The sequence below is a fragment of the Dryobates pubescens genome, chromosome 4 (assembly GCF_014839835.1).
Source record: "Dryobates pubescens isolate bDryPub1 chromosome 4, bDryPub1.pri, whole genome shotgun sequence".
In the NCBI taxonomy this organism is placed as follows: domain Eukaryota; kingdom Metazoa; phylum Chordata; class Aves; order Piciformes; family Picidae; genus Dryobates; species Dryobates pubescens.
In genome coordinates this window covers 37394160-37466248 of record NC_071615.1, presented here as the reverse complement: position 1 = coordinate 37466248, position 72089 = coordinate 37394160, and the positions used below count along the sequence as shown (strand labels likewise).

Below are 72089 nucleotides of genomic sequence, written 5' to 3'. Positions count from 1 at the left end.
GATGAGCTGGCCAAGCTGCTCTCCATCATTTTCCACCAGTTCTGGCTCACTGGAGAGGTCCCAGATGACTGGAAATTGGCCAATGTGATGCCCATCCACAAGATGGAGGAACCGGCAAACTCCAGCCCTGTCAGCCTGACCTCAGTGACAGGAAAGATTATGGAGCAGATCATCTTGGTGGCAATCACAGTGCACCTGCTGGGTGGCCAAGGGATCAGGCCCAGCCAACATGGATTTAGGAAGGGCAGGTCCTGCCTCACCAACCTGATCTCCTTCTATGATCAGGTGACTGCCTGGTGGATGTGGGGAAGGCTGTGGATGTAGTCTACCTGGACTTCAGCAAGGCCTTTGACACTGTCCCCCATAGCAAACTCCTGGCCAAGCTGTCAGCCCATGGCTTGGTCAGGAGCACTCTGTGCTGGGTTAGGAACTGGCTGGAGGGCCAAGCCCAGAGAGTGGTGGTGAATGGTGCCACATCCAGCTGGCAGCCAGTCACTAGTGGTGTCCCCCAGGGATCAGTGCTGGGCCCCATCCTGTTCAATATTTTTATTGAGGATCTGGACAAGGGGATTGAGTCCATCATCAGTAAATTTGCAGATGACACCAAGCTGGAGGCAGGTGTTGATCTGTTAGAGGGTAGGAGAACTCTGCAGAGGCATCTTGACAGGCTGGACAGATGGGCAGAGTCCAACAGGATGGCATTCAACAAGTCCAAGTGCCGGGTGCTGCACTTTGGCCAAAACAACCCCATGCAGTGCTACAGGCTGGGGTTGGAGTGGCTGGAGAGCAGCCAGGCAGAAAGGGACCTGGAGGGAGGTTGCAGACAGGCGGATCTTGGTCTCTTCTCCCAGGCAGCCAGTACCAGAACAAGAGGACACAGTCTCAGGCTGCACCAGGGGAGGTTTAGGCTGGATGTTAGGAAGAAGTTCTAGACAGAGAGAGTGATTGCCCATGGAAATGGGCTGCCTGGGGAGGTGGTGGAGTCACCATCATTGGAGGTGTTCAGGAGGAGACTTGATGGGGTGCTTGGTGCCATGGTTTAGTTGATTAGGTGGGTTGGATTGGTTGATGGGTTGGACACGATGATCTTGAAGGTCTCTTCCAACCTGGTCTATTCTATTCTATTCTATTCTATTCTATTCTATTCTATTCTATTCTATTCTATTCTATTCTATTCTGTCTTTCCTCCTCATTTAACACCATGAACTGTACTAGTACACCAGAGGCTTAAAATACTCTTATAAAAGTTGAGGTAGAGAGTTACATGTTTCCACTTAGGAGAATCAAGAAATACTTTATTTTCCTTGAGAGGAATAACTCTGACACTCTTCATAGTGGTAAAATAGCTGTTCTGTTCATCCCATAAGATATCTGAGGGATCATAATAAATGTCAGTTTATGTATTATATTAGCTTATTTTTGTGATAGTACTTGCTTAAGTCTACTCCCCATTCCAGCAAGGTTAGCTCACATGCAACTAATTATACTTTTTAATTAAGTTAAATTTTTAACTGTGTCATCAATCAATTCTGAGAAATTTAATTTTCTGTAACAATGGCTTTAGGAAACTGGTACCATCTACAGACAGAATAGCCATTAGCATATGTAAATGGAAACACATGGAAAAGAAGATGAGACCTGTCTGTGGGCTCTGAAATTATCAATCTCCAAGACAAGATAAAAGAACATCTTCCCTCTGGGAGACAATGACTTACTTCTTCATGATAGTTATTTAATGTCAATGTACTTTATTCAGATAATAAATAAGAGGAGTTCCCCTGAGCCTGATCGCTTGCTTAATGTGTTCACAGGTATAATTATAAAGAGGGTGAAAAGCCAGGCTGGTGTGTAAGGAAGCAAACTAACTTCACCACCCACCCGCTCTTCCCATGTTGTTAGCTGCTCACCTGTACAATTGGCAATGTGTCTGTGGCTGACAAAGACTTTTTCACTTGCAGGCTGTATTATGACATATTTGTGAACTTTATTTCTTTAACAAAACATTATTTGAAAAAAAAAAATCATTAAATTGTTCCTAATAGAAGAGGTTTTCAGTACATACCTAAAAAGGATGCAATAACTTTACGGCATCCTGGCCTGCATTAGGAATAGTGTGGCCAGCAGGAGCAGGGAAGTCATTGTGCCCCTGTGCTCTGCATTGGTTAAGCCACACCTTGAGTACTGTGTCCAGTTCTGGGCCCCTCAGTTTAAGAAGGACATCGAGACACTTGAACGTGTCCAGAGAAGGGCAACAAGGCTGGGGAGAGGCCTCAAGCACGAGCCCTATGAGGAGAGGCTGAGGGAGATGGGATTGTTTGGCCTGGAGAAGAAGAGGCTCAGGGTTGACCTCATTGCTCTCTACAACTACCTGAAGGGTGGTTGTAGCCAGGAAGGGGTTGGTCTCTTCTCCCAGGCAACCAGCACCAGAACAAGGGGACACAATCTCAAGCTGCACCAGGGCTCGAGGTGAGGAGAAAGTTCTTCACCAAGAGAGTCATTCATCATTGGAATGGGCTGCCCAGGGAAGAAGTGGAGTCACCATCCCTGGAGGTGTTCAAGAGGGGATTGGATGTGGCACTTGGTGCCATGGTCTAGTCATGAGGTCTGTGGTGACAGGCTGGACTCAATGATCTCTGAGGTCTCTTCCAACCTTAGTGATACTGTGATACTGTAACTCCTAATTCAGGAAACTAAAAGAACTTTTAAGGACTGACTCTACAGGACAATTAACAAGTTAGATAACCACCACTGCCTTCAGCAGATTTCAAGTAGGATTGATTCTGCTTGAAGATAAGAATACAATAATCTTAACATCTCAATTCTGAAAGCCACATAACACCAGATGTTTAAGACATACAAAAAGATGTTAAGATGCTAACATCCCCCAAAGCTGTTTTATTTCAAGTGAAAAGCTAGGTATTTATATTTAGCTTGAGATTCACAATGTTAAGTCTGGCTCACCATCCACACTGTGAAAGTCAGTACAAATCTAGTTCATCACTTAAGTTCTATTAAGCCATCCACCTGTAATTTTAACAATACACAAGCCTCATGCTGATGACTTCTGCAGAAATTACTGTCTTGCTCTGTTCCTTCCCTTTCTACACTACCAAGTCATGCAGGTACACATCAAACATGCAAAAAAGGGTTTGGGAAACAGGCAGGGGAAAAGTAGTGAATGGCACACAAAAATCAATCTAAAAGCTATAGATAGACAATCCTTTTCCCAACCTCTCTCTTCTTTGGGAAAAATGCATGAGAAGTAACTGACAACCAAGTTATTTGCAAATATGAAACCATCACCAGTTCCTAGTGAAAACTGGACAAATTTACAAAGGTATTTTGATATAATAGCCTTGTGTTTTCCTAGGGAGTCAGGATGTTAGTACAGAGCAACAGAGCTCTGCCTCCCCTAGGAAAGAGTTACAATTGAGCCATCTTTCTTATGTGGAATTCAGGGGCAAACACTTATTAAACATCTTACTGTACAGGGGCTCACTGGGATGGAGCTGATTTCCTTCACAGCAGCCCACGTGGTGCTCTGTTCTGGATTTGTGACCAAAAGAGAACTGTTAACATACCAGTGTTTTGGCTGTTCATGAACAGTGCTTGCACAGTGTCAAGGCTTTGTCTCCAACTAAGCCACCAAACCCCAGCTGGCTGAGAGTGGGTAAGAGGCTGGGAAGGGACACAGCTTGGGCAGCTGACCCCAGCTGACTGAAGAGTCCATGTAATGTCATGTTCAGCAGTAAAACTAGTGGAGGTGGTCTCTAAAGTAGCCTTTGCTGAGAGACTGTCTGGGCATCAGTCAGCTGGTTGTGAGTAATTGCTTTTGCATCACTTCTGTTTTTCTTTCTTTCCCCCTAGGCTTATTAAACTGAGTTTTCTCACTTTTGCTCATCTGATTCTTTCCCCCATTCCACTGGGGGAGAACTGAGTGAGCAAGGGGGTGGGGGCTTAGCTGCCAGCTGGTATCAACTTCCCATGCTTAGGAAAAGTCTTCTGTAGTGCCAGCATCCCTGCTTGACCATTCAAGATTCTCAGCCTCAAAAGAAGTCACGACGGGACCACAGACTTAGGAAACCTAGTCTCCTAAGCAGCCTGCCAGGCAAAGAAGCAGATTATTGTTCACTGAAACTTCACAGGAATTAAGGTATTTTTCATCAGGACAAACTGCTTTGTTGGAAGTTTTGCCAACCTTATCTACTTTGGACTAGATTTTTCTTGTGCTATGCATTCACAGACCTCCTAGCAGGCAAAGTAAGGAGCTGAAAACAGGCACACTTGGGGACCTAATGACAGCATAATTGCAGTCCTGTCCATGTGGGAATTTTGGGGAGCCTTAGATCAAATACAGTGTAGTTATCTGTACCTCAGTGGAATTTTTTGTCATTCCTTCAGAACATTTCATCTGGTCTTTTGGCCAATAAAGTCTTGAGCCCACTGCCATCCCACTCACATCAAATATGAAGAAGCACACGTTGCTTCATCCAGTAAGGATGTCCACCCATTTGCTGAGCTTTATGTCAGAATCCTTCATCAACCCACTGTTATTCATCAGTGCTGGAAGCAAACCACCACTCAGTCTGTTTGTGCTCATGGTGGAAAGAAAAGATGACCAGGAAAACATGTACCCTGGAGCAACATTCTGCATTTGACTTGGTCAGGAAAACAAGCTGGCTTCAAAGCTGTGACATATTAAGGGCACAGACCCCGGAGGTATCTAGGAAGAGTCTGTGTTTCAGACTCAAAAGTGATTAACTTGTTTTCTTCAATTAGCACATCAAGCTATCATCATTATTGTCTAAAGATCATCATTAAAGCTGTTTTTTTTCCTTAAATTGCAGCCTTCACAAAAAGCTACTTGTGCTCCAAATCCTTACAGCATTCTTCATGCATTCTGCATTTCTACTTAGTCCTATTTAGAAAGAGCTTTCAAGATATGTGAAAAGTTGTCACAGAACTTTGATAGTTATTTTAAGTATAAGGTCCTCAACTAATTAAGTACTGACATCTAAGTAAAAGAATGCTATAATATGTAAGGAATGCTTTTCACATCTAACAAGTATTCAGACTTTAATGAAAATCAATTTCAGTGAATCACTATATGGAGTGGCCTTCATGTTCAGTCATTGCTTTCACCAAGAATTAGTTCAGAAAGACACAAAATTATAGTTACTACTATAAATAAAAGAGATCTTGCCTGAGTGACTTTTAAAAGGGTTATCTTTAAACTGAGCCATAAAAACAAAAAAATAATTATGTATTGTCTCACAATTCACATTTCATGTGGGATTTGTATTTAATGTGACTTGCTGTCTTCAAGATTCTTTCAATTTTCCCATTGTTTAAATTATTTAATTTATTCAAGTATTGCTTATGCTGAAATAATCTAAATACCAAAGTGTGTGCATGAAACATATTGATACTATCCGATGTTTGTGGCAGCTCTTTAAAGAGCCTGAGGATCCTCCAGGAGATGCTGTTTATAAGAGAGGAAGAATCAGGGGTGGATGAGCATTTCCCCTACAAAGAAAGCCTGAGAGATCTGGGGCTGTTTAGTCTTGAGAAGACTGAGAGGGGATCTGATCCATGTCTATAAATATCTGAGGGGTGGGTGTCAAGTGGATGGTGCCAATCTCTTTTCGGTGGTGCATAGTAATAAGGAACAACGGGTACAAATTTGAACATAGAAGGTTTCACCTCAACATGAGGAGTGATGGAACACTGGAAAATGCTGCCCAGAGAGGTTGTGGAGTCTCCTCTGGAGACTTTCAAAACCTATCTGGATGCATTCCTGTGTGGCCTATCCTAGGTGATCCTGCTTTTGGCAGAGGGGTTGGACTCAATGATCTTTGAAGGTCCCTTCCTACCTCTACATTCTGTGACTCTGTGATTCTGTAATTATTTCATGGCAGGATGCTGCTGCAACACTGTACACATGAATTGGAAAATTTGTAATCAAAATGTTTGTTCTTATGTATCTGTAGAATTTGGGCTTAATACACTGTTTGCTTCAGCAGTTTCAAAATACTTCTAGAGACAACTAACTTTCTGACTGAAGGGTTATCTTATTTTTTCCATTTTTACAGAGGAATACACACAAGAGACAAATATTTTAGTAGGAAGAAAACCCTACCCTGCCAGTAACAAAAATGTAGCTTTTATTCCATCTTCATACTGCTGTGGGCAATGGCACACATCCAGTTGTTTAGTTTCTATTGTTTTGGTTTGGTTTTCGGGACTGTTATGTTTGCAAAATTCATTTTAGCAGAGCCTGCAAAAAAATAAACAGATGCTTTTATTTTCTATTGTAACTGAATCTCAGTGGCTTACATACAGCTATCTCATCTAGGGAGTTTAGGATGCCTTTAAAGTTTATTCAGTAAGCTTTTATGCAACACTTTTTACTAAAAACTACCTCTAGAACTACCACTGACATAACCACAAGCAGGCACTTAAACACACATACAGGCAGCCCTCTCAGCCCTGTGGAGCTGCAGTGTGGGATGTCTTCAGTCACATCCAGAGTGCTGAATGGTTGTGCTACAGAACGTAAGGTTAATGCAGAGCCAAGGTCGGAGAGTGCAGCTCTGTACTGAACTGCTGACAAAACACTGGTAACAAGCAGCTGGGAAATGTTTCTCTAAACAGTTTTGATGATTTCCATTAATCATTTGACTGCTCTAGAGCCCATGGATTACAGTTACAAAAACCTTGTGAGAAGGTAAAGCAGTATATTCTTTCTGCTTATATTAGTGATCTATAAAACCTATAATAGTAGTGAAAATCTATAAAACCTATCTTAAATAAACTGATTTATGATCAGTTTATTTACAAACAAGCACTTTGCAGGCATATTCTAGTACTTTATCTTCATTCATTCTACATATGACTAGACAGTTATAGTTATGCTGCAAACTTTAAGAAAAATCAATCAAATTTATAAATACTGTTAAAAAAATGAACTTGTAGTGTAATACTAATTATTAATTAATGGTTTACTTATTATTTGTTTTATTTAATGTACACAATACATTATGCTGACAACAAGCTCTAAGTAATTTCTTGTGATAATAGAATACATAGAATACATAGAATACATAGAATAAACCAGGTTGGAAGAGACCTTCAAGATCATTGTGTCCAACCCATCAACCAATCAACTAAACCATGGCACCAAGCACCCCATCAAGTCTCCTCCTGAACACCTTCAATGATGGTGGCTCCACCACCTCCCCAGGCAGCCCATTTCAGTGGGCAATCACTCTCTCTATATAGCACTTCTTCCTAACATCCAGCCTAAACCTCCCCTGGTGCAGCCTGAGACTGTGTCCTCTTGTTCTGGTACTGGCTGCCTGGGAGAAGAGACCAAGATCCGCCTGTCTACAACCTCCCTTCAGGTAGTTGTAGAGAGTAATAAGGTCACCCTCAGTCTCTCCTCGTAGGGCTTGTGTTCCAAACCCCTCACCAACTTCATTGCCCTTCTCTGGACTCGTTCCAGCAAGTCAACATCCTTCCTAAACTGAGGGGCCCAGAACTGGTCACAGTACTCGAGGTGCAGCCTAACCAGTGCAGTGTTCATTGAAAGATGTGAATTTTGCCATGACACAAACATGACACATGACAAAAACATGACATACAAGACACACAGTCCCATACAGGAAGCATGATTATTGTATTTACACCTAGCAATGTTTTTCACTATTTTAAGCCACTAATATGTCTTATCAGACAGACAATATCATATTAAGGTGTTCAAGAGGGGATTGGATGTGGCACTTGGTGCCATGGTTTAGTCATGAGGTCTGTGGTGACAGGTTGGACTTGATAATCTTTGAGGTCTCTTCCAACCTTGGTGATTCTGTGATCCTGTGAGCTAATTTTTATTTCTGTTTAGATAAGTATCCACAGGTTGGAAGAGCAGTATTAATATTTACTCTACAGAGAATAGTTCCAGAGTAAAATTACAGCTGAAAGAAAGGGCCTTTGAATCAACAGGTTTAGTGTTTTGTTTCTAGTGGACAATGCAACTGAAGACTTCAGTCTGAAGAGGTTTTTGTTTGTTTGTTTGTGGGGTTTTTTTGGTAGAAATTTGACAATAAAAATCTGACATAGATGACAAACACTTCAGACCAGCATTGGAGGAAGGCCCAGAGAACTAAAAATGAAATTTAATATGGGAATTAAAAAATAAAAGGACTATTTGGTAGGTTTAACTCTTTTCTAGTTGGTACACTAAATGGTAGTCAAAGGTCTGGAATATTGAAAATTGTCCTGACCTTTTCTAGGCAGACAGGACAGAGGGAAGCAGGGGATAATTCACTGAGCCAGACAGAAACCAAATTGTTTTATGATTTCTACAAAATGGGGGAAAATGTTTTAAGGAATTTGGCAATTCCTTCCTCTGCTCACGTTTTTCCCCCCCAGCAAGCTTATTCTGGTCATTACCATATCTACATATTTAAGTGCATGAGTACACACATACACACTAAGGAGATTACATCACCCAAACAAGATGAGAAATCCCAGAGACAAGCCATGGATGTTCTCCATTTATATATAAAAGACAACCCCTTAGGGAATCTAACCACTCTTCGATTGCTAAACATTTAATGGTGCAGAGAGGATGCGGATCTTGATCCTACAAACACTTAAACATGTGCTACAGTGTAAGCTGTTAAATAGTCCAGAGAAGTCAAGTGTGTAAAGCTAAGTACATAATTTAGTTGCAAATTGAAGGTCTTAAAACACTGCAGAATATACTGCTGTTAAAAATGTGAGTATTTTTTTCCCCTAACCGTACTACACAAAGCAGGGAGAGATAATCACAGCTTGAAAATCTTTTAACAGAACTCTTGTAAAACCAAAGATTACACTGAGAAGGGGCAACTGTCATAACCTTTACGTTCACAGATGCCAAGAAGATGTTGGTGGTCTAGGGATTATCTTCAAATACACAATACTAAGGCTCCACTCAAACAGCAGGACATCTGTTCTTAGCTTAGCAGCAAGTCTGGAAACAGAAAGGTAAGAGCATCTCTAAGAGTCACAGATATACAGAAAGGGAATTCCTAGTTTTACAAATCAGCAAATGTAATATCTCTAGATTAAATCTGCATCTTCAAAGAGTAAAGGTGAAATAAGGTCTGACTGATTACATTGCCTTTGAAGAGGGCTTAGAGACTGAATGTTTAACTTCAGTAAACCTGCTGTTGATGGGTTGTGGAGTTCAAAATGACCCTTCATCCCTAAAATACAGATGAGCTGGCTTCTACATATGCAGGGGTACTCTGAAAAGAGACGCCTAGGAGGTTATCAGGGACTGACTGGGAAAGAAATGCCACAGAAGATATTTCTTGCTTAGAAATCTGGTTTTAGTTCACAAGATTGTCATTATAGACGAGACAAATAACCTTTTTGCCTCCCTTACATTATGTTTCTTCTTCTTGATTAACAGCCCCTTTTCCTATGAACAAGCCTATATCACTGTAGACAAAACCCAACAGATTTTAAACAGCTTGTTCCTTTTGTTATATGTGTAAGCTCAGAGCAGAATGAAAGAAAATACGTTTCTTTGTCTTGATCACTTTTACTTCTACGTATCTTCATTCTGAGCAATAATCACTTTAGGTTAGTAATCAAAACAGGTTGCTTTTGCTTTCCAACAGTTAAAGAACCACACTGACCAGGATAATTAATCTTTTTCATCTGAATGCAGAGGGATTGAAATAGTCCTGGTGGGACACAGTAGATGTGTTTGAGATAGATGTTATTTGTCAATCTGCACCCGGAGCTTTAAACTGTGGCATTTTACATTTTCACAAGGGACTCATCACGTTTCAGGGCAGGTTACAAAACAAGTATTTAACAAGTGTTTGAGGACTGTTGAAGATATGGGAAGTTTTATTATGCAGTGTTTTCCATTAGCTCTTGTATTGATTTTATATCTGTGGACTGTATTTTGCATTCATGGCAATAGATCCTGCAGAAACATTAGATGGAGTGGAAAACTAAAATCACACAGGTGGTACTGAAAGAACCCCCACTTAAATGCAAAATCTTCCCTCTCTAATTACTGGAACTGTATTAAAATCATACAAATCCTACTACTAACATTACTAGCACAAAATCATGTAGCTTGGTGGGGCCCCACCAGTGTATTTGGGACTATTACAACACACAACCTTTTCCCTCCATTTTAACCTTTACCTCCCAACTCGCATTCAGACATTGCTGTATTAAACCAGTATAGTTTGTATCTGCTTTTTACAGTTTGTTTTTTCTCCAGTATCTTTCATGTTGATTTAATCTGCCAGTTTCAGCAAGGAGCAGATGAAAGCGCTCCCCAAGCCCATGGGTGGCCTCTGGACCATACAGTAAAGGAATTGAAAACTGAATGGTATCACAAACCAATCACCCTAACACAAGATTATTAAAAATAAGGTATATTTATTTGATTTTATATTTTCATATCTCAGGCTCATAATGAAGAACTCTAAGAATACCAACAGTAGTAGGATGCTCTACTTCTGACAGTAACACAGTATTTCTGTAGCTTCTTAAGCACAGCAGTTCAAAGCTCTTCCAGCTGGTGGATTTAATTTAATCAAAAACTGAGACAGCAGGAAATGGGACTGCATTTTACCAGCACTAAGCTTTCTACTGCTGACAGCAAAGACATTCATGGCTTTCCTCTGGTCACCTTTCAAAACCTTAAGGTATGTGTCAAACCCACATTTCTTCATCTTCTTGTTGACATGTCTTCTGAACATTTTCAAGTTGGAAGAAGTGTGATAGTAAGTAGATGAGGACTTGATGCTAGTAATTATGTCAAAGACATCCATACTGTAAAATAAAGTATTGCAATTCTAGCAATGGCATTCACTATCTTCATCTGTTTTATATCTACACATAGATATTGTTTAATACATCCATTTATTTAATAAATAGTTTTATTTAACTATGACTTTGCTATTTCTAGATATAAGCCAGAGATTTGTATATCTTTCTAATACAAGAGAGATGTGGACAGGCTGTAAAGTGTCCAGCGAAGGGCCATGAGAATGATCAAAGGCCCGTATTGGACTTGATGATCATTGAGGTCTTTTCCAACCTTATTGATTCTATGATTCTATGATAACTGGGTTTGTTCAGCCTTGATAAGAGAAGGATTAGTAGAGACCTTATTACAATTCACCAGTACATAAAGGGTGGCTGCAAGAAGGATGGAGACTCTATTTTTACCACATATCACATGGAAAAGACAAGACGTAATGGGTACAAGTTACTCTTGGGAAGGTTCTGATTCAAGTCCAGAAGAAAAATTTTCACCATGAGAACAGTTAGACATGGGAGAATCATCTCCCAAGGGAAGTAGTGGATTCTCCTACACTGGACAGTTATAAGATTCAGCTTGACAGGGTGCTGGGCCATCTTATTTAAACTACACTATCACCTAGAAAGTTTGGACCAGGTGATTCTTGGGGTCCCTTCCAACCCAGCATTCTGTGATTTTGTGTGATTCTGTGAACATTTGGTACACTATAAAAGTAACACCTATGAAATCAGATTAAAGATAGTCTCTTCTTTACTGCAAAGTAGATTGGAGTAATGAGTCTTTGCTTAAGGAATGCAGAGAAGAATTTCACTCTCAACTTGCCCACTTACATGTTTTCTCAAACTCAAACAACATGCCACCAAATGTAACAAGTTAATCGTTAGTCCCCTTTGTCAGGACCACAGATGTAAACATAGCAGCTCTGGAGTGAGACAGCCTTGATATAGAAAGGGTGCATTTTCAACTGGAAAAAAAATAAGAGCTTATGTTATAATCATGGGGTTTGGGGAAGGATTAAGACAGAGACAAATGTCTACAGATAGCCTGTGTAGGAGAGGCAACTTAGAGGAAGCCAATACACTACACTCATGTTCTAGCTGGAGATATAAACTAGCTGGTTTGTTGGGGGGGGCGTTATTTGTTTGATTGTTTGATTTAAGTAGTACTATCTCAGTCCAAATTTTATTGCTGAAGTTATTATCAATTCTTGACCTATGTAGTCATTGGGACAAAATTTGTATGATAAAGAAAGATGCCACAAGGTTTTTCTCTGACTTCAGTGTCTGGCAACTGAATCGCCTCGGACACAAACATGTAAGTTCTGGATGTTAGTATCAAATTCAGTCTGGGGCAAAGCCTATGCAAAGATTGACACCTCTCCAGGGGCATTGAAACAAGCCATAGGAACCAAAAAACTGACCCCAGCCTGCATTGGTTTGATTGGGAATTTTGTTGACAGCTTGGCTTTGTTTTTTTTTCTTCTGCCAGAGGCCCATAAGTGATCAGACTCAGAAATATTAACTCTAAACTTTCAGGCTGACCCTCTCTTAGCTGAGGTTGCCTTAAAAGTTCTTTCTCTTTCCTCCCTGTAATGCTTCTTAGTATTATTTGCGCAGACATCCCTTCCCGTGCTATTTAGATCACAGCTGGCACTGTAGCTGCATCATGTTTAATGTTTCTTGAAATTAACAGCCCTCCAAATAGTTCAGTGTAATTAATTCAGCACCAGGTTTTTAAATCTGATGTACCACTGAAATAACTTTGCAGTGGATTTTCACATGCCTTGATTTTTCAGAAACCCAACTGGCAACACTTCCTTGCACAATTTTGTAAGATTTTTTTTGAACATTTTGTTTATTACTACCTTGAAATGAGGTCTGTGCTCTGTTCCTGAGTCAACAGATTTCTGTCAGATCGAGTCATGCACTGTTCTTTTAAGCAGCTGAAAAACCAGTGGTGTTAACCTAAAAATTCAGATGGACAAACTGTCAGAGAGGGGAGTTAACAGGGCACCAGACTGAGACTGCGCCTCCACTTTATTCAAACTACAGATGATAAAAAACATTTCAATATTTTGCTGTGCCAAGAAAGTGCTCTCTATAGTGAGATATCTTACTCCTCTCCAGGAAAAATACATATTTTTATCTGTGGAATGGACAGGGAATATATTTCCCATTAGTGTGAGGCAGGGAGAATCTGTATTCCTCTAAATACTTGTTTAAAGCCTCAACAAAACCCCATGGAAAATTGGGAAAGAAAAAAAAATGCATCTGCTTGTCTCTGCAAGCCTGCTTCTGTTTTTCTTACTATATAAAGACACCCCTGAAAACAGGAATTCTGGATGAAATCTTCAGCAAAAATCAGTGCAACTCCACCCAGCTAAAGCTAATTGATGAGCTGTGTTTCTTTACAGTGCATCTGTTCTTACCAGCTCACTGTTTATTAAATAAATACTGACTTTCTATACAACACAGGCAAAGGCTTGAGGGGAGACAGAAACTTAGCACAGTAGACAAAGCTGATGTGTTTCCTTCCTGTTACAATCCTCAGCTGTGAACTCTCCTTGAGACAGGGACCAGACTTTTTCATAAAACAAAGCCATAAACCAGGCTTTTTCTGCTTTGGCGAATGTAGCTTTTCCTTGCCAAGTTAGCCACAGCTTATTTGTTTGTATATTCAGTGTCATCAGATAGCCACTGAATGTGGATAGGATGTACATCTTACAGGGATGCCATGTCTGCATTTGGACACAGCCAGAGCTGGCTGCTCAGTGGTCTTACTAACTCACAATCTAGTAAGCTGGTCCCCCATATAAGGTAAAATCCAGAGAAGAAAGATGAGAAAAATATTTCCTTATTTGTTCATCATCTAAACTGGCTATGTATTTTAAGAATATTTTTTTCTCTTCTGCATTTTAGAAGACCACATCACTTAGTCAAGGCTTTTCCCCAGTAATATTAATTTTTATTTCATAAATATAAAAAGTAGTAGTGCAAATACAGATAGGCTGAAATCGGTAGTAAGACTAGGAGTATGAATTAGATGGTTCAATGCGTTGGGCCTTACTCAAGTAGTATTTATTCTGTACAAGCTACAGAATGGATTCTATGTTTTCCTATTTTTAAAAACTGCAGCTAAGCAAGCTGTACACACACAAACAGCACGGGAGACAGAAGGAGAAGAAATAATAGTTGAGAGTTGTATCACATGCAACTCATGTAATGTAATTACATGTTCAGTAGGGGTAAAACAAAGATTACTCTATTAATATTCCACTAGCCCAGAGACTGTCCAGACTTCAGAATATTTTGGCACACTCTGAGTAAATACAGCTGATAGACCTTTGAGTTAGATTTCAAGCCATTATGTAATGAAGAGCATAACAATACTTGAGAACTATAGAAGAGTAAGGGCGTTATCCAAAGACAATCGAAGTTAATGGAAAGGCTACCACTGATTTTATTTGGCTCTTAATAACCCCAGAGACAGATATCCTATGATTTATACTAAACTTCATACTGCTTATGCATGCCAAATTACATTAGATTTTTATACTGACGTTCTTTACTACATAAGCCAAATATAGCATATATAAGGGGTCAAATACAAAAGAGAATTAGGAGCTAAAACATCTAAAGATGTCATTAATTTCAAAAGTTAAACACTGTCAATGCTGTGTACATTTACATGGCAGTTTAAAAAATACCCTCTACAAATTTTAAAAGCATTTTGAAAAACAAATGCCACTCAAAAGCCATGTAGTTTTCAGGGGAAAAACAAAACAAAACAAACAAAACCAACCAACCAAACCAACCCAAACACACCAGCAGAATAAACACAAGGAAATTTAACCTCTTATAATGCTGTGGTGTTAGCCATGGAGTGACTGAAGTAAATAAATCCATATGACTGTTACTCTGTTTCTATTTATTTGGTGTCAGTGATACGGATAGGGGATAGAACCAAACAGCTCGTTCTAAACTAGAACTGGCAATGTGTCCTAATGTATCTTCCTGTGGTTTAGTGGTATTTCAGGACATTAATTTCAGAGCTGTCGAAGCCTGTTTTTAAATCAAATGAACATTAGCCAAGTTAAAAGTCACACAATCCACAATTTGAAGTGAAGATTGGAATTTGACTTCAAGGACAAAATATATTACATTAGACAATGACTGTTAACAACTTAATTGTTTGAGAAAAACAAGTTCATTTAGTATTCACATTCATGAACTGGCACAGTTGAAAAGAAATTTCTTTTTACAAACAGAAAGAGCTCAAAACACTAAAGGGCAAGTGCAACTGAACACATCCCTCTGGTATTTTTGGATCTGTCCAGAGCTGTGGGCTATCTCTCAGCCATCTGCTCCTTCCAGAAGTGTTATCTGCTGAAGGCAACTCTTTCCAAACATTCAGCACTTGGCATTACTATAACAACCCTTTGAAGCTTTGCAGGGAAATTTCTCCCAGCTTCCAAGTTCTGCTCGCAGCTTTTTTTGGAGTTATCATCCATGTTCTATCTCTGCACCGATAACAAATACAGCAACATAGGTTTAAAGGTTTTATTCAGATTTACCTTGCCTGCAGTACAGACAGGCTTAAAGGTACAGCACAGAGGGTTCATCTCAGAGAGACTTCCATTTGTACTCTTAGCTATGCAGCTTGAAAGAAAAGGCCTATAATATATGAGATATCTTGAGCAATTTTAGTTTAGACATCATCATTTTCTTCTCGACTTTTTAACCTTAGTTTACAAAATATCACCAAGAATCTCTAAGTGTCAGAGATGGGTCTTCATTGTTCAGGACAGCACTGCTGCTGCTCTCAGCTTTCAACCTCTGCATCTCCTCTCTTGTGCACCAGCTTTCACACTAATTACTTATTCCAAGTAGCCTACTACAAGGACCACCTTTGTCCTAAGTGATTCCCTTATTTACCTTAGTGTTTAGGGCTTGGATACAACTACAAAAAACATTGGTGGCTTTGTCTGAAGCCAAATATTTTGAAAACTCAAAGGTGATTTCTCATTTCCGGTTCACACCTGAACAGCTATGCACACTATTTGGCAAACACTGCTGACTGCTCTTCCTGATTTGGTTACCTATGATACTTGAGGCTATTGCTCCTTTATCTTTGATCAGCCTGCTGTCCACTTCCCTGCTGCCCACTGTGGACTGTCTTCCCAAATGTAATTTGAGATAACATCATCTTGTTAAGTACTGTGTAAGACATGTATTGCGTATACATTACGTTCTTGATCTAAGGTGCACTGTTACGAAGCACACCCCAGCATGTTGGCAACAAAAGTTACAGATGAAGTTGCTGCGCTGGTTGCTCTTAGGAGAAATTTCCCTTTTTTCTTTCACCATTTTTCTAGGATTCCTGTCACAAAAGCACACATGCTGGAGCTGCACAGTCATGAACTTACACAGATAAACCATTAAGCCAGAACAATCTAGCTGCAGCACCGAGGACCTAGCATCAGCAGATCCACCTTCTTTTTCATCTGAATTGTTAAACTTCTGCAATGACTCTATTTTCAACGTTGCCCAAGTCCCTGCTCCTTGTCATCCAACACGTCTGCTTTCTCCCATTTATCACTATGCTCTTCCCTCCCTAATAAGTCAGTCCTGAGTCAGCAAAAGCGCTTCTCAGGCTTCACTCAAAAAAATAATTCAGTTCACCCACAGATAAGAATCCACCTTAAATGAAACATATATTTAAAAGGTTTACTGAACAGACTGAGACTGCTGAACTGGACGTTAGCCTTGGATTAATTTTCACAACCAATCTTACACATCTCCTTCTTCACTGCTACTCATCAGATCCACTCTGGGAAATGCTGCTTTGTGCTCCAATGTCTAAATGCTCCACAGCATTGGTATCATTGCTCCCTGCGTCACGTTCTCAGTCAAACATTAACCTGTTTACAACAGTAATGACTTGGACTACAGAATCATTCATAGTATCTTAAACTCTTCTTCCACTCAACAATATCGATTTTTCCTTCCAAACATCCCGCAAATATGCACACAGAAAACATATTTACTTCATATTGCACCACAAGTGGAAAAGGTGTTTTCAGCAGTGCAAACTGATTTCACATAGACTATAATTTACTTAATTACACAAAGCTATGCAAACTACTGTCTAAAACTTTCTGAAACTGCAGCCAGCTGGAAAGACCTGTGCTCCTATTAGAGGCATGAGGCTGTCCTAGGATTACTTTCATTTTTCATAAATTCACTGTCACTGACACAACTCTGTCACCATGAGCAATTCTGGCAAGTTGTCAGCTCTTTTAACCACAATATGCTCTTGCTCTGCTGTCACTGCAAGAGGCTACAAGGCTGATAGTAGCAGAGGGAGCTGGTAAAGTAAAACCAGTACAGAAAAGATGAAAGGCATCTGTACTTCAGCAGCCGTTATTGCCACCTCTTTCAGTCTCCTTCATGATCCATGATGAAAGGTGCTAATCCTCCTGTAAATACCACTCCATCATGACTGGCAAGGGTCAAAGAAGTAGCTCAGTGTTTAAATTTTGTCAAAGTTTCTCATGTCTCTCTTTCTAGGTCCTTGCTTTGTAACTTGTTTTGTAAAACACCTCTTTCTTTGCTTTTGTCTTTCTTACAAACAAGCGGTTTGGGGAAAAAAAATAAACCCAAACCAATTTCAGATGCATGCAGCTTTTCAGGATAAAAGTTTTTATCGTATTTGGTAACAAATAACCCATACAGTTGACTAAACAATTAAGAAAACTCATAGTTAAATTTTGTTTGAATGCTCAGGAGAAAACCATTTGTATCACAGAATTGACAGAAATCCAAGACTCAGAACTAAATATGATTAAGGCTGTGCTGGAAATTCCTTTTAAAAACTTGCTGCTGTCATGGAGCTGAACCACTCCCCGCAATAAGAGGCTCAGGGTGTGTGAGTGAAAGAGGACTGAGGTTGTCCACACAAAGATGCTATGTCTCTGCCCTAATACCTGTTTCTGCAGGGAAACTTTCTTTACAAAGAGCCAGCCGGCACACTACCTCATAGAATCTGTCCTCACCAAACATTTTACCCTTGCAGATAGATGTTCAGTGGATGGCAGTAAGCTGGTTTAGTATTAACAACGTTTAATAAGAAATTAAGGGCTCAGTGGTGTCCAGAGACAGGAAAAGCATCAATAGACACAAACTGGAACGCAGGAGGTGTCATGTAAACATAAAGAAAAAACCTCTTCACTTGGAGGGTGGCAGAGCGCTGAAACAGGCTGCCCAGAGAGGTTGTGGAGCCTCTGTCCCTAGAGGCATTCTAAACCTACCTGGATGTGTTCCTGGGGGATTTACTCTAGGTGATCTTGCTCTGTCAGGGGAGTTCAGAGAGAGCTTTAGAGATCCTTTCCAACTGCCGCCGTTCTGTTATTCTGTGATTCTTTGATATCCTGCAGAGACTGTGAAACATTTCTGTGGACTGCTGTACACCCTGGTGTGCGCAAAGTGAACTCAGGCCTAGAAAGGAAAATACCAGCGTCACCAAAACTTAATTGTTCTGTCCTTTGCTGGACATTTATAATGAGAGCCATCTCTCACCAAACCTGGAACCTCAGGTGCCTGAAACTTTTACGTTTGCTAAACTCATTCTGCATTAATGGAATCAGATTCATCAGGCTGTAATTGCTAACTAAAGCAGAAGTACACGACACTTCTGGTGATGTAAGGAAATGGCCAAAGGATTCACAGCAATTTGAAACCACCTCTTTTTTCAGCATTTTACTGCACATTAAGAAACACATACAATTAACGAGTGGAGGATAGTACGACATTGCTCCTCCATGGCCTTTGGGTCTGTGTAGGATACAGAAATGCATCTTCCTGAAGCCACCAAGAAGTATTGCTGGGTGTTTGGCTGTTTTCTTGCTTAAAGTCTCCCGCAAGGAGCAGTGGGGCAGGAGATGCCCAAGCACACAGGGGAACAGCTGGCGCCCAGGACCCACACCACACCGGCACAAGCCGCGGGTTCACGCCGGTGCCCCAGCGCCGGCAGCGGACACCTCAACCCGGGGCCGGGCCGCGGGTCGTCAGGGAGGCGGGCGGAGGGCCGGGCCCCGCCGAGGACCCCCCCGAGGGAGGGGCCGCACAAAGGCGCGGGCTGGGCACAGGGAGCTGCCAGAAGAGTCCGCAGCTGCCGCGCGTCCCGGGGGCGCGGCGGCGGAGCCGGGACCAGCACGGCAGTGAGGCGGTGCGGCGGAGCCATGGCGAGGGCCGATCCTGCGAGTCGCCGGCTCTGGCTCTGCGCCGCCGTGCTAGGGTGCCTGGCGGCGGCAAGGCCCCGCCGGCGAGGTAAGAGGCGCCGGGCCGGGCACCGAGACGGGGCGAACGGCTGCAGGCGGGGCGTCGCCGTCCGCAGGTGAAGGGGAGGGAGCCGGGTGGGCGGCTGTGCCGCGCAGTGGTGGTGCGACGAGGGCGGCATTTGCCCTCAGCCCTGCCGGGCTTGTAAGTAGTTCTGGCAGCGAGCTGCTCCGGCCCGTCCCCGGTGTCCCCACATCGCCTCTCTTCCAGCCCGATAGTTAACTGGTTTAACTGGAAGAGGCTGAACTTGATTCACTGACAAACCGGGAACTGTCGTCACAGTGCACCTGCAGGGAAGACCTACCAAGTTAAAATCAGAGACCGGGAATATTAATTCACTCGCTGTCTGATCCTTGCTCTCTTTTTCCTGTGTGCTGGAGCACTCAATGCATTGGCACACCCCTACCAGGAGTACCTCTGAGAAGTGCTTTGCAACACCTGTGTGAAAACCATATCTGAATTGTTTCAAATTTCAGAAGGAAAATCGCATGAAGAGAGGGTACCATGACATATTACGTTGGCAACTGCTAAAAACTATCACAGAAGCATATATGTTACAATTTTCTAAAGGTTATGCAACAACTATAGACCAGATGATCCTTGTGGTCCCTTCCAACCTGGGATTTGATGATTCTGTGATTCTATTTAATACCTTTACAAAGCACCCTCTAGGGCACGGACTATGAATGGTTGAAAAACATCTTAACACCCATTCAAATAAGGTTATTTATAAAGCTGGATTAATGTGTACACATTGATTCCACTTCCTTGGTTGTTCCATGCATAAGGGCATTCATCTGTTGCATTGCAGTACTGTCATCACTACACTTGTGGTCATGTTCTTTTAGATGTCTTATCCAAGCAAATAGTATCTTTTAGGTGAATAGCTGTAGCTATTTTTATCATTTGTTGTTTAGAAGTGTTATCCTAAATAATTAGTTCAGGATAGCTTCTTCTAAAAAAAAAAAAAAGTGAATTTCATTTTATTTCTGTATTTTGGAAGAGTTGAAACCCACGAATACATCAGAGCGCTTTTATTAAATGCTGCCCTAGTTCCAATTTCTGCCTCCTTTGCAGTCAGTAAAAACAAGAAAATGCATATTCAGGATCGGAGTGGGCACTTTATCTGTAATCATTTGCCAGACCCTGGTCTCTGGACAGCAGGAGATATAAACTAATAAGCTATTCCCCTATGAGGAATCACAATGTGTTGGCAGATATTTTGTCCATATCTCTCCCAAAGGGCTCATCCATTGGCACAATGCTAGCCTTGTGTTTAAGACCTTGCAAAAGTTTAATTTTTTTTCCAGCTCGGGGTCATAATTCTCAGTATCTAGCAGGACCAAGGAGGTCTGGGATGGATCCAGGCAAAGCTTGCTATATTAATCTTGAAGACAATCAGGAAGACAGTAATGAAAAAGCAAATATGGCATCTAATTCTTTCTGGCATAGAGAGACCTCAGTTAAAGAATGGTAGAGAGCCATACACAGTATACAGGATGTTTGTGGAAGGTAGCACAGAATATGATAAGTAAAGTCAAATTCTAGGGGAAAAGCTGAGTGTTTTCCCACAACAGATTGCTTTTTCAGCAGGCAGTATCTGGACTGCCAAACAAAGTGATAGAGTTTAACTTTCTAGAAGCATGTCTCTCTTCACAGCCTGTTGTGTGCCTCCAATAGGTTAAGTTAAACCACTGGTGCATAATCTACAGAGGAGACTGCATTTGATGGTCTTTAATTAAGACCATGTATTCATTTGTGTATTTTATAAGTAGAATTTCATGATTCTAAAGCAAATATTTAAAATTCAACTTACTAATTCACTAATACATTAAAAGGTCCAAAAAGAAATACTTAAACTAATATTCCCATATACATGGAAAGATTTCTATCCAGAATGATCATACTTAAATGATAAATTATGTTAAAACTCACATGAATTTTCAATTTTGTGTCTGAACATGTCAGAATATATTGTGATTGTGGGTGAATCAAGTCAACAGCAGCAGGTACATCTTCCCATACTTTAATATCCTTCCCATACTAGGCAGAACTGGCAAGTAAAGCTGCCCTGTAGGTAAGTTTCCTTAGCAATTTCAGCTTATCAGACCCTGTTTTCAGTTCCTTATTATTTTGTCAGACTTGACTCACTGAGCTGAATATTGCTGGGTGTTAGACTCAGGCAAAGCTTTTCAGGGAGCATTGCAGCAAAATCAGTATTTGTCATTCTGAGAAGGAAACTTGAAAGAATGCTTATATCAGAATTATTTTTGTATATATCCTGAATAAAGAAATGCTGATTTGAATGGTAAATTTAGCCAGCTGCCCTCTTAAATGCCTGTGATTTGAGCAGATCTGGTCTGCACGGGTAACTTTTTCAGAGAACACAACATTCATTTCTCATATGATAGCTTTATTTGTTTCTGTTATTGCTAGAATTAGCACACAGTTACACTCAGTTGTATAACAAAACATTCTAATTTGTATTATTGAGTATTATCAGTTGTTTTCAGTTGTATTGCAAAATGGATAAGGAAAAGAAAAGAAACAAAAAAATCAACCAGTTTTACACAACATGAGATTTCCAGGCAACAGCTATGGAAATATTAGGAAGAAAGAATACACAAAGAGTTGGGTGACATTTTAAAGTGATGTGCATAATAATAAGAAATGTATAATTTGATCTTTAGTAGGATTTATAACCCTATTACAAGTGAGTACAGTCAGCTGTTTTAAAGATCTATCAAACAATGATCTAATTAAATGGTGGAGCAAAAGAAAATAAAGACTTGTCTTGTGTCTAGCTTGATTTATTAATGGAAAAGGTAACAGATATTAATTATTTTAGGAGTGATTCAGTTACAGGAAAGAAAACTAATGAGGGTGTTTTATGAAAGGGTGAATTCCAATTAAAAAAAAATAGAAGACAGGAAGAAACTTTCACCATGGTTCATAAACTGCTTGTGCTGTAGCTTGCTTGGAAAACGTTTTAATAACACACATGACTGACCTGTGGGTCTTCAAGGGCTTTCCTTCAAATTCCAATGGAGGGTAAATTCTCAGTAAGGTCAACTTGTATGGACATGAATAGCCTACAGGCTACTACAAGCAACTCAGAAGCACAGTGGTGGCACATTGACTTCCATCCGCCCTTACAGGATAGAAGATAAAGCTTTTGTTACCTGCATGGGTAGCCTAAAGCTGTATCAGATTAAATCTTCGAGCTTTGAAAGCCTATAGGATTCTCACACTGTGCTTGAAAGAGATGAAGTCTGTTCTTTCACTGGGGCATGTCTCCATTTAAAGGAGAGGAATTACCGGGTTTTGAAACTGTTTTATAATTGTGGTTATCTGGGCAATGTATTACTTCATGGTTTGAACCAAAATATGTTTGTAATCAGTGACACAATCACACCATGCAAAATAAGGACAAGTACAGAAAAACCTGGGTACAAAATCTGAAGATCAATGTTAACGTACAGAATGTAAGATTACAGAACTTAGAGCTGCATTTAAAAACCTCATTAGTAGCATAGTAAAGGCAAGAATTAAGATTACCTGTGCCATTTATTATAGCCTGAAATTCCATTCACAGTCAGCATCAGTTGGTTTCCATTTTTAAAAGCAACATAAACAGATAGATATATATGAAATGTCATTTACTCACAAATATTCTCTTACCTCATTAACATCTCTTACCTTATTTTCCCCCTACTTTCATTTTCCAAGCAGATTCCCGAGGAAGAATGGCCATTCAGTACTTTGCATGCAAATATGCCATTAGCCTGAACTTTTGTTGTCACTCTCCTTGACAGGACTGAACTCAGCTGCCAGGTTCAACTCAAAAATTATGGCGTTCTGCTTTATTTTTGAACGAGTCTGCATTCAAAAGAAACGATCACAAAGATTTCTTGAGATTCTGATCCTTCATTTTGCCTATCAACAATTTGGAGATTTTTTTTGAGGGGGGGAGGGGAATGGAGCACAACTACACTTAGGTGTCTAAAAATTTGTTTGTCACTTGTATTTACTTACACGCTTCTCACAGAATCATAGAATGCTTTGGATTGGAAGGGACCTTAGAGATCATCTAGTTCCAACCCCCTGCCATGGTCAGGGACACCTTTCACTAGTCCAGGTTGTTCTGGGCCCTGTCCAACCTGGCTTTGAACATCTCCAGGGAGGAGACATCTTCAACCTCCCTGGGCAACCTTTTGCTACAATATGCATGTATATATGCAAACTGTATACAACCACCTCTCATCCACTTGAGGGAATTCTCCATTTCATGCACAGGAACCCTGTAAAGTGATAGCCTGTTTACAAAAGACTTTTGGATAATCCTTACTTCTCTTGAGGTAAGACTTTAATCCTCTCATATATCTGACACCCCATTTTTATTCAGGTTTTTAGGTTTCATAAACATTAGTGAAACTAGAAAGTCAAAATCCAGAAAGTATAAGCATATTCCTTTCCACTGTTTTTACATCCAAAGTAAATGGCTAAAATATATTTACATATGTTGTCCACTTTGAGAAAGAAAAGTTGCCCCATGATGAATTCTATACAGTTTTAGGTTGCTGACATATCTGTTTGGTGTTGTTACTAAGACTTTAGAAAGTTTTTCAGTGCGAGTAGCTTCACATTGAACTGTGCTATATCCTCATTTGCCCATTAAGAATACTTAACATCTTTTCTAACCTGCTTGTTAGGCATTCCATCTTGATACTCCAAATCCTCTTGTTTCACAGTTCTTGAATGCTCTCCTGGTGGACATCAGATCCTGCAGAGCCCATACCGAAGTGTTGATTTTGATTCATCCCACCTCCAGCAGTCAGCTATTCAGGATTTAATATGTGACCATTCCCTAGCCCCAGGATGGTATCGCTTTATGATTTTTGATAAGCCTGCTGAGATGCCGACCAAGTGTGTTGAGGTATTGTTACAACTCATTTGATTGTGAGAAATACATGTTGTTTTCTTAGGATAGGGATAAAAAAAACCAAACAGTTATGGAGACTGTGTGGAGGACTATGGAGTACTCCTCCTCTGTAACTATTTGAGTATATTAAAATGTGTGTGGCATTTTAGGCTGGGTGCCTCCTCTTGCTGCCACACAAGTTACAACTCTGGTGTCCCGAGGGTCCAGCCCAGTAGGTGGACACAGGAAATAGCATATTTCATACCCATAATATCCTGCACCCTATAAATCCAGCTGCAAAGTCTTCCTCTTTCCTCCCTCTCCTGTGGGAGATGCTCCCTATTGGATAACAGTGGAGAGTTATCTCAAGGCCTCTGCCCCAACCCATTACAGCCTATAGCCAGGAGGAGAAGGAGAAAGGGGGGTGGGTGGGTGCAGTCTCAGACTTTGGCCAGCCTGAAACTAACCTAGCAGTGGAGGGAGGAAAGAAAGAGCCTTGGGGAGAAGGGAAGTGTTGGGAGGCTTTTGGGTGTGCATAGGGGACTCTGTATGCTTTGGGTTTCTTTTGTCACTATGCTTGTAGCTTTCTGTAAAACACTTACTGCTTTTCCATTTAAACTTTCCATCACTTCTACAATCCATTTGTTTCGGTGTCATTCTTTTGCCTCTCTCAAGGGCAAGAAAGGACCTGCCTGGCCTCAAACCAGGACAACCTGTTAACTGGACAGTTAAGTCTTAAACATTGAAAATTTTACACTGAATGGGCAATAGCAGAGGATGATAAATTACATCCTTTTAGGGCACTTAAACTGTCATTTGTAGTTGCTGCTAAAGAAGACTTTTCTCAGTGGCAGTCTAGCGGGGAAACCATGTTGTAAAGCAGCCACTGTGTGATGGTCAGTCTCTTAGGAGAGCCATGTGAAAGCAGTGTGAAGACTTGCAGCCACATCAATCCAGTAATTGTGGGGCTTTTAAAGTGATCGTGCTAGAGAGAAGAGATTACGCCTAAAATGACTTGAACTAACAGAGCTAACTGAAGATTAGTTGCCTTGTCATCTGCAAGTCCCCTAAGACTCAAGGATTACTTGGAGTATTTTCTACTTTACACTTGGAATGCTTTATTTTAGAGTGTACTAACAGCTCTGTAATTGTTACATCTAAGGAGATATATTTTCCTATTTTTAAACATTTCCTTGTTTAAGAAAAAATAATATTAAAATGTCATTAGAATATATGATGTTCCTAATGAATTGAAATTCCCTGATGATAGGTTTGTCGTTTTGTTTTGTTTTGAAGAAGAAAAGCCCAACAGTGAAGCATTTTAAAGGAATACAAAGCAGTTAAAAGATACTAATAAAATGAAAAAAAAGGAGGCATTCTAAACTTACATTTTCATTTTATTTTAAATGAAATCTTCACAGCAGTGTAAAGACATCAAAGTATCTTTATTGTGTAGCTGACTCAAGGACTCAGAGGGCTGTGTTACAGAGGCTGCTGTTATTCAGGCTTTGGTACTGCAAAAACCCAGCAAAAACTATCATTATGGAAGGAGTTTTTTTCCCCAGTTAGATTTAATACAAACAGATAATTAACTGGTTGTATTTTATCAAAATGCATACTTTTATGCAAAGAATTAGCATGATAAATGAGAGGAAAAGACCAATGTGTTTTTCAGAACACTTGCAAAATACCTGCTCAGATCACTTAGGAGAGTTTTAGGAATCTGGCCAAAGTTCTCAATGCTTAGTAAAATGCTTAGTAAAAATGGGCTAACATCCTAGCACAGAGGAGTCCAGATAATTAAAGCTGGAATGAGGTTGATTCAAAACTTACTCAGCAAGTTAGATTTATGCTGTGGCAGCTGCTTCTTTGCATCTGTTGACAAACTCAAGACATTTATTTTGGAATCTCAAAGTCAAAACATTAAAATCAAACTGAAATGGGTGTCTTGTTTGAGAAGCTTCTTCCTTCCTTTCTCTTTAGGAGAATTTTTATTATAGCTATATTTAATCCTTGTCAAAGATTTAGACTGTGTAAAACAGTCCATCCCATTTCTGTCTGCTTCTCATTAATTCTGTCTGATGGATTGATGATGGGCTCAAATATTCTAGAGTAAGAAAGGTGTACTTTCAAGATGAGTAATTGCTCAATGAGCCTGCAGTCATCTTTAGACCAAGAGGTCTAAAGACAAGATTATCCAAGACCTGAGGTGATGTATGAAGCAGAGGTTCTCAAAATTTCAATTTCAGATTTACAGGTTTCATGTGAATACTTTTCAGATGCTGGCTTTAATACACTGTGTCCTCCTCCTTGGTGTTTCTTTAGTTCGCTTTCTGGAGCATGAAAGGCAGCAGGTGGTCTTTAACTCCTTCTGGTAACCCATGAGCCAGATTCTTCTTTGTCTCCTTTACTCAGGATTTACACACACACACACACACCCCACACACACGGTAAACTCTTGTGTCTGTTCAATGGGCCTAAAGCTTTGGTTGCCAAGATTGTTACTGCTGTTAAGTTGTGACCTGCATGGAAGCTTCCTTGACCTGAAGACCTCACATAGCCACAGTGATGAGGGGTGAAGTAGACTATTACACAAGCACACTTACCACTCCCTGAGGAAAAGCATGGAACAAGGCTTTTGTTTGCAAGAGGGGGGACAACAGCCCTCTGAAGTCACCTCTTGAATTAGCATCTGATCCACAGACCTTGAAGCCCACTGCTTTGTAAATACCAGAGGGTTTAGGGTTGCTGCATAGTCATTGTGTTTGTTACAGGGTTTCCTAAGGGTGGGGAGTTGAAAGACAGGGCTTTGATGTATTACATTTTTGGCTAGAGCTGCAAGTCGTAGCATTAGGTCCTGCAAGACCTTGCATGAGCTGGCTAGGTCTCAGAAGAAATCCAGGATAGCTGAGGCTTTGGTCCATTGCAAAGGGCAGATAAAACATATCAGCTTTAGCACCTTCAGCTGACATTCAGTGTATGCATGCTCTACCCTGGTTTTGCTGTGCTCTGGCAGGGTAAACACAGTCAGTTACTGTAGATTTGTAGCTTGTGTAGAGTAACTCTCTAAGCCATAACCTAACTGTTAGCTTTTCTGGGCAGAACTTTCAGGTGTGGCTCCCTTCAGGCTCTAAAGTATAGCTAGACTTTGAAAACACAAATTCATTAGACTCAGGGAAAGACTTAAGTCTCTTTTGGTATCCAGCCTTGAGGAGGAAAGTATGCAAGTCCTCAGTTGTCTTGTCTCAACTTTACTAAAAGCTCTTGCAGAAAATTAATTGGATACATATGTATCTCTCATTAAAGCAGAGCAGCAGTTTGATACAGCATTAACCATTTTCTGATGTTTTTCTCTGGTGCTGAAGATGAATCACTGTGGGACTCAAGCCCCTGTCTGGTTGTCTCTGAGAGAGTCAGAATCCATGCCTCGACCTGGTGAGATCAAACAGTTAACAGCTTGTGCTACATGGCAGTTTTTCTTCAGCACTTCAAAAGACTGCTGTCTCTTCCGAATCCCTGTCACTGTGAGGAACTGTGGAGATTTCTTTGTTTACTTACTGCAGCCCACCCAAGGGTGCATGGGATATTGTGCAGAAGGTGAGAAAAGCCATGCTTTATTCAACTGAGTGTATGTGTTCAGGAGTAAGTGTGTTTCTCTGGTATTTGAGCTGAAATGTGTGAAAGTCATTATACATGCTAACATTTCTTGCAATCCTTACTTTTAATATTGACATGACAGAAAAATTATTTGGTATGGTAAGGTGGGCTCATGCTACCCCTTGTATTTAGCACTCAGGTATTGTTCAAAGCCTGGAAACTTAACAATTGGCAATTTTCATATAATGGGACGGGGATGTAAGACACATGTACAAGTAAAAGTTCAGAGTGCCTACAATGATGCTTTTATTTACCCATTACTGAATGTGCATAGAATTACCTGTCAGAGTGAATTTTGTGTAAGAATTTGAGCAGAATGTATTTAATGTTTAGCATTGTTAGGAATATTTTGTATTTACTTTGGATGGTGGCTCATGAAGAGGAAAGGATATAAAGATCATAGGTGGCAAGCTAGCAAATTTGTAGTGCCTCAAAAGAAAGTAGGCAAGAAAAATAACTCTGGTTTGGCTGTGCTGAGTACTGTAAATCTGAAACCCATTTTGAGTTTATAAGCCCTCTTTCAAGATGATGTTTTCATGTGAAGTGTATTGTGCTCTTGGGCTGCTTTTTGTATCTAGTTTTCTCTATGTACTGTGTTTCCTCTTTAACACTTGTAAATTTTGCCAATTTTCAGTCTCTCCACATGCTGAGGAATTCACTAGCGAGTGAAACATCAAAATCTGCTCTTCATTCTTTTTTGCTGAATTGTTTTCGGTGTTGCTGCTGCCCTTCTGGACTGAGTTTGAGTAGAGTGACCAATCTCTTTCCACTCTTCACACTGATATTTTCAAGTTTAATCAAAGATCCACTTTCAAAGTGGACTCAAAGTACCAAACAATAGCAGTGCACAAGTACTTTTCTTAGGCCCCTCTCGGAAAGATTATTTTTTTCCAAAGCAGATCTGCATTGAATTTGGCTCTGAATTTGGCTCTTCAGGGTTACAGTTAATGAATAAGCATTCAAATATGGATTTGAGAAGGCAAAATAGATATTCAGCAGAATAGTTTTGTGCCTTGTGTACACTAACTATCTTTAAGTGTTGGTTTGGTACATCTGCAGTAAAAGATGTGGAGGTGGTAGGATGTCCCATACCCTTCCTTCTAGGTGTAGCCAATCTACTTGTAATCTTCAGCACAAGGCTTTGTACTGACCACTACCATTAATGTAGATGGATTGGGCTACAAGACTGCTTCTTTCTGCCAATTTACACTTCAATTAGTGTCTTGTGATATTTGGTGTATTTTTAACACAGGACACTATTACCAGAGCATTGCTACATGTGTACACTCTGTATGTGTGTGAATATACAATTTAGGAACAATTTTGAGTTGCTTCAGATGCAAAGCCACAGACCTGTGATCCTGAGGGAATAGAAACTCAAGCATTGGTGGCAGGAATTATTTTGTTTTGATTTTCTGTGCATCTATGACCCAATAATGTCAACATTTAGTGATGTTTTGTCTTGAATAAAATCCTTTTCACTTTATCAACAGTATTGCTCTGTTTATTGCAAAATGAGCAGTTCAGAGGCAATTTCAGACTTCAAATTACAAAAGAACTTTCTCAGCATAGTGTTCAAAGTACCAACATTACTTTAAATAATTCTGATTTACTTTTATTCCTTGGGAGTCAAATATAAGATTAGTCTACAAATCATGCTGTTGCTTATCCTGTTCCTTTTTACACAGTCCTTTTTTCTTCCACCTACCCACCTCTTTCTTTGTAAGTAAAGAAAATATTCTTTCTTTGTAAGTAAAGAAAATATTCTTCTGTCAGGCAAATTCGTTTGCATGTTGCTGCCTCCTGTCTAGTAAAATAGCTAATTGTATTTTATTCCCTTGTTTTCCATTATTTCCACCCTCTTCAGCATCTTCCTATTGACTGAAATATAATCAAAGAGGTTTTTTACCCCCTGTTAGTAATTAATAAAAGCAACATACACACTTCCCTGATTCTCTGAGTAGTTATGTAACACTTCCACATATGAAAAATGGTAAATGTTATTAGTGTGTTGATTGGCAAAATACATGTTAATGTTCATTTCATCTGATACTGGTTTTGCATAGAACAGAAAGCACAAACCACACTTCTGTTTGACTAGGTAACCTGGCTCCTTCATCTTCTTCACCTATGTCACCACCACTGCCAGTCATTCCTGAAGTTGTAGCCGAGTTGGTCAAAGGCAGCATTTACCTAAGGTGTACCTTTGGTATTCCTTTTGCAAACAGCTCAGTTGGATTCATTGTAACTTGGTCAAGACTTTCTTCTGAAGGTATCAAAGAAGAACTGAAACATGAAACAACATTTCATATGTCCTCGCTTCTAGAACTAGACGGGATAAACGTCAGACTTGGAGACAGAGTATGTTAAAGCACAATTATAATGTCTTTTTATCTTTGTAAATATGACTCAGTAGACACTAACAGTTGTTAGAGATGGAGTTCCAGCACCTTGCTGCATACTGCCTCTAGTTGTTTATACCAACAGTACCTATATGAATGTGGAAATACCACAGAATGTATCAGTAATTATCACTGGCATTAAGATTTTGAGACAGTACAGTATAGTGTACCTCCAGGAGAAAAATTTTTATTTCAGTTGCATCTTCTCCACCCTCTACTGTGATTTTGCTTGATACTGTAAATTAAGAGGATTTTTGGATGCTACTGCATCTGGAGTTAGAGGCTAGAGACTGCAAGAAGCTTTATTCTTCATTCATTAGATAGATTTATTTTCTCTGAATTGATAATGAGCTGCTGCTTGGTGGCTTTGTCTCTAGAATCAGATTTAAATGGTTTAATCTCTGCCATCAAAAGCAGTGAAAGTACTTGTGTTACGTTCTGTGGTAGCAGAATCAGGACCTAGGCTCTCATGGTAACTTTGAGAAGCTTAAGAATTGGAAAATAAAAAAGCTTTCTGCTTGTATGTACCATAATACAGGTTATTTTTTCCTGGCTAAAATTAACCCCCAAAAAACATGTGTTTGGTGTGCATGTGTATTCAAGACAAAACCAGGTGCTTGCAGGGCTTACCAACAGCAGCATCAATGGCTAATACTCAGAAATCCCATGGGTACTTAGTGAATAGTTGCCTGACGGTGCTAGCTCATTGACAGTCAAAAGGAAAGGCACAGTCATAAAGTATCTGCTGCTGCTGCAAAGCCTTAGCTCTCTCAAGATCTGAAGTACTGAATGTGTAGTCAATTAATCTCAAAAGGGATGCAGCAAAATAAACAAAAGATGCAAACCCACAGTTTCTGGTAGCATGGAAATGGTTCAGTGGAGTGAAATTGCAGTAAATTCTTCATTTTGAAAAGATTATCCAGACCCATGACACTAGGAAAAAAGTATAATGAGGAGAAGGAGAGGGTGGTTGTTTTGCATAATCTGAGATCTAGTAGGGTCTCAGTAAAGTTAAAAGACAAAAAAAAAAAAAAAAAAAGGTGAAACAGACAAAAAGAAACCAATAACATGCAATACAGCACAGAGTCATGGGATGCAGAGATGCTCCAGAAGGAGTTTAGGTCCACAGGGACTTAAGTCCCTGTTAAACATGATTTTTATGAAGCCTTTGGATCAAGAAGCCTTTGCACCACTGATGGAGCATGCAAGGGAAAGGTCTTAGGATGCTTGAGCAGTTTCTTATGTTTTTGTTAAGCAGCACCACTGTCAGTTGGTAACTTCTGGTGCAGCTACATTGTTATTCCACTTGCATCTTCTCCATTCTCTACTGTGATTTTGCTTGATACTGTAAAGTAGGAGGATTTTTGGATGCAACTGTATCTGAGTGAAAGGCTGTAAGAGTCAGAGATTGCAAGAAGCTATATTCTACATTCATTAGATAGATTTGTTTTCTGTGAATCAATAATTGGCTGCTGGATGATTAATCCATCAAACCGATCCATGATGCCTGGGTTTTGTCTTCATGTGACCACTTCATACAAAAAATATCTTCTATTATGCTTGTTTTGCCCGACAGGTCTATTGTAGCAGTGCTGCTTTCTTCATGGAGAAGCCTGATATACAAAGTTCTTCTGTGGAGAGCAAGGAATTTTTTGCTGGTATTAAGGTACTTTTGGAAGGAGGCCATGTTTTACTTTTATCATAGGAGGAATCTGGGTATTGCTGCAACAGTCAGAGCTCTGACAAGAAGGCACTCCAGATATGTTAATTGTGAATTAGCAGAGTGTGTTGTTTGCTGTAGTGAACTTACACTAGTCAAAAAGCAGAAGAGTCAAAGTTGCTTCTCTGCTCCCCATATACTCATGGTGAAGGAAGGCTGAATCAGGGGCTTCTCATGTAACAAAAGCCTTGGTTTCCAGTAGCTAGAGTCTGTGCTGAAGTTTTATGTGTAAACTAGGAGGGCTGCAGCACAGAGCTGAGCCCCACTATGGTGTTGTCCATCATATTTACCTGCTGCTGCCTTTTCTGGCATGATTTTGGCTTCTGCCAACAGGTTCTCCCAGCATGCCACCAGGGCCTCTTCCCAGCTGGCCATGAGGGTAAGAGAAGGGTGAGGCAAACCTGTTCTGGGCTCAGGAAGGGAAGATGGGACATGAAGAGCAACAAGGCTTGTGATGGCTTTGGAGGGCATGTCATAGTAGGAGTGGCTGAGGGAACTGGGGCTGTTTAATCTGGTGAAGAAAAAGCTAAAGGGAGTTCTTGTTGCTCTCTACAGCTACTTGAAAGGAGGTTTGAGTGAGGCTAGTCTTCTCCCAAGCAGCTAGTGATAGGACAAGAGGAAATGGGTTTAAGTTGTTCCAGGAGAAGTTTATATTGGCTATTAGGAAAAATGTCTCCTGAGAGAGTGGTGAGGCACTGGAACAGGCTGCCTAGGGAGGTGTTCAAGAAGCTGTAGATGTAGCACCTCAGAATATAGTTTAGTGGTCATGGTAGTTGGGTTGCAGTTGGACTTGATTATCTTAAAGGACAGTGCTGTAGTTTACTCACAAAATTTGCATTTTAAGTACCATTTCTTCTGTGCTAGATCCATCCAGAAACAAGTGATATAGCAGAAGATGGGAAGGAATACAGACTGGCAATAGAAAGTAGCATTCCTATTCCTTGTCCTGAGTTTAGCCAGCTTGAAAGTGACTGCAAAATCTCAATAACATTAAATACCATTGATGATGGTAAGCATTATCCTGATTTTTGTTGCCTTTTATGTTTAATGTGTTTTTATAAGTGCTTCTGTTGGTCTCCTTCCTTGGATAAATACTTTAATACTTTCTATAATGGTGAAATGAAACTTTCACAGTCTGTATACACTGCTGATGTAAGTATGGAAGAATGTGTCTGTAATCCATTACTTGTTGAAGTTAGCAGGTGCTTTTGGCAGCCAGATTCTGTAATTTGGACAGACAGAACACCATAATACTTGCAGAGTTTGTAATCCAGTTCTTTTTGTTGCACTGTTGTTTTGCAAGTATTATATGTGCATTTGTGAAGTTCTCATCAGAAGAGGAGGCTCAGGGGAGACCTTATTGCTCTCTACAACTACCTGAAGGGAGGTTGTAGCTAGGTGGGGGCTGGTCTCTTCTCCCAGACAACCAGCACCAGAACGAGAGGACCCAGTCTGAAGCTGCACCAGGGGAGGTTTAGGCTGGATATTAGGAAGAAATTCTTCATAGTGATTGGCCTTTGGAATGGGCTGCCCAGGGAGGTGGTAGAGTCACCATCATTGGAGGTGTTTAGGAGGAAACTTGATAGGGTGCTTGGTTGCATGGTTTAGTTGATTAGATAGTGTTGGATGATGGTTGGATGCGATGATCTCAAAGGTCTCTTCCAACCTGGTCTATTCTATTCTATTCTATTCTGTTCTGTTCTGTTCTACTGCTATTAGTGTTTTCTGTGGCACTTTCTCAAGCAAAAGTTCTGTGAACCCCAGGAGGATCTTTGCCTGTGCAGACAACATTAGCAAGCCTATCATGATTTTACTTTGTCTGTCAAACTGGAAAATTTAAAACTGGTTTCTTGGCTGTGTATGAAGATGTAGAGAGGGGGTTTGCATGACAAAACCTAATAAAAATGCATAATTATTTTAATTTATGGAACTATTTGTAAATACATTAGTATCTTTATAAACAGTATGGGAATTATTTAGAGGAGAACTCACTAATGATGTGTTTTTATTAAAACAGGTAAGGAGCAGTTAGGTTTAAACCTGGCTCTTTCTTCTTGTCGTGTGGATCTTCTCCAGAAACCCTGCAATAATGGAATCTGTAGTCGAGCTGTAATTTATTTCACTGCTGTGACAGACTTTGTGCAGGATGGAGACAGAATTACCAGAATTGCAGCTGAACCTATATCCAGTGAGAATTTCCTGTGGAATGGCTACGTTCCAGAAAGCACACAGGTTGAAAATCTTTATGTTGAACTCTCTAAACTGGCCACAAATGTGGCCAATGCTAATGTCTGTTTCAGCTGTGACTCGCTGACTCACACCAAGCATTCTAAGTGGTCAATTTTCCATTGTTTTATTTTCTCTGACATGGTGCATTTTCATTTTAATTATTTTTACATATTAATACTGATAGAACTACTCTGATTCAAAGTATAATACATTATTTAGAATGCAAACCAGTATCCTAAGGTAAATTATGTGCCTGAGTCTGTTTATTGTCTAATCTGACAGTTTTCTGTGTGCTTCTTTGTTTTGAAGATAACAGTAAAAGATCTACCGACTGCCTACTGCTACTCATTTACAGACCCTCATATAATTACATTTGATGGAAGGTAATCAACTGGATTTCTGCTCTTAATTTTAATTCTGTTGGGAATTTTTGTATGTGGGTTTTTGGTTTTTTTTGAGGAAGTGCTATTTTAACCTTGCTTCAGGGAAGAGATGGCTAACCCTTAGGAAAAAAAAAAGAAAGAACTCACTATTTATGATTTTCATCTTAAATGATTTCCAGATCTTGGGAAATAAGCACTACCCAACTCCATCTTCATAAAGCAGACATTTTTAAAAGTATGAAGCTTTCTGAATCACTTTGTCAAGGGTACTTATGCAATTTTCAGCAGCTGTCCCCACATACACACTACTGTGCATCTTGCTAGTCTTGATGCATAGGTGTATACCTGTAGAAACAAACAGGCCCTCCAGTTCCCCGTCTTAAGCACTGTTAAAATAATCATCAAAGAATGGCAGTAGCTTCATGGTTATGTTTCTGTTCACAACCATTTCCTCCATATACTCTACTAATGATCCTTCTTTTATTCCATATTTCTCTGCTGTAAAACAGCTTTAATTTCTTTTTTTGACTTACAGCTGTACAGAGGTAGACATGATGGTGTTTGTTCAGAACAGTTGTGTGTTGGTTTGTGTGGTGAACTGTTTGGGTTTTCTGATGCAGGGAAATGAGATGCAGTATCAAAGTTGACCAAGTTGCTGACATGTGGTGATAGAGTTCTTTTAAACCAAAGTGATATCACACACTATTCTTTTGATTTCCAGGCTCTATGACAATTTTAAAACGGGAACATTTGTTCTCTATAAGAGTACGTCCCGAGATTTTGAAGTTCATGTTCGCCAGTGGGACTGTGGAAGCCTTCACTACCCAGCATCCTGTAACTGTGGCTTCGTTGCCAAAGAAGGAAGTGATATAATTGCATTTGACATGTGCAGTGGTCAGCTACATGAGTCACAGCCACATTTATCTGTAATAAATAGAGATACAACAGGAGGCAATGTCAGAATCACTGAATCCTACCTGGGGAGAAAAGTAACAGTAAGTAGTAAATAATTGCTTTTGGATGTAATAGTTATCTCAGCAATTATTCTTTACTACACAACACACTTTAGAACTAAAACATGTTGTATTTTCTGGAATTAAGCAGTAGAATAATGTTTATTTTACATTTCTAGTCCTCTTGGCAGTGTTTGGCTTGTAAGTGAAGGATATCATCCTCAAAACCAAGAAATGTGTCAATCTGCATACCTTTCTGGAACCTTATTGTCAGTCACAACCCTTGCGTGGAAGGTGCAGTTTTCAGTTTCAATAGGCACTTAGCAGCCCTGATGTTCTAAAATAAGGTCTCTGTGCACCCTTTCACTCATGATATATAGGAAGGCTGTTCAGGCAAGTAATTAAGTATGCCAAATAACATCCCCAGAATTAGAAGTGTAGATGGTTTCTCTAGAGAATGTGGTCCTCAGATAGAACATTCATGTTTGCTTTTATAATTTCCTGTAGCTTTTCTTTTGTAGACAGAATCGATGTAGGACTCCAATGAACTTCAAATGAAGCAGAAAATAAAAATGGAGCCTTCAACTACTCTTTAATCACTGTTGGTCTGAAAGGCAAGCCATATAAACAGATGTGCCTTTTCAATTTCAATTTGGCTATTGGCATAAGACTATTTAAAATATTTAACTTTTATCTGAAGCACTTCATCAGAAGACCTCATATATGAGGTATTAAAATGACAGTAGGCACATGAGAAATTAAAGACACTGAGGATACAGAAAAATTCAGTGACTTGCTCAGGTTTGTACAGCAACTTCATAATAGAAACAGCATTCAAATTTGCAGTGGATTTTTTTTCTTGAGACTTCTAATATATCTTTCAAGAGATTGTTCATCTGCTTTAAATTAAATACTACATCTTTGAGACTGTCATAGAATCATAGAATCAATAAAGTTGGAAAAGACCTCAAACATCATCAAGTCCAACCTGTTACCCAACACCTCATGACTACTAAATCATGGTACCAAGTGCCATGTCCAATCCCCTCTTGAACACCTCCAGGGATGGTGATTCCATCACCTCCCTGGGCAGCCCATTCCAAAGGCTATCAACTCTCTGTGAAGAACTTTGTCCTCACCTCCAGCCTAAACTTCCCCTGGCACAGCTTGAGACTATGTCCTCTTGTTATCTTCCTTTGGTAAATCCAATTTGAATGTGTGTGATACTGCCTTATTGTCCTTTGTGCATTTGTAATTTCCCAGAAGATATGCTTCCTGTCCTTGTCTGTGACTATTCTGAGCTATTTACAACATTTAGGATCGGCTTTGCAGGTAGAAAGGGACTCTCTATTAAACTACTGACAGAAAAGAAAGTTGAGACAGCTGCTGCCAAAGATTTTATCCATATTACCAGAATCAGCCCTTTCCATGTGCTGAAATGTGAAGAGTGAGCAGCCCAGCTGGTCTTTGATATCTCTGTTTTTACAGTCTGTGACCTTCCACAATATAGCTGCTAATGATAGATTAAGTTGGACCTATGTGCACCATCCAGCTGCCTGGTAAGGTGGAGATGTGTAAGGGTATCACAAGAAGAAGTAATGACAGTTGTCTGATCTAGTTTAGTTAGAGCAAGAATTTAATGGACTATCTTTAGAAGCCTGGCCCTTTCCAATAGTTTCTTGCTATACATGGTTTTATTATGCAAAAATAAAAGTCATGCTTCTCCTGGTGATATCATCAATCTCTCTTTAGGTTTTGTTTTCTTCTGGAGCTTTTGTTCGTGCTGATGTGAGCGAATGGGGAATGAGCTTAACACTGAGGGCACCCAGTTCAGATTACAGACATACAGTGGGACTCTGTGGCACCTTTGATGGAAGTACAGAGAATGACTATCACACTGCAAGTGGACTGGAAATTCCAAACCAAGCTTCTTCTTTTATTAACGAATGGAGGTAACAAGCTACTTCTGTTTCAATCAAATGTCATAATTTTGGGTTCAACCTTTCCTTCACACACTTAAAATCTTGTAAAAATAATACTAAATATAAACAATTCATTTAAAAAAAAAAAAAAGAACAGTCAGGTAATAAAACAATAAATAAAAATGTAGTAAATAATAATTAAACAAAAATTCAATATAATAAATTAACTTTTTAGATGCCTAAGTCTTTTAAGTTAATGTTAGAATGTCATAATTATGTTCCATAATTAATTTCAGAGGAAATTGAAAGTGAAGTGCCAAAGTAGTGTTTGAGTTGTATGAGGTAAGATTATTTTGAGCAGATTTTGAACCAAGTATCAAGAAAATATCCACTGTTCTTGGTTTTTCTATTATAAGGTACTGACATGGTTTTGTGATTTAACTGGTCTTTCATTGCACCTGTATATTATGATTAATTCTTTATTGAACCAATTAAAATTCCATGTTTTTCTTTCTTCTTCAGAATTGCACCAGGAGACAGCTTGTTTGACAAGACCCCTGCTTCTTTAACACCTTCTAGAAAAATTGTCTTCTGTGACTGCGTGCTTGAAGATGATGGATTATATCCATCAGTGAATAAACCAGAGACAGTACCTCAGTCAGAACTTCCTCTGCCTTGTAAAGAAAGTGGAAGTAGTAGATTTCTCTCTTTGATACCAGGGCTGGATGTCACTGCTGAGTATCTGGGTCCTGTTGATTTTCTCAGAGGCTTAAAGAAACGCTCATCTGCACATGAAATGGATTCAGTTACACTTCCGCAGAGGGAGGGTAGTCAAACCAAACTTCAGAAAACATCACTAGGAAACACAAGTGTCTCTGCAGCCTCAGTGGAAAATGCTGATGTAGAAAGAAAAGGAACTTCAAGCTCAGACATTAAAAGGAATCTTCACGACAGCAGTGCTCTTCCCAAAAGTCAGTCCGTTACAAGCAGGGGGAAGCGCCAAAATTACTATGAATACCATCCTGTATTTCTATTCCAAAGTCTTAGCCAAACAGACTTAGAGGGATATAGTTATTTTTTCCCAGAGGACCATGCCACTGACACAGACCAAAAGTTTCTTCCTTCTTGGCCCACACCTTCTGGCCTCACCGAGTCTAGTGCTTTGTTACTGTGCCAGCAGGCAATAGCTAATTCCAGCATAGGAAGATCTTGTGGTGGCCTTCTTGGACAGCGACTAGAGGATGCAATCGACATGTGTGTTAAGGATTTGCTGCTGAAAGATGACCTCAGCTGGGCAGAAGCTTCCTTAGCTCTTCTAGAAAATGAATGTGAAAAAAGAGTTTTAGAAGAAATAAATTACAACCAGCAGGAACTTGAAGGGTCAGTTGAGAGCCTACTTACTGCATTAAAGTGTCCCAGTCTCTGCAGTGGTAATGGGGCATGTACAGAATGGGGGTGTGTATGTTTTCAAGGCTACAGCTCATATGACTGCAGCATATTATCTGGTAAGTGGGGGAAAATAAGTGATAATTACTTAAATAGTGTTTTCAGTGTTTGTGCAACATATATATAGCTTCCTTTATCTTCTACTTTTGTACTCTGACAAGGGCTCCCTATGGCGGTACTCTTTGTTAGCCAGCAATTTAGTTCCAGTTTAATACAGCCATAATTGCTTTCTATTCAACCCTTTTGTTTCCAAAGGGCAAAACATGGCCTCAGTTTGTAGTATGTCAGATTTTAAAAATTTACTGCTCTGAGTTTACAATCTAGAGTATTGCCTCAAGAGATTAGCAATGTTTCCACATGCTGTCTTCTTCAGGGATGATCTGCCACATTCATTCATTCCCTAAGTTTCTATACTCTATGTGATACTGTTTAAAACTGTAAGTGGGATGCTTTTGATGATGTTACATCTCTGTAAGCTAGATGTGGTGGAAGCAAAATTGATGGTGAATAAGAAAATACAGCAAATAGAGATGGGTGGGTGGTTTGAGGTATGTTTTGTTTTGCTCGTTTTGGGGTTTTATTCATTTTGTTTCTGTAAATACATTCACTAAAAATTCATTTAAGCAGGTCCACAAGAAAATAGGAAAAGAACTACAAAAGCCAAAGCCCTTTCAAAACAAACCCTGGGTTTGCAATGGTGCTTTTTTTTCTCAGTGACCTATTTAAAAGCAAATGAAGAAAGCAGTGAGAGCATAATAATAAAAAAAAGTGGTTTGCTCCTCTTGAAGTCAAATAAATTGGTTTTGCTTGATAAAAAATATTTTTTGAGTGTTGTAGTCTTTGTCATTTCCTTAAAAAAACTCCCACCTGAGATGTTTTGGCTTAGTCTTTAAACAAAAGAGTCCTATTATAAATTATTGCATAGCTACAACCTTTGCAGTTCCTATGACTAGGGTTTGAGTTTCATTTAGATTGTATTCTCTAAGTGTGATGTAAAGAACCATAGATGAGAAAGCAAAACACATGTCCACAAGTGCTTGTTTTCAGCTTAATATTTTATCTGTTTGATAATATTCTGGTTCCAAGAAAAGGCAAAAGCCTAGCTTTCAGTTTCATTTTAATGAAAAAAAAATGTTTCTGTGGATGCCTTTCTTTATCTGGCTCCAGATTTTGTTGATGATACCGTTTTCTTAGTTGGATAGAGAGCTAAACCTACAGCTTAATGTAAATGCATATGAATGAGTTAATATACTGACATTGGTTGTCTAATCTCTGCTTTGAAGACCAGTCTCCAGAAATCACAGAGCTGGAGAATGCTGGGCTATGTGATATCCGACGGTATGACTGCACATCAGTGAGAGCTTTTGGACATGGCTTCAGGGAGTCACTGAATCTGAAATGTGAAATTATCAAATTACAGGTAAGTCTCCCTCAGTGGTGAAAGTTACATTTTAAATTTCTCAGAGAACAAGGGGAAAAAAATGTCGTTACTGTGTGTACTACTCAGTGCTTTAGCAGAAGCTAAAAAGCAAAGGCACTCAGTGCTTTACAGCAGACACTCCAGTCTTTGCAAGATGGCCATTGCCTCTGTGATAAGAAAAATTCAAAACATAATGGAAATGTTCAGCAGCCAAGAGCAGCTATCCATCAGAAAGGGGCAAGGGCAGCCATGTTAGTAACCACCAGTACCTTGTTGTTCATTTTTCTAAGTGCTTGTGGAGAGGAGCAGAAGTACCACTTCTGTGAAAAAGGACTACAAGGTTAAAGACATTACTAGAATTCTGTCTCAAATCTAATGCTTGAAATAGCCCTATTATAAAGAGAATAAATCTGTTACAGAAGAGAAAAGGGGTTTTGATCTGTTGTCCATTTTCTGGGGGTAGTATACCAATGGCTACGTAGTGATACATGTCAGCTCCATACCTCAGGTTTGAACAGGGGATTAAAAGTATTACACAGTAAACTAAGAGGAATCTATATGCAGAAACAGTTGTTACTCAGACCTAAAATTGGCTCACGCAAAATTTACAAGCAGTTTACAACTGTTGGCCTGGGATAAACAATAGGCAATTGCAAGTTTTTATGTCATGTTCGGCATGAAAAAAGCTTCAAAGTAAAACTGAATTTCATCAATGTGATGATGGCAGTGCTGGAGAGATGGCAGAAGGGGAACCTTTCAATGGGAAAATTTTGTTCTTGAGGCACAGAAGTTTTCTTTAGCTAGTCCCATCAGATGCCAAAATTATTTTGACAGGTTGAGCAATGTTGGGTATAGATTTTCTGAAACACAACATGTATCCATTCATCTGCGAATTAGCTTGAAATGATAAAGCTGAGAGTAAGTTCACACTCCATTAGGTTAAAAGACTTCAAGACCAAGCTCATAGTGAGCCAGTTATTGGGGAGTTCACTTATCACAGTTCGAAATGTCTTGGTTTTAACTCAGGCAAGATATTCTGCTATAACACTCTTTGTCATGGTGTATTTCATTCCCAGCTACAAAATCTTTTTACTGATTCACTTTTATTGATGATCTTCTCACTGGCAAGAGCCAGGTTAGAAAATGAGCACTGCTGCTGTTATCTGTAGCTGAGGAGAAAGCTGAGAATTTTTCCCTTGAAAACACGTTTGGGGTTTTCTGTTTTGTTTAGTTAGTTTAATTATTAGGCTGGAGTAAAAGTGGCTTCATGCAAATGTCAGTGGATTTGAAAGAGTGTGGAACTCCACATATCTTGAGATCAAATTTAAGTGATCAGAATTTCATAGAAGAGACATTTTGGCAGAACTGAGAGCTTATAAACACTGAATTTTTAAAATTTGTTTTGTATTTTCACTTTTGAAAGGTTAACTCTATTGTCCATCAGCTGTCCTGCCACGTTAGGAAAGATGTGGGGGACATAGTGCTGTAAGAGGTGATTGTCAGAGAATTCTGTATTGTAATACCTCACAGATGCAGGCCCACTGCACATCTCTTGCTAGAGGTTTGAGGACATTGCCAAGGAGCCTATGATTACACAGATCCAGAATTTACTCACATTGTTATGAAAGATGAAAATATGTGTAACTTCTCCAAAATGAAAATACTGGTTTGGTTCCTCCTTATTTGCTTTGAACTGCAGAAGGAAGTTTTTCTGTGAACCTAATGAGCTAGAGTGCTAGTAGATTTGAAGGGGGTTTAATTGATATTTTTTTTCCCTTCCTGAAGAAATTATTTAAACTTGCCTCCATCAAATAACATAAGTGCATCTCCTAGAGTGCACCTCCTATCAGGACTGGGACTGAATAAATGTCTTGATTTGCTGCAGTAACTAGAAAATGTGCTAGCTCAGTAAAGTCTAGTCAAGCTCAAAATGATTTTGATCTTGCTCTTTTCTTGATTCTTAGTTTGTCTGGATTCTTCCTCCCATCTGATTTTGAGTATGTTTATTCCTGCTTCCACATCAGTACTTCAGTCAGATACTATTAACATCCCTATTCTATTACCTTGAATTCTCAGGATAGATCCTTCCATGCCTTGCCCTTGCTGTGGTTTAGAAGAAAAGCCTGCAGGTTTAATGTTGTAATCTGCTGGTGTGTGAAAGGACTTCATGGCTAACTGCCAGTATTCCCCCAGCACCCAGAGTGATACCTGAGCCCTGCCAAATCCTCATCTGTTCTTTTGACTAAAGCTTGTCCTCTCATGGGAGCAGAGGTGGAGATGGATAGAGGCACTTACACATCATATCAGTGCTTTTAGAGGTTCACCCACTGCTTGACCCTCCCATTACTCTCCAAATGGAAGAACTGTTTGGCCTTGGCAATGCAGTTGCCAACAGACCGCATGGCAGGAAAGATTTCTCTGCCTTTTCTTCCACGGTAGCAGGCTTAGCTAGAAATTTATGTGTGCAAATAATGGCATTTAATATTTCCCACTGAATTCTAACCCAGAGACATTAGACTTACTCAAACATTGTGCAAAACATGTTTTCTTTTCTCTGATAGAAATAATCTCATAATGTGTATTACTGAAAAACAGATTTTTCTGTCTTATCACATAGTATAGTGACAGACAATGGATTCCTGGAGAACCTCTAACTGTGCCAGCTGTCTTTCAAAATACCAGAACGGTTGACTGCCAGTTACCAAATGATGACCAGCAGTCTGATGTCATGGATCTGGTTGATGATAAACCCATTGCCAGATGGCAAATAAAGGTACTTGCAGAAATTTCAAATATTCACTGTTAAGATGAAAACAGATTGCACAGCTATTAGCCTTTCGAAAATGGTACTAAAGATGGACCTCAGCTTGCTTGATTTGGGGTCTCAGTTTCATCACCTAAGTTTAAATGCTGGGTGCCATTTGAGAGCGCTGTCTTGCAAGGTGACCGGTAGGTATGACCTAGGACCTACAGAGACACACATTATTCAGGAGTGGAAGTTAGACACCAGGTAGTTACTCTGAAGCATTTCAAATGACATGACAATCATTTATAGGGAAACTGAGTTGAGCCCGGACTACGTGTGCCAATCCCTGTGTGAGGTAAATATTTGAGCACTCTCTCTCTATTTACCCTTAAGTAGACACCTATAATGTGTTTGGTCGAATATTTGCCTAGACTTATTGGCAGGATTGATTAGATTTCTGATGACTGTCACAAGAGTTGAAACAGCTAATTGTAGGTGTCCATTAACGAGCTGAAGCTCATGCTAGCAGCCCACACTAGTGATAAATTGATACCTGTATGGGTTAATCTGTCCTAACTGTACATCTTTGCAGATTTCTAATGATGGATTCATTTATAGCAACTCTAAAACAATGATATTATATGACGGAGCCTGTCAGACATGTGAGCCACTAGAATCTGGGTTATGTACATTAAAGGTATGTATTTCATTACTTTAGCTGTTTATTATGAAAATACACGTCTTTCCAGGCAGAAAACAACACAGAAAAATCAGCAGAATGTTGCTGTTCTTGCTTCCAACAGGGATTTTCCATGCATTAAAAGAAAAAAAAAAAAAAAGAAGCTAGAATGAGGCAGTTTTACACTTAAAAAAATCAAACTAAAAGCACTTCACGTAATTACCAAATAAAACCAAACATGCTGTCAGCTCTTTAGGGCTCAAAACAACTGCAGTTGTTTAGTGGAAGTGCAGAATAGAGCAGATTTTATTTGACACTTCACTAATTCATCTAGATTTACTGTTTGCTAACCAAAGAATCACATTATCCTTTCTCTACAAGGAGAAAACATGCAACATAGATGGACTCTGTTATGGTGAAGGTGACACAAACCCAACCAGCCCTTGCTTACTCTGCAGACCTGATGTATCAAAGCTGACTTGGTCAGTGGTTGAAAGTAAGTTTTGGTTTTGTTTTTTTAATACTTTTATAATATGAAAATAAATAAATAGGATTATTCTTTTTATCATAGAAGGCCTTAGGTTGGAAGAGACCTTAGAGATCATCTACTCCAACCTCCCTGCCTTGGCAGGGATGCCTCTCAACTAGAACTGGCTGCTGAAGGCCTCATAATTGGGAATTGAAAATCGTTCCTATGTCACAACTTCAAAACCTGTGCTCTTCTCAGGGCTTCTGCTTCTCTCTTTTGTAGAACTTGTTCTTGTGTTGGGGTTTTGTTTGCATGTTTTCACATGGTATCTCTAGAAATCTCTAGTTATTTCTGCCAAATAGATTAAAGCTCAACAGTGCTGGCATCTAAATAGACTAAGACTTACTGACAAGAAAGGTTGAAACCTTTCTGAGGAGCAATGAATGAATAACTTATTTCATCACCTTGTGCTCAGTTTTTGCCAAGATAGTCACTGCAGCTCACTCCCAAGGATTTGCTTAGCAGTGTCTGTTCATTTGCTAAAGGAAGTCCCAATCACTTTTGAATTTTATGGCATCTTGTACTTTTCCTCTGCAAGATATATCTGCAGTGGTTAAGTTCAGTAAATTCAGAGTTCTTTCTGTGTACAGATGCACTGCATCTTTACCAGCTCTTGCAGAGAATAGGTGATTTCTTGGTTATGTTGATACAGTTATACTGAAAATATCTAATGTTTTTTCTGTGCCATTGAAATGTCATTAGAATGTAAGAGAAGTAATCACATGTGACTTCCTTAATAAAAAGATATGCTCCTTCTGATTTTTATAAATAGATTGCAACTTTTACTTTAAAGAGGAAAATATCTCCTTTGTTGCAGACAACCAGCCTCCAGTGCTTGAAACTTTTCAGGGTATGCTACAGACTTTTTATGGAGAAGATTTTGTATATCAGTTTTTGGCTTCAGATCCAGAGGGCTCTGCTATTCATTTCACATTGGATTCTGGTCCAGAAGGTGCCAGTCTTTCCCCATCAGGTCTCCTTTTGTGGAAAGCTGTGTCAATGAATCTCCATAAATTAACATTTTCTTTGACAGATGACTGCAATGCAAAGACTAAGGTAGAAATAGAGGTAATTAATATTACAGTGAAATGACACCTATTAGTAAGATTTCTAAGATACCTAATTACAAAACTCATTGCTGATTCATTAAAAAAAGAAAACTCTCTTATTGGGCATGTCTTGTAGGTCAGTGTAAAATCATGTGATTGCCTAAATGGTGGCTCATGTGTGACAAACATAAATTTCCCACCTGGAAGTGGAAGATACCTTTGTGCATGTCTGGCTGGATTTGAAGGTGATCTCTGTCAAGTGAATATTGATGACTGTAAACTTAACCAGTGTGGTATTGGCAGATGTGTGGATGGAATAAACAGCTATTCCTGTGAATGTCCACCTGAACTTCAAGGTAGATTGCAATGTTATTTACATTATCACTTTTGGTCTGTAAATAGCTTAGTGTTAGAGTATGAAGAAATGTTATGGTCTTGTGGTAAGGCTGTATGATGTACTTCAAGATTTTTCTTGCATGAATACAATGGTTGTTTATATTATGACAGCATCCATTATTTTCATCTGTAGACAGACACACAGTCCCTACAGCCCATTTGCTCCATGTTCCATAAGCAAGATACTTATTGAATCATAGAATAGTTTGTGTTGGAAGGGACCCCCAAAGGTCAGCTAGTCCAACCCCTGTGCAGTAAGCAGGAACATCCTCAACTAGATCAGGTTGCTCAGAGCCTTGTTGAACCTGACCTTGAATATCTCCAACGGTGGGGCTTAAACTACCTCCCTGGGCAACCACTTCCAGTGTGTCCACCATCTTCATAGTGAAGAACCTGTTCCTAACATCCAATCTAAATCTACTCTTCTCGAATTTCAAATCTTTGCACCTTGTCCTATACCTACAGGCCTTTGTAAACAGTCCCTCTCCAGCCTTCTTGTAGACCGCCTTTAGGTACTGGAAGGTTGCTATTAGGTCTTCCCAGAGCCTTCTCTTCCCCAGGTTGAAAAACTGTGAATAGCAAACCTACTCAGCTGTACTTCTTGGGTGTACTGAAATCTTTGTCACACTTGCTAGATGCCCTTCTTTTTTTGTATTTAGACAGCTGCATACATTCTACTTGTATCTTTTATAGACACACTGTCAAAGGCTAGTGACACAAGATTATTGAAATAAGTAAAAATCTGTTATTTCAATGCAGGTAAAAATTGTCAAGAGGATGTAGATGAATGTGTATCCAGTCCTTGTTTCCCTGGAGTGTTTTGCTTCAATACGTTTGGTTCTTACTATTGTGGTCCGTGCCCAAATAATCTGCAAGGAGATGAGAAATCATGCAATGGTAAAATTATTTGTTTTTCAGAAGAATGCTATTATTTTTACTGTTGATCAGGTGAAATGTCTTTGGTTGTGTTTCATGTTTCTGAGAGTCTTAGAATTCTTTTCAGTAGCTAGCAAAACAGAACTGTCTGTCTTGACTGTTGATGGCTGGGACAGGACCTCAGTTGACAACAACATCAGACTGCACTGGGTCATGCAGCTGTAAAACACTTTCTCAGATGGGTACAGAATACCTCAATTCTTTGTTACCAGAATAGAATACAATTAAATGTACTTCTATTTTTCTACATTATTTTCATAATGTGAGCAATTACTGACAAAATCTTTTTATATTAGTTTGTCTCACATAGATTTATTTGCTCAAATCAAGGCACTTGCCAAACAAGGTGCCCAAACATTTGTTTACAATTCAATTACTGCTTAAATTGTATTTTTAAAATGCTGCATTGAAAACTTACAAGAAACAATTTTTACTCTTACCTGCTTTTTGAAATTTGAGTTATTTTTATATACTAAATCTTTAACTCTGTAATTTATTTGCATTTATAGCAAACCTACTAATGTGCCTTCACATCTTTTGTTTTCAGAAAGCACTGAAGATGCTAATGCTGAAAGAAAGGATTCCACAGGAGAAATTGGAAGGAATAAAGGTGATATTTTTTGGTGAAGAAAATGTAATTTCTGATTCACATGATGATAAGAATATAGCTGTCAAATAAAGGTTCTAGTTAGTTTAATGTCACACACTTTAAATTTCCAGTTTGACTCAACCTAATTCATTACTGGGGCTGAATTCTGATCTGAAAAATGAGACTGAAATGTCAATATCAACAAATCCCTAGGTCAGTTGAGGCATTTTCCTGACAGTATGATGTATGACATTCTTACTGTTGCCTTTTGGTTTTGTGACTAACCATTGACATAAAATAGGTGACATGGGGATAGGGACATCTGTTACATGAGATAACCAAAAGTTTATGGCGTTATGTTGAATGCCATTTTCCTGCTTTAACTCAAAGGAAAGGCAAAGGATGTGGCAAGTGAATGTCTCAATTTCAAAAGTCTGTAACTGCTGTTGCTGGCATTTCCAGCTCTCTGCCTGCTGGGGCTTTCTTTACAGGAAATTCTAGCGTGTCTTTTCCTTTTACCTCTGAATGGTTAGAGGAAATCTCTCTCACTCTGCTGCCAGTTCTGGATAATACTTTGTTGGCTGTAAAATGGTGTGCTTTTCAGCAATGGGAGATGGTACTCTGTAAAATGATTCAGTGAAGTTTAACCTTTCATAGACTGTTTTCTAGTACACTTCTAAATGGGGAAAGGAACAAAGCTTAAGTTAAATTGGATAATCTCCTCCAGTTTCATTCTTTCTCTGGCCTCTAATGCTAAAAGTCCGTATGTGGCATGCTGCCATTCTGGGATTACAGTGCCATACTCCTTTCAACAACCCATCAAACCACCTGCTTTTCCTGGGCAGAGTATGAAGAATTTATCATTCACTTTGTATTCCTTTCTGGGAGGAGGCTAAGTCATTTTCTGTTTATAATATAAACACATGAAAACCCATGCAGAAACGTCAAGAAAACTGATTTTAAAAGTTTAGAGGGTGAAATATGCCACAAGGTAGTGGATTATTCACATAAATACTATCCACAGTAGATCAGTAAGCATAGAACATGTACATACTTGTGACTGAATGTCTGCTTCTAGACCCTAGGTTGATTACTGGTGAACCATAAGCAGTATCTTTTCTTTGAACATTCTTTCTGTTACCTAGTTGGAAGCAGCATATGGAGTCTGTAATTTGCTCTGACAGTAAAGCTGTTTACCCAGTGTGGGAATAACTCCACTGTCTGTCTCATATATATGTATGGTGCTTTCTCTACCTTCCAGCCAAGAAAATGGCACAGTGAGGGTAGGAAAGGACATTGCCAGGATACCATAATCTTCTTCAATTCAGCCAGTTATGATTTAGATTCTACTGTGTACATATATTCAGTTGTAGCACATGGAGAGACTTCCTGAAGCACAGAATGTACATTTTTTCTGTTCACAGAACATTCCTCAACCTCAGAAGGAAAAAAAGATCTCATAATATTCCTGTACTGTCCCCCACACACTTTCTTTTTAATGTGCTGTAGGTTTTCTACAATCATCATTTGAGAAGGTTTTAAGCATCTCAATCCATAGTGCCAATTCTACAGATGTCCCCGAGAGGTTTATGTCTACAGAAATGGTCAGTAGCAGCACTGCACCAGCCTCCACAGGAAAAACAATCACTGCTTGGAAGCCACTTAGTTCTCAGAGAAGTGCTTCTATGCAGCCTGCTCTTACTGGAAGCATTGCTCATAATCTCAGCACCATCAGCGGTCACCTTGCTAACATGGGAGAGAGTTCTTCCATACCTGCTGTGATGACTGCATCTTCAAGGAGCCGTGCTGTATCACCTGAGAAGAAAGCAAGGGCACAAACTGGGACCTACAGCTATTTTGATACCAGCAGAAAGACTTCTAGCAGAGGAACAAATATAAGCAAAGTGCTTTCTTTGCCAAGCAAAGTGTTCAAAGGGGGAAATGCTCACAGAGTTCAGCACCTCTTAGCCAAGCATAAAGCAAGTATTTTACCTTTTTTTCTTGTTGAAGTCACTGTCCCACCAAAAATGCTTCCTGAAGAACTGAGTGAAATAGTGACTCCTCAACCAGTAACCTGTTCTGATTTACCTTGTTTCCCTGGCGTCCCTTGTGAGCCCAGTCAGGATGGAAGGGTCAAGTGTGGTCGTTGTCCGTATGGCTATTATGGAGATGGCTTCACTTGCAAAGGTATTACAAACAACTGCACTAAATGCTTTGCAGAAAAGATTCTTGTGACATCTTTATAACTTTCAAGTGCACTGCTACTGTGTGATCAGTGAAATGCACAGGGTATTGAATTTTCTCATTTTCATTATTAATATTGCCATAGCCCACAGGCTTTTAGTTGTATGGATGCACTTAAAAATATTTTTTTCTGATGTCTCTCAGGCTCCTCACTTATTGGGCAGGGACCTAATGGATTCTGTGTGAATTGTTCACTCCGTTAGGTGAGGCGTAGTTGTGCTGAAAGGCACTTGCATTTTCTGTATTCCTTTATTTTCTCCATTGTCTTTCAGCAAGATGCAGGCAAACATGTGGCAAAAATATGGAGTGTGTGGCACCCAATATTTGCAAATGCAGGCCTGGTTATGCTGGTTCTAACTGCCAGGCTGGTGAGTATGGCATTTTGATGTAGGCTGTGATAACTCTCACCAACAAATTCATGCTTGGAAGATCACTGTTGATTTTTTGCACAGCTCTATGCAGACCTGATTGCAAAAACCATGGGAAGTGCATTAAGCCCAATGTCTGTGAATGTCTACCAGGATACACTGGCCCTGCTTGTGAGGAAGGTAAACAGAATATTTTTCACTTTTGAGTCAATAAATACCCAAAGGATCCTGTAAATAACTTCCTGTGCCTAGGGAGGAATAACCCTATGTATCAGTACGTTGGGGGCTGACCAGCTGAAAAGCAGCTCTGTGGAAAAAGACCTGGGAGTCCTGGTGAACAACAGGATGACCATGAGCCAGCAGTGTGCCCTTGTGGCTGTTGCAGTTTGAGCTGGGTGCCCCCAGCTGTGTTTACTTCTTGTGTCTAGAAGTCCAGCCCAGAGGGGTGGACACAGGAAATTGTGTATTTCTTACCATAATTCTTTGCACCACTGTAAGATCCAGTGCGGGGTCTAGCACTTCTCTCTTTCTTCCTCCTCCGTCAGCCGGTAACTGGGGGAGATGTCTCCTGGCTTTGGGCCTGGCTAGGCCCAAGGCCACGGGGGGATGGGCAGTCTCAGGCCTGGCCAGCTGAGACTAGCCTAGCAGAGGGAGGGGGAAGAAGGAGCCCTGGGGGTCTTGGGTGTACCCTCAGGTGGGAATGGGATGTCTCTGGGTTTGCTTTGGGATCTCTTTTTGTCACTGCGCTTTGGGTTTTCTGTAACATTCACTGCTTTTCTATTTAAACTTTCATCACTTTTGCAATCCGTTTGTCTGAGTGTTTATTTCTGCCTCTGGTAGGGAGAGGGGGCTGCCTCAACCCAGCACATTTCTTGGTAGCAGAGGATGGTTATAGTGGGGAGGGGGTCTCCCTCAAACCCACCACAGTGGCCAAGACCAGTGGTGTCCTGGGGTGTATGAAGAAGAGAGTGGCCAGCAGGTTGAGAGAGGCTCTCCTCCCCTGCTATTCTGCTCTGGTGAGGCCTCATCTGGAGTATTGTGTCCAGTTCTGGGCTCCCCAGTTCGAGGACAGGGAACTGCTTGAAAGGGTACAGCAAAGGGCTGGAACATCTGTCTTATAAAGAAAGGCTGACAAACTCAGGGCTTTTTAGCCTGAAGAAGAGAAGACTGAGTCTTATCATTGCTTATAAGTACTTTAAGGCTGGTGTCAGGAGGATGGGGCCAGTCTTTTTTCAGTAATGCCCAGCAACAGGACAAGAGGTAATGGGCACAAACTTTATCATAGGAAGCTCCATTTAAACATGAGGAGGAACTTCTTTACATTCAGAGTGGTGGAGCACTGGAACAGGCTGCCCCGAAAGGTTGTGGAGTTCCCATTTCTGAAGTCACTGAAAACCCACCTGGATATGTTCCTGTGCAGCCTGCTCTAGGTGAACCTGTTCTGGCAGTGGGGTTGAGCTAGATGATCTCCAGAAGGCCCTTACAATTCTGTGATATTGTGACTGATAATTGTGACAGCAGAGGTGTGTTCATTTTCCTTTAACAGAACGCCAAGTGACATGTTGGTATTCACCCATATTTTAAAATACAGAATCACAGGCTTAGGCTGGAAGGGACCTTAGAGATAATCTACTCCAACCTCCCCACCATGGGCAGGGATGCCTCTCAACTAGATTGTGGCAGTTTAGGCTGGGTCCCTCCTATTCCTGCCACATAAGTTACATCTGCAGTGTCCAGAGGGTCCAACCCAGTAGGTGGACACAGGAAGCAGTGTATTTCATACCCATAATATCCTACACCCTATAAATCCGTCTGCAAAGTCATTCTCTTCCTCTTTCTTCCCTCTCTGCTCCCATGGGAGATGCTCCCTATTGGGTAATGGTAGAGGTGATCTCTTGAACAACCTAATTCTGTATCTGCAGCACATTGTCAACCACCCTGTCGAAACGGAGGCACGTGCTTGGCCAGAAATCTCTGCACCTGCCCATATGGTTTTGTGGGACCAAGATGTGATACAAGTAAGCAAAAAAAAAAGCATAATGGAAGAATACAGAATATTTCTGCTGTTCTGTAGGAGTGAGAAAGCAAATAATGGTTTCAGGTTTTGATGTAGTCTGTCTAGTGCTAGTAACTGACATAATAGCTGTGCCCCTTTGAAGGCTGCCATACTTGGGCTTTTCAAACATTGGTTGGGTAGTATTTGCACATAACATTGAGAACATAACATACTGTGGAGACTGCAAATAGCTTATGGTTCTTCTTGTGAGAACACTGAGCATGTTGCCGGTGTGATTCTGCCTTCAGGAGAAAGAGTGATATTTAGCATGTCCTTACAGCTTTTTAACTTCTGTCATCTTAATTTGGCTAGATACTGGGGTACCTTTAGAAGATGGTATCAGTGAGTGGTGGGTTAGAACTGGGATACAGGAAAACTGAATTCAGGACCACAGCATGGGGGATTTTTATTTATTTGTTTTTTACCTGGCATAAAAATGTGAAAATTTGCTGTGATCATAGCTGTAAAATTGGAATTACTCTTTTCTGTCTTTTACATATCAAATGGTACATGCTGCAATTTGGCAACTCCAGATTTAGGGTAGATTTCAATCTGGTAATTTTTATCATTCAGAGAATCCAAATTTAGATATTATTGACCCCAAAGGCTTGTCTCCTTCTCAGACCCTAGGACTCTTCATTCTCAGTTTCTCCTGTTCTAATTTCAATTGTGACCAAAAAAATCACCCCTGCCCGTTATTAAGCAATACCAAAGAGGATAAGACGTTGTCCCGAAGAAGTGATTCATGTTTCCACAGTGATGATATTTTAATGTCTTTGCTTGTTAGTCTCATGTCACTCTATGCATGCAGCTGTACTTGCTGAAGTAATGGACTGGACTTCAGTGACTTGAGGGAACTTTCTCTTGAAGTCCATCAAACTCATCCTGTAATGTGGACCATTTGTCTCTTAGCATTAAATTTCCCATTTTGTTTAGAGCTTATTTGAAATTTTCTATATTTTTAGCACTGAATATATCCAGACCCCAGATAAATACATTTTATTTACCTTTATAATCTGGCACTAGTTTTTTGTGGGACTGGATTAATCCTCTACAACTAGTGGAATATTGTGTTATTTCCAGTGTTAATATTTGGGAAAGACCTGAAAAATGAACCAAACATAATCTGCAGCATATCTCTTTCCCTCTCTGCACCTCCCCACCTCCTCCTCCCTTTTCCCCCTCTATTTTGGCCCGACTTCTTGGATGGTAGTGATTTGCAACAGACACTGCGAAAATGGTGGTGAATGTCTTACTCCGGACATCTGCCAGTGTAAACCTGGATGGTATGGACCTACCTGCAGCACAGGTAACAGTCCTGCAACTCCCATGTTCTTGGGAGGGCATCCGTAGGGTCTCCCATAGTTTGAGATTTATCTGCCAGTGTGAACCTGGATGGTATGGACCTACCTGCAGCACAGGTAACAGTCCTGCAACTCCCATGTTCTTGGGAGGGCATCCGTAGGGTCTCCCATAGTTTGAGATTTATCTGCCAGTGTGAACCTGGATGGTATGGACCTACCTGCAGCACAGGTAACAGTTCTGCAACTCCCATGTTCTTGGGAGGGCATCCGTAGGGTCTCCCATAGTTTGAGACGCGGCATCATGAGACTCAGACAGCAGTGATGGGCAGCTACTTAGAGCCCCCACATCCCCTCTTCTCTCTGCATATTAGTTCTGCAGCACCTCTAGAAAATCTAATGCTGATCTGAAATTTTTTGGTAAAGATTTGACCTGAATGGTGTTACCTGCAGTGGTCGTAGTTGTTTAACTCCTGTCCTTGCTGTGGAAGTTTTATAGCCTTTATTTGGATGTCATGCTTCCTGCTTTTCCTGACCTTGTTTCTGCAGCAAAGTGTGATCCTGTTTGTCTCAATGGTGGTTCCTGTACTAAGCCAGATGTTTGCCTCTGTCCACATGGATTCTTCGGTGCCCAGTGTCAGAATGGTAATTTTTTTCCCCCTCTTCTCCCCTCTTAGCTGCCATTAAGGGGAAATCTGTGACAAAACATTATATCATAAGACACAAAGTTCACACTCAAGTGAACTTACCTGTGAAGTGGTGCAAAACACAGATTGCATTATTTTTTATATTTTATGGCTGATTCAGTGAATGTCCAAAGAGAAAGGAGACTCAAAAGTCACTTGCCTGCCACCCAACTTTTGAGCAGTGTTCAACCATTTCCACTCTCTATTATGTAGTCTGGTTACTTGTCTACACAAAGTTACCAGCCTTGACCCTGTTTTAATCTGATTTTGTCTTTACTACTGACATAGGCAATATGAGAGAGGCCTGATAGTGCTGAATGTCTGTATAAACTGTAAGAATTTTCATGTTGCACCCTTGTTTCCTAGAAGTCTCTCACTCTGCCAAACAAAAAACAAACTGCAGCCTTTTCCTCCTGTTTGTGTCTTCTAGCTGTCTGCAGGCCACCATGTAAGAATGGCGGTCACTGCATGAGAAATAATGTCTGCGCTTGTCCTGATGGGTACACAGGAAGAAGATGTGAAAAAAGTAAGACACTATTTCAAACCCTCCCAGGATCTGAAAGCAACCAATACATTATTCTACAGCTTGTTAAATGTATTTGTGGTTTTGATTTTTAAGGTGTCTGTGAGCCAAGGTGCATGAACGGAGGAAAGTGTGTAGGGCCAAATGTTTGCTCTTGTCCTTCAGGATGGAGAGGAAAAAGATGTAACACTCGTAAGTACCTTGCAGTTAACAGGAGAACCATACCTTCAAAGTGGAATATTACTAAAGGACTGCCTACACAAGTAATATTAACGTAGTGCCAAAGAACTCAAGAATATATATCACACACAGAAAAAATAATGGTCTGTAACTTGGCAGCAAAAATTAGGATGGAGAATTAATACCATGCATTTCCTTGACTAAGTCATGGACCAAAGTATCTCTAAAATTCTTGTACAGCAAATGATATTTGTTTCTTTGTTCACTCTTGTCTAAATAAAAAACCTCTACATTTCTGCAAAGGGCTGAGTCAATGAGGTGAAAGGATTTCAATTTGTGCTGTAGGACATAAAAGCAGATATAATAGAAAAAGAAGTACAGCAAGAGATTGGAAAACTGGAAATGTGGTAGGAAATGATGGGAATAGAAGATGGAATCGGCACAAGCTGTTTAGGAATGGTAGAAATAAGACTGTAATGGTAGAACAGCTGTGAGTCACATTGTATCTTAATGAAGGTATTGAAGGTGCATAAATAAAATGTGACGGTGTGGATAAAAGCAGAGTCTTCATGAAAATCAGTGTGGGGATGGGTGGTAGAAATCCAATAGAGAGTTAAGTGTCTATGATAGCACCCACCCAAGGCTCAGGGAATGATATGGCCAATGAGCTCTCTAATATCATGGAGGAAAAAGAAATTTCCTTGTATTGCTTTTTGCAATTATTGGAAAGTTTTACAAAAAAATGTATTGCCCATATTGAGAGGAGTGAGGTAGTCTTGGACATTGTGCAAGAGATTTTTTTTTATCAAATAAGCAGTTAACCAATCAGAAATAACAATTATTTTGATTATGGCTTTAGTAATCAGGGACAAATGGGAAAATGGGTCACAGAAAATAACTTTGGATCCAAATGTTCATGAGGTCTCTCACTAAGCTATGGGATTTAGACAGGAAAATTTGGAAAAAGCAAAACTATTTAGTGGTGCTGACTTGATTCAGTATTTCAGGATTTTGCAGCAACCTGTGATGCATCAGAACATCTCAAAGCTTGCTGTGGCTGTCAGGCTTTTTGTTTCTAGTTGCCTCTCTTCTTGAACATCCATTGATCTTAGGTAGCTTTTCAGTGAAGATGATGTGACACTTCTGTATGGAAAGCACTCAGCCTCCTGTGGGCTTTCTGAAAAGTAAGTAACAACTAAAAGGAATCACTTGGGATATAACCAAACTTTGTGGTGATGTTTGTGCAGCAATCTGTCTTCAGGAATGTAAGAATGGTGGGGAGTGTATTGGACCTAGTACGTGTCATTGTCCACCACAGTGGGAAGGAATCCAATGTCAAATGGGTAAGAGTGATGTGACCTGTAAACCTCTTGGTTCAGCACATTAAGAATGCTTCATCAATGCACAGTGCCTGGAAGTCCTATACCTTGTCTGTATTTTAACTCAAGTTGTGTCAAAGGCAGGATAAAGTGCAGAGACTCCTGCCCATCTGAAACTCTCTAGAATATGATGGCAGTCTGGTGGTTGGTATGTAGTGGCTTCCTCTAACACTGGGCATTGCTGCAGCAGCCCTGAGAAAATGCTGTGATAGCTTGGAACAGTGGGATTTGCTAAGAAACACCCTGCTCATCTCCTTGTCTCAGTTTCATTCATGCCCTCAGCATGTCTTCTCTTATCTCTGCATCTTTGCATGAGTTGGCCACATGACTGGTGAAGCCTCCTTACACCGAGGGCTGTTCCCCTGTGACAGTACCTACCAAGTTCTCAGCTCCTACAAACAGGCAGAAAAGTAAATAGAGATGATAGTCACTTTTCCTTCAGCGAGCTGTTTTCATGAATAAAGCTGCATATCTACCTCTTGTTTTAGCTGTGTGCCACCAGAAATGCTTGTTTGGAGGCAAGTGTGTAATGCCCAACGTCTGCTCGTGTCGTCCTGGCTACACTGGAGTCCTCTGTGAGAGGAAAATTCAGGTACATGCAGAGTCAAGACATAATCATCTAGTGCACCCTTGTCCAATGAAGCACCATTAAATACACCAAAATTGTTTGATTAGTTTCTTCTTTCAGCCTCCAGTGAGGGAAAACTGGTAACGTTCTTAAGAGCTACTCCAGTAATTCCTAGGCTCTAATACTTGCAGACTTGGTGTCAACACCCACAGTAAATTTCCTTTCAGGCTGGCTCTCTCTTGTCACTCCCTACATGGCTGTAGCAGGATTTGATAACAGAATCATAGAATGGCTTGGGTTGGAAGAGATGCCTAAAGGGTCATCTAGCCTAACTCCTATTAGAACCACCACTATTCTTTTTTCCAGCAGCTGGTCCTGTTTTGGGGAAGGGTGTCCCACTGCTGACTTTTTTAGCTTGCATCAAGTCAAGTCCTGATCTTTGTCAGCTAAATAACTACAACATCACTGATTTCATCCCTGTTTTACACAAACATTCCTTACCCCAATGTGACTTTTGGAACACCTTCAGTTTTTTGCACTGTAGTGAATGATGACCATGTCTCTGTTCTGTCACATAATCTTCTGTTGGATTCCTTTGCTTGGAAGCTGACAGTTATTCACTGATGTAGTTTAAACATTCTATTACAACTTTTCTGTGATTTCTGAAGTAGAAAAGATTCTATTTTTCTTGCATCTGGTACTAAACCATGTCCCTCAGCACCACATCTCTGTATCTTTTAAACACAGGGGTAGAGAATCAACCACCCTCCTGGAGAGCCTGTTCCAGTGTTTGAGAACCCTTTCAGTGAAGAAGTTTCTTCTAATATCCAAACTTAACCTAATATTCAGCATCACCTGTGATGTTTCTCCTCTTTATTTAGACACTTCTCTGATGCCATCAGAATTTCAGCCCTGTGTTTCTGCATGTCAGGAGAGCAGAGATTCATTAAAGTTGTTTCTTAAACTTTAGCATAAAACCAGGCTGCACCATTAAAATATCTTTTAACGTTTATTTGTTTCTTTTTCTCTTCAAGGTACAAAGGCATCATGGTTGAAGAGAAGATGTGTATCAATTAAATTGCAATGCTGCACAGATGTGTGAGGCTTGAAAATAGCAAGAAGGTTGAAGGCAGTCACAGAGTTTATTTAAATGAAAGGAATCTCCAGAAGCATTGGTTTTAAAGCTTTGTCTTGCAATCGTGAGTTTTGGTGTGCTTCAAAATGACAGTTTTGTAGGCAAAATGTATGTATTTTTTTGCTACCTCATGCACAAACCCCACCCCTCTGATTCTTCACTGGGCTCACAAATTAGATGAAGGATGCAAACCCAAAATGCTGCAGTTGGTTGGTGTAGTCATCTAGACTATCAGGTTTCCATTGTGGGAACAAGATTGTAATAGCTGATGAATGGCTCTAGGAAGGAAGGCAGCACTTCCATTACCTGTGAATGGTACCTTCTGATTTTAAGCATTGTTTACATGCATATTAATTGGCTGTGTACAGAACAAAAGCAGAACTTTTTTTTTCCTTCTTTGCTTTGTATGTGTACCAGCCTGTTATAATGATAGGCTAGTAGTGAAGGAGGGGCAACCTAAACCAAGGCTTGGCTCTTCACAGTGGAGGCAGAGCTGTAGGTCTTGTTCACAAACAGATGCAGAGTAATTGTGGTTTATCTGTAGCAAGCCTGTGTAGCCAGGTATCAACTCTTCTGTTTTGACTTCATTACTTCTACAATCATGCTGGTGGGTATCCAGCTCCTAAATGATTCCTGTATCCTGTTGTATGCCCCTGTTTGAGGTGGCCTTCTGTAGTATGAGGAAGTTTGATCCCCAAGTCTCTTAGAGAAATTTGACAATGCTTTTAGCTGTGCTGAATGTTAAAATAGCAGCTACTAAGAGAAAGAACTTGCCATACATCATGCTATCTGCTTACACCAAATCAGAAAGTGTTTGCAGAGATGTCACAGAGGAGTTGTTTTCCATCTCCAATGAACTGTTAGCACCTACTAGCTGCCTGACAGTTCTTGAACAAATAAAATTCCACTTTTTCTGAAGTTACCTACAGAGAACCACCATCTTCTTCCTGTAGAGCTGCAAAAGACATAGCAGTTCCTGCTGCAACCAGATGAGCTCTGGTAATAGACACAAATATCCCTTTAGCCGAACCACTGAAGTTTATCTTGTTTTGGGGGTATTTTTTTGAGGGGTGTTGTTGTTTTGCTTTTAAACCAAGAATAAACATCATCGCTTCCTGTTCTCCACAGCAGCATTTAATTTACATAAACCAGTTCAGAGTGGGAAGAAAATGGAGCTTATTTTGCTATTTACTGCCACTGTGGGATGCTGGTTGCCAAACCATAGCTGTCAGCATCCCTGTGCCTAGATTTCTCCTCACCTTTTGATAGTCATTTTTTGCAGAGTAAGATGGTGTTCTCAGAGTTCCAGAATAATACTTGATGGACTTCCAAGTGCCTGATTGGTATATTAAAACAGTTTTTCACAATTTCCCACTTGCATTTTAAGTTTGGTGTTTCCATAGTTTCTGTCAATACAGCATCCAAGTGGCTGATAGCTTGATCTTCTAGGAACTGTTGTGATATTTAAGACCTACTCCACTAGAACCATTTCCTTTCGCGCAACGCCCAGAGATTGCTCTGAAGAAAACCTTGACAAGCTGTTTGAATTGGTACCTCAGGATGATGCATTGAATACACAAGGTTCTGAAAATGTTTGGAAATGCAAACACACCAGTATCACATGATCTTATATTGTAATAACCCCCATTCCACCTGTCAGTTTGAGGCGGCGTGCTAAAGAGAGAGATAACGTCTGTTAATAGTACTTTGGTTAATGAGTTTGTGCAACCCTCCATTCACAAATCTAAGTCGATGTACACTTGCCTTTCTAGGATTTCAGGATGAATAAGGGGATGGGTTTTTTTTGTTGTGGCTTTTCTTTTTTAATCAAAACTTTGAGTATTTCCCATTTATTTTCAGCGTATCTAAAGGCAGAAATTATTTCTTTTCCATGTTCCAAACGCAAGCTGTGTGAACAAAAGCACGGCCACAGGAGTTAAAAATGCTCAGTGCTAAGCTGTGCTGTCTTCCAGCCAGCGCATGATGCAGAAAAATTACTTAATACAGGCATCAAACCAGGCTGCTGCTCTGAAACTGCCCAGTTAATTCTGTAGTTAGTTGAAACTATTTTGTACTAGCTTGCCCATCATACACATGAAAGAGAGTTCACTGTAATTGCAATAATGCAGTGTAATTGCTCAGCTTAACAAGAGCCAGAAGAATATAGAACGCTTGGGCACACAGGTTAACAAAATTGGTCTAGAATTGCATAAAGCAATCTGAAATGAGGCCCAAAAGAAAAGATTCAAAATAGGGAGAAAAGGGTTGCATACAGCAGGAGTTGCCATGGTTCTGCTCTGGTAGGATGAAGGGGATCTTGTGCCAAACTGAAGATCTTACAGTGATTCTTAGCACATTAAGCAGACTACAGCTCTCTTCACTGAATATTCTTGCATGATTTGCAACCTGCTTCAGGGGAACCTGCTTTAGCAGGAGTTGGACCAGATGATCTCAAGAGGTCACTTCCAACCTCTACCATTCTGCAGTTCTGTGACTTTTCAGTACTGGATGGTGCTGGAAAGTACCTATGTACAACATCTATCTTGTTACCTGCTGGAACTGAAGGTGCTCTGCAGGCCAGCAGAAATCCTCCCAAGAGCAGTCTGACTTTTGCCCACGATCTCAAAAAGATCTGTAAAAGGCAGTATAACAAATGTTTTCTGAAGGGAGGACTGGTATCAGAGGAGATACCACAGATCTTGGCAAGGACTCAGTTTCCTATATCTGTACCCTTGTTGGCTGTGATTAAAAAGAAAAAGAAGAAAAAAAAGTGTGTCTCAAATGACAGGCTCCCTCTTTTCACAAACATTAACTGCATCTGCTTAAAGCTGAGAACCGAAAGTGTGTTGACATTTCCATCCACCAAAAGCCAACCTGGGAAGAAGAATCAGTGTAAAACCTCAAGAAAACCAGTATAAAAGCTTAAGCTACTTGACAGCTTGGCTATAGCCATTCCACTGCTTGCTCAAATAGGAAAATCCAAAGTTTAAATTCTCAGTAAAACAGAACATCTGGGTGCACAGCCAAAACCAAACATAGAGATGAGAAAGTGTTGCTAATGATTGAAGATGTTTATGCTGTTTCTCTTGTATAAAAGAATCAGATGGCAACAGTGGATCATTTCACTCAGCCACAGCTCAGTTGAACCAGCAGAGGATCTTTCATGCATAAACCACACAAACCCATTCTTGCTACAGCCACTTAGGGGAGAAGAGAAAGCATAAATGGTAAAATGTACATGTAAGTGACTTAAAAAGAACCAGTCCTCACCTTTCCCCAGGCCCTCTGGAGAGACAGAATATCAAAACCTCAGCCATTAACAAAATTTCCTGTTGTTTTTTAGTGAAATCAGAGTATCTGCATGTTCCAATTAGCCATAATAAATAAGCCAAGTAACTTGTTCTGTGACTGGCTTTGCACAAGAAGACACAGCTGGCTCCAAAAACTTCATGCTGTTAACTGGTAGTTTCTGTTCTCCAGCAAGTGGAAAAGAAAGAGAAGACAAGGAATACTGACAGCTCCTTAAGTAAATACAGGCTTAGGGAGCTGGGGTTGTTCAGAGAAAACAAGATGGGGGGTGGATCTTAGAGCTGCCTTCCAATACCTGAAGGTATCCTACAACAAGACTGAAGAGGGACTTTTAATAAGGTGTCTAGCAGCAGGGCATGGGGATGGTTTGAAGCTGAGGGAGAGTAGATTTTATACTGGATCTTAGGAAGAAGTTCTTCATTATGAAGATGGTGAGACTCTGGAATGAGCTGCCCAGAGAGGCTGTGGATGCCTCCTCCTGGGGGTGTTCCAAGGCCACTTTGAATGAGACCTTGAGCAGCTGAGTCTAGTTGAGAGGCATCCCTGCCCATGTCAGGGAGGTTGGAGTAAATGATCTCTAAGGTCTCTTCCAGCCTAAGCCATTCCATGATTCTTGTGATCCTATGATAAGTGAAACTGTGGAAATGATAATTTGGGGGCCTGGGTTGTTGTTGATAATACATTCTGAGACTGTTCCACTTTAAAAAATCTACTAGAAAATCCATTTAAAAACTCACTTAAAACATCACAGAGATGTTAATTATATTCCTGATCAACAAAAGCAAATCCAGGGAGAACCCCTGTAGCCAGTAGATGGTGCTAAATTCAAGCAGGAGTTCTAAAATATGCCATCACAATCTGTGTGCCATCAAAGTCCTGCTTACTTCAGTCATTTCTGAACAGGGAACTGCTTGGATTAGCATTTTTTCTGGCCTGCTCAGAAACACCAATTGCAAGTGTCTCTCACTGACTGCTCCTGGTATCATGCTCCTAACAATGCCAATATCTCTTTTGGCTTCTAATCACCATTATTGCCGCTTCTGACTTCATTAGTGGAAGTCAGTCTTTCCAGGAACATTTTCTTTGCATTTACATACTTCTGCTCATTTACTGTGAAATCCTGGCTCTGAAGCAATTAATTTTTTTTCCATCCACTTCCCTGCAACCAGTATGTCAGCAAAGGTATCCAAATTAATTCCTGAATTTCTAAATTATGGCATGGTTATTGTAGTGAAATCTGACACACACATCAAATTTCATCATCATGAAGCCTACTACAGAACCATGGATAAAATCATCTTATTGCATATGTGAAACCCATATTTTTCACTAGCATGACTCAAACACCCAGTGTATCATAGAATCATAGAATGGCCTAAGCTGGAAGAGACTTTAGAGATCATCTAATCCAACCTCCCTGTCATAGGCAGGGATGCCTCTCAACTAGACCAGGTTACTCAAGTCCCCATCCAACCTGGCCTTGAACATCTCCAGGGAGGAGGCATTCACAACCTCTCTGGACAATCCATTCCAGAGTCTTGCTACCTTCATAGTGAAGAATTTCTTCCTAAGATCCAATCTAATCCAATTCTCCTTCAATTGAAATCCATCACAGCAAAGGCAGCCCAAAACCTATATACTCCTCTTACTGTGTCCCCTGCCCCTGGCAACCAAACCTGCACACCACCTGTCTGTAGCAGGTTTCATCAAAACCAAATGCAGCAGCCTCCAAAGCAAGGGCAATGACTTCTCAACACTGTAACACAGCAATCACTCCTAAGAGAAAATAGGGATCTCATGAACTAGACCATTGTCCTTCATTTGTCCTTTGTATGCCTGGGTTCTCTTTTAGAGGGCTTGTAACAAGAAGACTCCATTTCCTTTGCTTCTTGTCAGTGCTCTGTGGCTTATAATCCCTGGAGAAACATGTCCATCTAAGTCACTCAGCCTATGAAACCTGCATGTTGGGTTTACACAGAGATACAATGCTATTCCATCAAATGGATTAAAATAATGCACAGGCAAAAGGCTTAAATAATGCACAGTTAAAATGCTCCCACTGAAATTCTAGTTTCACCCAGAAGACAATGAAAATATCTCTCTCAAAAAAACAAAACCCCAAAAGCTGACTCAGGCACCCTCAGAAAGCTGATTGAACTTGCATGTTTTGGCAAAACTTTCCTCAACTGCAGCCTTCAAGAAACAGCACAAATGAGGCATGGAACAGTGAACCTAGGAGTCTTGGTCCAACAATGTGCAGCCTGTTCAAAAGGCTGCAAATCCTAGATGAGGCCAAACTGGAACATGACCAGAAGACAACCCTCAGAATCCTCCACGCAGGTGATTTGTGACAGACACGGCTTTTCCTCACTGCCATTTTGTGGCCTCCCATTATATTGCTCCTGTAACAACAAACTCTTGAACAGGAATGAATCATCAATGTCTTCATGTCCAGAAGGGAGATAAACACATTTCCCTATCTCACTGGGACAAGGCAAAGAAATAATTGGAAGTTGAGAGATGATCAGATAATGTGATCGTAGAAGTTGTCAAGATAAGGACTCTAAAAAGTATCAGTATGGATTAAGCTTTTAGAAAATAGAAGTGGAACTGTCTGAACTGTGCTTTGGGGGTTTTTAAACACTGCTTAACTGATCAAGATCCAAACTGAATTGGGAGTAGGGGGGAGCAGGAAGAATACACAAAGAGATAACCAAGATTTTAATAAGATCATTTATAGTTGTTCCAGAAAGATGCAAACTCTTCAAGTTTCCTCTTGCAACTGTGCAATCTTATTGCAGGTAAATGATACTTGCACTAACACCCACTTCTGATACCTGAGTTACAGAATCATAGAATTGTTAGGGTTGGAAGGGACCTCAAGGATCATCTAGTTCCAACCCCCCCTGCCATGGGCAGGGACACCTCACACTAGATCAGCTCACACTAGATCAGGTTAAAGACACATCATTAATATAATGCAATAATTCTACTTAAAGGTGGATGAAAAAAAAAAAATTGAAGAGCACAGATCTATTCTCAAGTACTTTATTTGAAGAGTATGTTTTATTTCAAGGTCAGATGAATAACCAAAACATAATAGTCCTGCTTACAAAGAAAGAAGAAAATGTGTCACACACTACACACACTTGGACACTTGTTTAAGTGTCAGCTCTGTTACAATCTGTTCTTCCACACAGAAAAGCATTTACTTAACGTACTGAAGACAAAAAGCTATCCAAAATCAATCAGCTACCACGTTTGTTTTATGGCTCCCCACGCTCTGCTGCAGACTTCATCTCTGTATGAAGAGTTAGATGATGAAAATGCAGCTTATCTTTGCTGAAGTTGCTTCATTCCTTCCTTTTCTTTGTGCACTGCAGACCAGAGTATGGCACTCGACACCTACACACGTTTGGAGCTATGCATTTTCCTCCATGCTGACAAGGTAGTTTGCATACAGCTGAAATGAGACACCAGACACACAGTATGTCTTCAGCACAACACAGCATCATTTTTCTTCTTTGTCTTACTGTGCTAGCTGAATTGTTCCCTGGTGAGTGTGCTGAGACAGTATAAATAAAAGCATAATGGAAGGACTGAAAAGCAATGCCTCTCAATTTATGGCATGGTGGCCTTTACTGGAATACAGCCACAGTATGTCTAGTCTCATTCATGCTCCATTCCCCTTTTAAAATACCATCATTTCTGTTGTTCTTTAAGGCACAGGCCATTTCTGAGATGAATGCCTCCACAAAGTGAGGGAACAACAAAAATTCCTATTGAAACTCATTCAAGTTCTTGGATCCTGATCCATGAGGAAACAGTTGCCACACACTAGCTGTTGCTCCCCACAAGAAGGGGACAGGAGGACTGAGCAGGCACAGCTTTGACTGTCCCCTAGCTACACAGCAGGTCAGTTAAGAAGCCAGGGGCTGCTATGTGCTCATGAGCATCTGCACTAACAGAAGTCAGACTGGGTACAGGTCTAGCGAGTTCAGGACATAAAAAACCTGAATGCTTCTACCCAGGGAATGGAGCTAAGCATCTTGTAAGTTCTCTGCACCTCCCATACCTACCTTTGAATATCACTCTCTATCTCAATACATCAGTCTATAAAAAAAGGTAAGCACTTTGCTGGTCAAATGGGAATGGTAAGCATTATTTGTTAATGATTGCTTAACTACATAGCTGGCAGGAGAGCTAACACTAGCTGATTTGGATTACCACCACCACACAAAAATTTCGAATACTGAAGGCGTGATCCAAAGAGCTTGCACTCCTGATAGCCAGTTGGAAAGCAATGTTTAAATGAGCTTTCTCTCACAGAGCAAACACTGAAAGTTTCCTTTTTATACCCACAGGACAATTGCTTTTAGAAGCAGGACACCTGCTTTTGTGAGCCAAAATTTAGGAAAATGGTACTAATCCTGATTGCAGTGAGCTTCCTCTTGCTCCCTTAAGAGTACCTGGAGTTTATTCTGCCAACTTACCCTCAAAACAAGAAGCAAGTTTCAATTTTCCAGGTCCATAAATTTAAGGACGATTCTAACCCACATAAGTAACAACAGTGTTTCTGTAATGGTCATTTCCAGGTCTTTACACTGGGGTATTGCTTTACAGAAACTATTTCAGATATACCAAGTAATGAGTCTGGTGACAACCAAAATCTGAATCTGAAGTTATTTGAGCTGGTCTTTTCAACCAACCTGAAAAGCCATCTACTCCTTATGCACACTTGTAAGATCCTCAGAATGCTGAAGCAGCTCTCATATACTATTCTTAAGACACTTTCCTAGCAGCTGTGTTAGGCACTGGAGATCTGAGCACTATATTGGTAAATAAAACAAGCAGGGAAAAGGATAAATGAAGAATGTCATAAGTCATTTACCTAAGTGACATGCTCCACCCACCCATCCAGCTGGACAGCTACAAATTCCAGGAGCCACACAAGCTCCATTATTTCGACAACCTTGAGGACATATTGCTAGAAGAAAAGAATGGGTAAGTCAGCAGGATTTATAAAACTGATACAAAAGAATCCTGACAGAATGAAAGATTCAGGATGATACAAATCAAAATGGCAAAACACATTTTCTTCCAGGCCAGATACTCAATTGGTACAACTCTAAAGGCATTTCCAGGACGATGGAAATGGAAGAAAATATTTATGGACTCTGTTAAGAATTTTGGTTTAAATGTTAACAGATGTACATACACTGTAAAGCAAAGTAATTTGACACTCTTCTATTTAAGTATGTACCAATAATTAAGGTCCTTTATTTCTGTAGCAATGCAATGATATTTCCATAGTTATTAGCCTCTTCATACTTTTAAAATGTTTTTGTTACTGCAGTTATGTTTTTAATCAGTAAAGATATTTTCATAAATAGAGATACCCACCTTCTTGGCATCTTGATCCTGTCCAGCCAGAAGCACAAAGGCACTTCACAACTCCATTAACAGAGATGCATTCCCCACCATTTTGACAGCCTCCTTCACAGCTCACTGCAGAACAGCACACACAGCACTTTTCAGAAGCAACTTCAAAGAATGATCTTTAAACATCTGGTCTGCCATCATCTATTTGCTTTATCATGTTTCCAAAGGCTAAATTTTCAACTCTTGAGAGCAAGGCAAAGTTATAAAGAGTGAGTGAGGATGACAACCATGTCTGCAAATGCCAACACCAAATGCAGTTAAAATTAAGCATGTGCTTCAAAGCTTGTTGAGCATTTAGCCTGAGAGTACCAACCAATACACATGGTTACTGCTGTGGCACAGCTCTTCTCAACAACTGTGAACCAACTGTTAGCAGCTACACCACAGTAACCACTACCATGTGTTCTTACCCATCTTGCCAAATCACAGCTGGTGAACCAGTGATGTGTGGTGAAGGATTCCCATATTTCCTTACCTGACAGGACCTACAGACAACATGAGGAGGAGGAGAAGGGGAAATACTACTTGGACAAATGAATTGTCAAGGGTTAGGGCTGGCCCAGCCACTAAACAAATGACAGATGCCCTCTATTAACACCTCTTCTCAAAAAGGATTGAGAGAGAGACCTATGGATTGGAAAAGAGGAAGGCAGTGGATGTAGTCTACCTTGACTTCAGCAAGGCTTTCAACACAGCATCCTCACAGCAAAGCTTAAGAAGTCTGGATTGGATGACTGCAGATACCACCCAAAAGTTTCAACCACTTAACACAGAAGTATGTTTCTATAGAAATCAGCCTATTACAGAGCTAAACAGAATATTGATGATATATATACAAGGTGTTTTCCAAGGGGCAAAAGTCTCTCAGATTCTTACAACACATTTCAGTACATACAGTCCATCCTAACCTCCTGCAAGCAAGCAGATTCTCTAGGCCTTGCATTTTTTGACAGTGAGGTCAGAGGTCTAAGCAATTGAGGACATTATTTCAAAGTACATCAGATTTTGGGCAAGAGGAGTCCCAGATTAATTTTGTCTGTTTTCAAAGTCCTTGTCTTTCCAAGTTATCACTTGTTTGGGTCTTACCCTTATGACAGTATCTACCCCCATAGCCAGGTGGACATCTACATTTTCCAGGTCTGAGGCACTCCCCACCATTTTTGCATTTTGGGTAACATGTTGCTGTAAGAGAAGAAACAAAGCTTGGATAAATATTGGTGATCTGCATTATTCTAGCCTCTGAGCACTCAGTCTATCTACACATTTCCTCTGATAGATTCATCCTGCAGTCCTGCATCGCAGTTCAGGTGAGATAGCTTTTCTGCACAGGAGCATTCCACCATTTGAAGCTTTTAAACACTCAAAACTAAGGATATTTTTGGATGCTAGACAGGACAGGCAGAAGAAAGAGCCATATTAAAAGGGAACAAAGCAATACAGATGGTCTGCCAAAGAAGCTTTTGATAATTGAAGTCAAGAAATGACAGGTGTGAAAAAAGTAGTATGAATAAATGATTTAATAAAAAATGCTGCAACTTCAGAGGCATCTTCAGATCCTTAAGATGAAATACCAGAGTTTATTCTTTAGTGGATTCTTACATACCTCTCCAGAAAAAAAATACATGCTCATTTCTTCATGCCTCTTCTCTAAAACATACCCAGAAGTCAGCACTTCCTTTTCCTCTACCCTCTTTTTTTGCCTCATCTGGCCTCTCAGAGACCTTTCTGAAATATACAATGTTTGTTTAGAAATCACTTGAGATAAATCTTAACTTTTGTCGTAACTGCAATGATCTCCTGGGAGGAAAGCACCTATGATCATCACACATTCTGCAGCTTTTTTATTGCTGACAGGTTGGATACGGCACAAAAATCTTAATCTTGCAAAATTCTGGGTAAATTCAGATTGAAAATTAATTATCTATCACATAGACATCCTTGCTACTCATTCCCAAAACAGCCCTGGTGTCTGAGAAAACATTTGCTTGTATACAGATTTTAGAATTCCAGGTGTTTCAGACTCTCAGCTGAACTAACTGGAGGTGTGAGACGAGTTCCCTACACCACACTGCTTCATCCTTTGATTGGATGGGTAAGTCTGAAACAGAGGAAAGAAACAGGGAAAGATGAGCAGTAACACCACATCTTGTATACCTACAACACTCTGAAACAACCCAACTGAAAGAAAGAGTATTTTTCACATTAGTATCTGCAGAATGAGGATTTCCATGCAAACAAAGGACCCTAATGAAAGAACCATTTAGCACTCATCTCTGAATAACTGTTTTCCCAGATACTTTCAGCTGACTGGATATGCCATATGAGAGCTCTCAGTGTAAGAAAATTTCTGTTATTCACATAGTTTTCAGTTCAGTTTTCTTGATAGAACATGGGACAAAGCTTCATACATTCAAATGTGTTTTATGTTGACAGCCTTATCAAAGCAGTCGGTGGTTCTACTAATTCCAGACAGGCTGCCACTTAGCCAGTTCAAAAGCAGATCTGCATTTCCAACAATCTTTCACATCTCCCCTAAACCCAAAAATGTCCAGGATTCAATAGCTGCTTGGAACAGTGCATACTACAGTTATTCATCCCCACTATGCTGCACATTAGCTATACATCGTTTGTCACCACCTGCTTTAGCTTCTAAATAAAACAACACTTCATGAATGTTTTGAGTGCTCAATGAAATTTTCAGCATCCCATTCCAGAGTTTAAAAAAATAATCATGTTATAAATGAAGGGCATTGAGAACTAGCAATAAGTATTGCACAAATCCTACCACCGCTTCTCACAGGGTAATGTGTGAAGCAAAAGAACTCCTGATACCGAGTGGGTTTGAGCAATTAAGACTCAGTGCTCTGCCATTAAGCTTCTGAAGAAAGAAATTAGAAATCAGGCATGTTGCATTAAACAGGTTTCAAAATAAAACTCTTCTTTCCAGTGTTTACTTTTGCATATTGGATGATGTTTCCAAAAACACTTTGCCTCTTTTTGGAAATTGTCAAGAAGAGAGTTCTATCCACCCTAGCTGTATGCCTCCTAGTGTCACAAGGGGATGTACAGATGACTCTGTGGGACAGGTAACATCTAGGAAGTAAACTCCAGTCTTTTTACAAGCACTACAAGGTCTAAACAAACAAGAGATCCACAAAATACCCTACTTTCTACACACTTTTTTGATTTGCTAATATTGTTGTGACAAATCACACCCAGAAATACCACTTTAACTTCACTGAGGCTTAGAAAGCAATCAAGCCTCCAAAACCACCTTTCCTTATTCAGGCAAGTACTTAAACATGCACAGTGAAAATGATCAAAGGATGCTGATGCAAATGACTGCCCACTAAGTAGACATCTACCCAATGTTCACATGGCAAAAAGCTATCTCCTGACAATATTGCCTTTTCTGATGGCCTACTCACCTACACAACTCTTCACAAAGGATCCAGCTCCGGTTGTGCTCCGTCACTTTACTGTCATTGCCTCACCTCAGCCAAACCCAGGGATCTTTACCCCTCTTTTTCCACCACACCTTATCTGAAAGGTGGCATTTATCCTGGCATTTAACCACCAACCTCTCACACAAGATCCAAACCCAAACTCTTCAAACCTTCCTGGAGAGGTTGATCACATGAAGGCTGACATCTCGGAGATGCTTGTGCACAGCTCTGGTCAGGCCGTGACACCTGCCTAGGGAAGCACCACGAAGGGGAGGTGCCCGCAGCCTCGGGCCGGGGATGCACGGCCAACCATCCCGCTGCTGCGCTCCCCGGGCGGGACGTTTCTCACTTTTCCCGGCGGCGACGCGAAGCGCGGAGCGGTCTCTCCCAGCCCTCCATCTGCCCGCAGCCCTTCCCCGTCCGAAGAACCCCACCGCCACCCCTTCCCACGGTTACCGTGCTGGCAGAGGTCGCCCTCGTAGCCCTTGGAGCAGAGGCAGGTGCCGTTGCCGAGGCAGAGCCCGCCGTGCTGGCAGCGCGGGCTGCAGGCCGCCGCCGTACTCCGGCCGAAGGGCAGAGCCGCCCCGAGGGAGGGCAGGGCGCCAGCGCCGCGCCACAGCCCCCACAGCGCCAGCCACAGCAGCAGGTAGGGCATCCCCTCACCGTCTTGCCGCGACATGGCCCCGGCGCCTCTGGCTCTGGCAGCTCGCCGCCGTCCGCTGCCCTCCACGTAGACGCCTCCTCTCCGCTCACTGCCCTTTCACACCCTGCTCCTTCACGCCCCCCTCGCCTTTTGCCCTCTCGGTCCTTTCCACTCCCTCCTCCTCCTCACCCCCACTGAGGCGCCGGCCCCTGCGCCCCCGCCTCCCTCTCCCCGGCGCCATGTCACTGTGGGTGAAAGCCCCACCCGATGACAGCCGGCGGCTTACCCGGCCGGGGGCGACTGCGGTGGCTGAAATAAACCGGGGCTTGGGGGAGGGTGGTCTGGTGCCAGAGGACAAGGCACCAGGGAGTCATTTGTCAAGGCTACGCTGGACGTAGGTCATGGAGCCCACCTCAGCACGAAGCATAGCAGTGGGCCCTGCCGCTTGCAGGCCCTTTCACCTGTTCGCAGGATGGCACTGCTCTCGCCGTCTGGCTGAATAACCTCACTCTTTGCCACCTTACAGACTCTTGATTTCTATTCATTTCGATCTTTGATATTCCCATGCGATATGAGCATCATGGCACAATACTTGTGTGTGATTTGAGCAGGAGGACAAACTGCTCTCATTTCTGCTTTGCAGATAGGAAGACAGGAGGAATATGGGTTTCATGTGCCTCCTCCACATCCAGTCTTTCAGAATGGCTTGAATAAGGTTCTGTGACAAATAAAATAATATACTTAGGTTCAGTTGTGAAGATACCTTCAGTTGCAAGAACAAAAATGGAAATGATCAGAAAACACTTTTCCCTTTTCCCATCTTTCACAAGTATCTCCTACCATTTAAAATGTTTCTCAGAGGAAGAACACTTTCAACACCCAAGACAGACCAGAGTCCCTGAAAGCAGGTCATAGAGAGGTAAGTGTTGGTGTCTTCTCCCAAACGACTGGATAAGAGAAAACAGCCTTATATTGCACCAGGGGAGGTTCAGGTTGGACACTGGAAGAAACTTCATTGAAGAGTTCTCAACCACGGTAACAGGGTCCCAAAGGAAGTCCTATCCCTGAAGGTGTTTTAAAGATGCAGAGATGTGATGAGGAACATGATTTAGCACCAGACTTGGTAGAACTAGATAATAGTTGGACTCAATGGTCATTTCCAACCAAAACAATTATATGGTTCTGATTTTTTTAGATGATTGATGGGTTTGATTGACCCATAGTGATAAAAAGATAGTACAAACATCTATACAAAGCATATGTAGAAAAGTGAAATGAACCCTCAAACCTTCTGAAAAACAAAGGAAAAAAACAAGTCTGTCTTCAACAGCGAGAGCTGACTTTGAATTGGTTCTGTGACACAAAGCAGCTTAATTTGTTGTCTTGCTGATCTGGCAACTGGATTCACTTTGACTGTAGTTGCCTGATAGAAAGGCAAAAGTACTTCTGCTGGAAAACTGGCTTTGATCCCCTTTCACACTAATGCAGTGTGGAACATGGAGTTGCTAGAGTGAGTAGAATGCAAGGCAAAAGTGTTAGTGACACCACAACATGCTGCCTAGCTTCTTGCAAAGGTTAAGCCACGTGTAATGTGATCTTTGCAAGACTGCATTTAGCCTTTCAAGGTGCAAAGTGACACATTAAATGATGAAACGA

The 72089-nt window shown here is 40.5% G+C and overlaps 2 protein-coding genes across 2 annotated transcripts; one reads left to right on the top strand and one right to left on the bottom strand.

The window, feature by feature from the left end:
• The first annotated feature begins 23938 nt into the window (after window positions 1-23938).
• VWDE (von Willebrand factor D and EGF domains) lies at window positions 23939-57513 on the top strand. Its single transcript, XM_054161390.1, is given in 30 exon segments — window positions 23939-24112; window positions 27463-27694; window positions 29083-29141; window positions 29327-29333; window positions 29856-30115; window positions 31733-31822; window positions 32741-32885; window positions 33894-34108; window positions 34415-34488; window positions 35210-35483; window positions 37194-37393; window positions 37886-38868; window positions 40093-40229; window positions 42847-43002; window positions 43568-43672; window positions 44036-44150; window positions 45001-45251; window positions 45369-45588; window positions 46388-46525; window positions 47112-47174; window positions 48663-49340; window positions 49670-49945; window positions 51688-51783; window positions 53035-53130; window positions 53672-53767; window positions 54239-54334; window positions 54428-54523; window positions 55759-55854; window positions 56379-56482; window positions 57493-57513. Coding segments are annotated over 30 exon segments (5424 nt in total). The 5' UTR covers window positions 23939-24067.
• Window positions 57514-64015: 6502 nt separating this feature from the next.
• On the bottom strand, window positions 64016-70471 carry LOC104298823 (von Willebrand factor D and EGF domain-containing protein). Its single transcript, XM_009898921.2, has 5 exons — window positions 70247-70471; window positions 67431-67526; window positions 66306-66410; window positions 65794-65889; window positions 64016-64365 (listed from the first exon to the last, which is right to left on the bottom strand). Exons 1-5 carry the CDS (start codon window positions 70467-70469, stop codon window positions 64256-64258), a joined length of 630 nt encoding a protein of 209 aa, XP_009897223.2. The 5' UTR covers window positions 70470-70471; the 3' UTR covers window positions 64016-64255.
• Window positions 70472-72089: the final 1618 nt, after the last annotated feature.

Bases quoted from the DNA above. Each gene is read 5' to 3' on its own strand.
- LOC104298823 (XM_009898921.2), bottom strand. From the start codon at position 70,469: ATGTCGCGGCAAGACGGTGAGGGGATGCCCTACCTGCTGCTGTGGCTG. The intron at 67,527-70,246 runs GTAACCGTGGGA...CTTCTCTTACAG, and splicing joins GGGCGACCTCTGCCAGCACG to CAACATGTTACCCAAAATGC. The intron at 65,890-66,305 runs GTGGGTATCTCT...CTTTTCTTCTAG, and splicing joins AGGATCAAGATGCCAAGAAG to CAATATGTCCTCAAGGTTGT.